This window comes from Schistocerca serialis, chromosome 5, assembly GCF_023864345.2.
Source record: "Schistocerca serialis cubense isolate TAMUIC-IGC-003099 chromosome 5, iqSchSeri2.2, whole genome shotgun sequence".
NCBI classification, from domain to species: Eukaryota; Metazoa; Arthropoda; class Insecta; order Orthoptera; family Acrididae; genus Schistocerca; species Schistocerca serialis.
The window spans coordinates 488,160,046-488,232,134 of NC_064642.1; positions in this window are offsets into that span (position 1 = coordinate 488,160,046).

Sequence of the window (72,089 nt, forward strand, 5' to 3'; positions counted from 1 at the left end):
ATAGGTGAGGCAAAGACTTTGTCTTTTATGTATTTCCACAAAAAAAAAATCGCAAGGTGTGAGGTCTGGTCGCGTGGGTGGCCAAGAACAATGAACGAGATCTTGTTGTCCTCCTCTTTCAATTCAACGTTAGGGATGGTATTGTTAAGATAACGCCGCGTCTCATGATCAGAGTTATAGGGGGCGCCGTCATGCATAAGAATGAAGTCATCTGAATCTTCATGAGGTTGAGGACACAACCAATATTGCAGCATGTCTAGGCATGACATTCCTGCCACTGTTTTATCTGAAAGAAAAAAGTCCATAAACTATGTAAACAGAAAATAATAAAATTCATTAAGTCCCGGTGAATTTCTTTCATCTTCGACAGTAACATGTGAATTTTGTGATCCCCAAATTTTTACATGAAAGTGGTTTACTTTACCCGATATATGAAACATCGATTCGTCTGAAAAGATGTGGCCGTGCGGTTCTGGGCACTACAGTCTGGAACCGAGCGACCGCTACGGTCGCAGGTTCGAATACTGCCTTGGGCATGGATGTGTGTGATGTTCTTAGGTTAGTTAGGTTTAATTAGTTCTTGGTTCCAGGCGACTGATGACCTCAGAAGTCAAGTCGCATAGTGCTCAGAGCATTCTGAAAAGATGACTCGTTAGTAAAAAGTGTCGTATGCCATATCCTGGAGAACTGAAATGCAGAATTCTTACCTTCTGTTACGGTACCCGGAAAGAAATTGCTGCAGTAACTGCATCTTGTAAGGCTTTATAAGCAGGCGTCGTTTCAGAACACGCCATATCGTTGTTTGAAGAAGGTAAGCCGGCCGCGGTCACCGAGCGGTTCTAGGCGCTTCAGTACGGGAACGCGCTGCTGCTACGGTCGCAGGTTCGAATCCTGCCTCGGGAACGGATGTGTGTGGTGTCCTTAGGTTAGTTAGGTTTAAGTAGTTCTAAGTCTAGCGGACTGATGACCCCAGATATTAAGTCTCATAGTGCTTAGAGCCATTTGAACCATTTGAGGAAGGAAGAGTTTCTGGTCTGCCCGACTCGTGGACTTCCGAGGGCTCTATGTGAACACATCTCGGATACGCTCGACGTTTCCATCAGACATGTGTGGCCGATCAGTGACCTTCGCATTGCATATTCAACCAACTTCCAACGATATTTTTATGGCACTCATAATTCAGCTTGTGCAGAGGCGACTTCTCGGTAAATCGACAGCTGAATGGACGTTGCAGTTGAACAGTGGACAGACTTCGCGCAAATTCCATACACAAAAAGATTTATTTTGTGGTGCGGTTAACCGTGTTGCTACAAACAACCGCGCAGCTGTGTCAAAACCTTGAAACTTCATCTATCCAATAAAATACGCAATTTGTTCCTATCTTTTGTAGTTGGTCTGTAATAAACAATTCAATTTTGTTCTCTCTTTTTTAATCATCGTGTGTATGTATGAATAATTCACTTTACGTTATCAGTCTCTACTTATAATTATCGCATACGCTACGTCCATTTTGCGATGTATCACGGCGTTGTGCTTCATTGACAAAGATACTGATGCCTGCTATCCGTGTTACAAGCTAATATTGAGTGACTTTGTAAAACTCTTCTTGTCATTTATATACATGTATGGTCATATTGGAGTGATTTATATTTTAGTACATTTTGTGGACTTTCTAAGATGAAAGGTTAATCTACCGAAAACGATTAAACCCAAAAACACGTTTCATTTACACAGCTGCCACAGAATGTTATTTTGAAATACGTACATGCCACAGTTACTGAAAAAACAACAGCTATGAATAAAATCATGAAGACCTTGGTACCCCACTAACCGAAAATTAAAAGTCCCAAATTCAGTTTGTACGGTAGAATTGTGTATCCGTTGGAAGAGTACTTTTTATTAAATATTGCACAAAACAGTGACCGTGTCTCACCGTAAAGCAGAAACGCACTTTTGTATAGGAAACAACAGTTAATAAAAGCTGTTCAGAAAAAAACTTCCCCCGTCCGGCAGCCCTGTAGCATTCTTCGCAAAATATTGAAACACGTACTAAATGAACGACCAAAAGTTAAGAGTTCAAACGAAGACTGTAGATGTCCACTGCGAATGTTTTGCCTAAAAATAAAGAATTTTAATTATTTGATGCAGTTAGAGGAACATGATTAGAGGAAAATCCTACCCTGAAATACTGAAGAACTGTTCTCTATCAAAGGCAGAGGATAATTCACAAGCATTTTCGGCTAACCTAGATAATAAGTTGAGTTGATTATCTTTCGAAACCTGAACGAGAATTATATGAAAATTTTATCATAAAAAGCACACTTCCAAAATGAGTCACTGCGTGCAAAAATTTCTCACTGGAATGCATGTAATAATTCTCTTCGGCCAGTCATCCGACTATGTTCGTCGACGGTTCTTGTTTCAGTTTCAAATTTGTGTTACAGTAAAAGCTTTTCACTGTAACATACAAAATAATGAGTAAAATAAATATTTATTTTGCTAGGTAAACGTAAGAAAAATAATTCTTCCTCTGCAGTCATGAAAATAGTTTATTTAGTTAACTTACAGAGAGTGGCAGCAACAAGTTTTTCGTACGTAACAGCTAATAATGACTGTTTCAGGAAAAGCTGCTCTCCCATTTTGCAAAGGTGTGCGGTATTTGCCAAATATTGAAACTTGTATTGTATAAGCAGTGAAAGGTTACAGTCTGAAGTTCTTAAATACAACATTACCTATTATATTAGGTAGTTCGATTTATTAAGCTAACTGTGTACAAATCAGTTTAAATCAGTTTTAGTTAGGGAGCTGGAAGACATAAAAGTTTGAGGCGTGATTTCAAACAACTATCCATCTTTCCTCAATGCACGTCGGGATGCTATAGTTCGCTACTTATTTTGTGATAGCGGCTATCGAGACGAATCCATCGACGTGTAACAGCAAGGTCTTTGAAGGTCAACGAAGGCCGCAAAAGTTGGCATGAACGTCCATTTACAGAAGGTGTTCGAAGTGATGACCATCGGTATCAATGCAGTGCTGCGATCTTCTTATCATGGATTGAGTGGTATTCCTTACAACTTCGGCACTTATCAAAGCACATGCTCTGACAATTCTCTTTCGTATATCGTGCGAATAGTAAATACTCGCTGAATACGGCGTACTCATGTAACGTGCCATTGACATGTAAACGCCGGCCGGAGTGGCCGTGCGGTTCTAGGGGATACAGTCTGGAACCGAGCGACCGCTACGGTCGCAGTTTCAAATCCTGCCTAGGGCGTGGATGTGTGTGATGTCCTTAGGTTAGTTAGGTTTAATTAGTTCTAAGTTCTAGGCGACTGATGACCTCAGAAGTTAAGTCGCATAGTGCTCAGAGCCATTTGAACCATTTTTTGACATGTAAACACCATTCGACGGTTTCGCAATACAACACTAATAGGAACGGTAACACTAGTATCGTCGAATCAAGCGAATGTGAATGATGTATTCCTTCGGAGAACAAGTCGACTTGCTTCTCATTTACGGAGAATGCCGACGAAATTCACTGAGAGCTCGAGACTTATATGCTGAAATATATCCTCACGTCGTACATTTAAATATGTGTATGATAAATTGAGAACAACTGGATCTTTAACGCATCGGAAACATATCCGGCAAAGGAAAGGTAGTAACGAGGAAACGGGAACTAGTACTCTTTCCACTGTGGTTCGAGATCCTTGTGTTAGTTCGCGTCAAATCGCAAGGGAATCTGTCATGAGCCAGAGTAGTGTTATTCGTGTTCTGCATCGCTATAAATATCATCATTACCATATCAGTCTCCACCAAGAATTAACTGGTACGGATTGTATGCGTCGCACAGATTTCTGCCGATAGGCTTATCTTCGGATTCAGAGGGATAGTACATTTATTAATTTGTTTTTATTTACTGACGAGGCTACATTCACGAACCATGTAAATGTTAATTTGAATAACATGCGTTTTTGGGTAACTGAAAATCCATGTTGGCTGCGGAAAATTGCACACCAAAAACCTTGGTCGGTAAATGTATGGTTTGGGATTCTAGAAGGCAGAATTATAGGTCCCTATTTCATCGAAGGAAACCTGAATGGTAGGAAGTACAGTACTATCCTACAAGAAACATTAAGTCTGTTAATGGAAGAAATATCTTTAGGAAGAACAGAATGTGGTATCAAAACGATGGGTGTGCGGCCCATTTTTCGCTGATCGCTAAAAATGAATTGCAGAGATAATTCCCAAATCGTTGGATTTGACGTGAGGGAGATGTGTCATGGCCGGATCGTTCGGCAGACTTGACGCCTCTGGATTTTTTCTTGTGGGGATTCGTAAAGGACATTGTTTATAAAGATGTTCCAACTACACCTGAGGATATGCGAGAGAGAACTGTCAGAGCATGTGCTTTGATAAGTGCCGATGCGATAAGAAATAACACTCAATCCATGATAATGTCCGCAGCTCGTGGTCTCGCGTATGCGTTCTCGCTTCCCGAGCACGGGGTCCCGGGTTCGATTCCCGGCGCCGTCAGGGATTTTCACCTGACTCGCGATGACTAGGTGTTTGTGTTGTCCTCATCATTTCAACATCATCCAGGAAAGTGGCGAAATTGGGCTGAGCAAAGGCTGAGATATTGTACAGACGGTGATAACCGCGCAGTTGAGCGCCCCACAAACCAAACATCATCATCATCAATCCATGATAAGAAGATTGCAGCGCTGCATTGGTACCGATGGTCATCACTTCGAACACCCTCTGTAAATGGAAATTTATGCCACCTTTGTGGCCTTCTTTGACCTTCAAAGACCTCACCGTTACACATCATTGGATTTGTCTCCATAGCCGCTATCAGAAAATAAGTACCAAACTATTGCATCCCATTTAAGAAATAAAAAAGAAAAACAACCACAACAAAGTTGTCCTTCGTGTCTCTGAAGCGACTCCACCTAGCAACAAAAAAACCGTCGTCATATTACGGTCCCCGTTGTCCCATGCAACTTTTGTCCCACAAACTTTTCAGCTCGTATCATACTTTCGGAGTTATTCTTCGTGGCAATAGTTAAATACTTATCCGGTACATATAAATACTTGTTGCTGTTACCCTGAGAACACTAACTAAACTATGCCTGTAGCACAGAAAGCGTAAAGTTTCCTACGTTTACCTACCTAAGAAAATATGCATTTTGTGTGCCATAGAGGGAAACAAATTACCTGAAATACATTTAATCGTATTGGCCCTTGGGAATTCCGCTGGCCGTCCGGAGTGGCCGAGCGGTTCTAGGCGCTACAGTCTGGAACCACGTGACCACTACGGTCGCAGGTTCGAATCCTGCCTCGGGCATGGATGTGTGTGATGTCCTTAGGTTAGTTAGGTTTAAGTAGTTCTAAGTTCTAGGGGTCAGATGACCGCAGAAGTTAAGTCCCATAGTGCTCAGAGCCATTTGAACAATTTTTGAATTCCGCTGTACGCCATTCAATGCTCACTGATTATCAACTCTGTAATTAGTCTATCGTGCTTTTTGTCACGAATTTAGTATGGAAATCTGTGGAACAGCAGTTCGTAAGTAGTACACCCAGAAGTTTTGTCTCAAACATCCGACATGAGCTGTTTAAAAAAATTGTTCTTATGTCTCTCCTTCATGCAGACAACTAGGACAAACGGTGAGAATAGATGCAGCCGTCTCACGTCCCAGAAGCGCCAGTTTGTAAGGTTTCTAAATTTTGGGAGGTACAAGTTTTATTTGTAAGATCTGCGACAGAGAGAGTGTTTCCTAATTACATGTACTCGTATAAATGAGATTCTTTGGACACCGAGGTTTATGCTTTTGTCGCGTAGTCTGTCCAGTTTCTTTGTCGAGCGTTGGCGGAATTGGACGTGTCTCGTAGCTTCATGCTGTGGAGGCCTGATTTCAGAACACAGTTGCTGCAACATAGAACACACAAATAAGGTAATATCTAGCTGTGCATTCGCGTTTGCTAATATTGAAGGAAATGGAATGTTGTGTTTAGTGAGAATTTTCATTTCAAGCATTATCAGTATTATGGTTAATAACAACTAAACCACACTAGTTTTCAAGTTATTCCTTACGGGACATTCATTTCCCAACCGCCTACTAGAACGGTTATAAGGACGATAATCTGGACACAACTTGTGTGATCCGCTTATTAGTGACCGCGTTAACGGCGGTTTACTTACTCGCATTAGATGCAGCAAGTTTCCTTTTTGCACTACCAAAAGCAGCGTGATTCCTTCCAGCTAATCTTGTTGCAGATGATTATACTCATGGTAGGCATCTACTTCAGAGCAGAGCTACGTTTTTGCTGTTGCACAAGTAAGCCATGTAATTCTTGGGACGAGGTTTAGACATTGTGTAGTCCCTTTAGGGAACAGTGAGCGTTTACTCTTTTTGCACAGATTCACCATTACCTCCAGCTACATATGTTTATCCTGTACGTCTATGAACTTACAGTTATTGAGGCTTGTGTACTATCCTATTCAGAATACTGGAATTAAAAGAATATTGCGTTACTCTAAAATTATAGCAGCGGATAAGTACACGTTATATTGAGCGATTTGATCAGTCATAATGCAAGAACTTTTCACAGCTACGTGGGTAGACTTTGGTTTCGTTCATTTACGTACTGATGTTATACAATCAAACGATTTTATAACTGTTCTGTAATAGAAGTTCAGATATAAATATTATGTATAAAGTTACCGCAGTTATACTGCAATGACATCCATAAAGTCAGATTTTTAGGCTTCACAGCGATTGTATAAAGCGTACACAACTACACTTACTGGAATTCCAAAAACGGAAACCTCACATACGCTCATAAAATGGTTTCATATAGGGGGTTAGAACTATACATGCTATAATGTGATCACCAAAGTGCCAGCTGTGGGAAAGTGTTCTACTCTTTGTAGGGAAGTTCAAGCATTACTGAACGAATAAACGAAATAAATTTGGTGTTTGCAACAGGAAAAAACATGCCTGTCCTTAGAAAGATTACAAACAAATCTTCGATAGAGAGGGGCAAAACTCGCCAGGTTTCCTACAAAAATGTAAGCGACTCGTCTTGTTTCGCCACCAAGTGTCACCCCCGTGCGCTCTTTCCCGTACAGTAACAAGCCTGACAATACTTCGCCTCCAGATGCAAACGTAATCACTATTAGCATTATTAGATGTGTCTTTAGTGAAAGGTGTGGCCGGTTTAACACCGTTTCCTGTGACACTCGAGTTGATTAACTTTTCATTGTATTCCGTTCCATGTTGCCAGTTGATGTAACATTTAATGTTGATCAAACGTGCAGTATAGTAACAGGCTGTCTCCGACCAACAAATCAAGAGAAGCTTTATCACAGGCCGGAACTGTAGCTACAGACTGATGATGACACATAGGAGCCACAACAGAAAGGACTGCATAAAGAAATAGTATCACAGTTTCTGCAGCAGAGCAAAGAATAAATTAATGGAAGACCCGAGAGCAAACGAGATGCTTATAGGGCCACTTAAAAACGCTATATTACAGGAGCGGCATACCATGATAGTCATAATGGATCGTTCCAATTGAATGACTTCAGACATGGTAACAAAGTGGTGCCAGAGGAGAAAACATAATTTTCAGTAGTAGAAATGTACGGTGGAGTTTGTCTTCTGAGGTTGAGTCTTGACAGACGAGTGAAAGCAGTGTGTGTCCTGATATGTTGATCAAACGTGCAGTATAGTAACAGGCTGTCTCCGACCAACAAATCAAGAGAAGCTTTATCACAGGCCGGAAGCCTGACGAAGATACTGCCAAAGACATAGCGAAAGCACTTATTGCGGCTAAGAGTTGCTACGTGTAAGAAAAATTCTTAAGCAACGTGTTCTTTGTCGCTATTGTATTTGGGTGTCGAAAAAAGTCTTTGTTTTGTGCAGCAGTATCCTTTACAACATAATACAAAAATTCTTCCTCATCTATCATAACCTCAAACCTTTATCATTTCCCGAACTTGTATCTCCTCTTCGTTTCTACTTTATGGGTAAACTTGTAACCTAATTATAATTAAGTTTTAAATTATATTTGAAATAATGTAGAAGAAATACAATCTCTGTTTTTCTCAAATCACTATTACGGCGAGCAAAATCTTACAGAAAGCTAGCGACACGCCCTAACTTCGCATGTCCAACGCTAAATACCTACGATTCTGCGTAGTGCTAATTAATTGCAAACACAAATCTTCCTCGTGAATCGGACTATCTGTTATTGAAAACCATATCAAAATCCCTGCAGTAGTTCCTGAGCTTACCCTCCACATTCAGACAGAAAGAGGCTGCGCGAAAACTAACCAAGATTTTTCCTGATTTACTGCTTTCGTCGGCGACAAATGAGAATGGGTCATGAGCAGGAATATATTTGTTCAAGGGAGTGCGAAATTGTCGTAAAAAGAAGCATGCACACAAAAGTAATGAAGCAAACACTATATTCTGCGATGTTACTAAACTGTCTCTGTTGTGTTACAGTCAGGAAGTGCGGACGTTTCCACATTAACGTCTACATGACACTCTTACTCGAGGAACAAGCCAAACGAATGTACATAGCATGTGACGTACGTCGGCAAATACAAGTGCATCACCTGTGAGAGGAAATTAGTGCTATCAGTCACAGCGTTCAGTAGATCCTGGCGATTGGGATGGTGGACTTCTTCGACAGCTCAATATTTAAGTCATATTCGACGCGGTAAGAATATAAAAAATACCAGTATTTTATACAAAGGCGACGTCGCGAAAGACTCACAACAGCTCACTCGTCCTTTCTTTGTTTTCACATATCAAACATTTGATTCGAGAGCAAAGGGGTACAGTGATGAGTAGCGAGCGAATTCCCATTTCAGTCACGTTTTCCGGCGCCCAGAACGGATGCAGGCAGCGCCTCCCACGGTTGAGACCGTGTGCGTCCGAGTCGCACAGTGGGGGCCCTGCCATTCCCTGCCCCAGCCACAGAGCGCCGCCTTTCCGCCCCAGTCAGAGGAGCGGGCTTTCATTTGAAGCTGCCTCGGCGGTCGCCGACGGAATGGGCCTCGACAGCTTGATCGATTGGGTGTCGAGCCGGGCGCCCTTCAGCACATCCACCATCTTCCAGAGTGTTTCCAATTGACGCGGCCACCGTAGCCCATCCTGCTATATGAAAAGGGAAGGGACCGAGCTGTTGCTCTAATCCAAGTTTAAGTGTCTGAACACAGGCCGAATTCATCTGAGGGTATCTGAACATTCGCAACTAATTTTGTAACTTATCTAAAGTCCTTGATATATGCAAAGATTCGTTTTACGAAACCGTTAAAATAAGAACCATTTACACCGAGGATCGAGAATTTCTATGGTCCAGAAAGGACGAACCAGTTGGCATCCACTGTTGAATAAAGTGGTCCTCTACAATTTGCCACACTTTATGGTCACCAGCCATATATATATCCGTGTTTTTACTAGACGTTTCCTACTGTCATCCACCCAACTTCCATTGCAACGTGGTCTTGTCCTTTGTATCTCTTATATCGCAAGGAAATAAATAGATATTCGTAAGCATCTCCAGTGTTTCACACAACGAATGCGCGATAGCTAGAAGAAATACAGAAAAATGACAAAATATCAGTACCCAGAGAGTGTCCGCAAGTTTCGATTCTTAACGTGGCGTGATTGCACAAATATCAGAGCATGCAAATACATAACACGACCAGTAAATACATAATACGATCTGCAAGTAAGCAACGTAATGAACATATTTGCAAAGAGTGCTGCTGTAGCGTCGTTCCGGGTTACTTGAATTTCTTTGGTCCTTTTCCCCCGAGGTCCTTTACTTCCCACTCATTCTGCCCCACAACCTGCCAGCGTGAGAATTGTCTATGTCCCTGTTACAAGCAACCTGGTGATCCTGGAATATAATATAAAGAAATAAAGTATTGCACGAAGGGTCGCCTCAAGGATTTATCACCTAGAAGAAATGAGTCGAAATTCGGATGTCTTTGATGTTCCAGTTCAAAATCCGAAACTGCACTCCTGTTTATTTATTGCTACGGTAGGCCGGTCGGTGTGGACAAGCGGTTCTAGGCGCTTCAGTCTGGAACCGCGCGACTGCTACGGTCGTAGGTTCGAATCCTGCCTCGGGCTTGGATGTGTGTGCTGTCCTTAGGTTAGTTAGGTTTAAGTAGTTCTAAGTTCTAGGGGACTGATAACCTCAGCAGTTAAGTCCCATCGTGATCAGAGGCATTATTGCTACGGTAGTTATAGCGCGATGGGCACTAAAACATTGGTTAATAATTAACACGGTGCTTACTTAGTACTTCAGCAGCAGATAACACCCACTAAAAGTTCATGATACTCCTGTAACTAGATATCTATTGTGGCTAAAACATCCTACAAATATATAGCTAAGCCTAGTTGCTCCACCGTGAGTGCCGTCGATATTCTATGCAACATATTACTCAGCCATAATTGAGCCGTTGCTCGGGGTCACCTCTGTCGTCTCTCTAGAGACAACTAATAGTGAGGTCCTATCTCACGGTTTTTAGCAAGCTTACGTCCGTATTGGCTCCAATTATCTCATTTAAAACTGAGGCAATAGCCGATCACCACATCCCCCACCACAAGCCAGGCCTCTTTCCCTTATAGCAAAACAATATTTTTTATTGTTTGCTACTCGAGGCGTCTGACTCCTACCACCTGTCCTTTTTTCTTTATTAGACCATATCACTCACTGCGCTGATTACTTCCAGTTTATGAAATTTTCCGTCCTCGAACATGATCAGGTCCCTTTTCAGAAGTCTCCCGCATTTAGAGGAGTAACTCGTGGGATAACTAGCTGCCAGTCTATAAACGTCTCTTTTGAGAAAAAACTTGTTTAATGAACCAACCTGCGGCCGACGGAAAGTGTTCCGGCCAGAACATCACCACAGATGACGGGCTATGAACACTCCATGCAGACCCTGTGATCTTACTAACTTACAGTGTCACCGAATTCTATACAGTGCATGCACTTATTTCCGTTTCCGCAAACAGTTCTTATCTTGAGCAATTACAATGCGAGTTAAAAACTTTGAGACATGCACTATACAGCGATATGTGTCTATTTCCTGAATGTCTTGTAGCATTTGCGCAGTCATATTCTGAAACGCCAGAGGTATTTTCGAACAGCCGGCCGGCGTGGCCTTGCGGTTCTAGGCGCTGCAGTCTAGAACCGAGCGACCGCTACGATCGCAGGTTCGAATCCTGCATCGGGTATGGATGTGTGTGATGTCCTTAGGTTACTTAGGTTTAATTAGTTCTAAGTTCTAGGCGACTGCTGACCTCAGAAATTAAATCGCATAGTGCTCAGAGCCATTTGAACCATTTATTTCCGAACAAACCTATACATCCTTAGACCATTTAACGTCCACTCGCCAGGCCCCATATCCCACCCACTTTTATTTCATTTTCAGTGAACACGGTGTCTCAGTGGTTGCTTTGCACTTATATTCAGAAGGACCCCAGGGTAAATCCGCGCCTACCCATCCAGATTGCACCCATGTGATCGACATTTATGTGTCCCTACACAATTTAAGGGGAATGCATGAGAATTTTATCCCAGTCAGAGTTCATGTTACACACCAAATGACATCTTTATCGACGGGACGTTAAACCTTCAGCTGTACTCCTCCCCTTCCTTTTAATTTTCATTCTCAGCGTAAATTACGAACTTCTCCAGTTCGTACTTTGATCCATTTATTTTTTCCCACCACTCCTAGTAATTTCCATCATGGACCTCTCCATGAACCACCTAACAAACCTAAGGTTTTGAATTAGTTCGCATTAACATTAGGATGAACGTTTTGAAGTTCAAGGGAGACCACGACAAAAGTTGCGCTTTCATGACACTGCCTTACAGAACAGAGAAGACGTCGGAGGGATAGGAGTACGAAATGGACGAAAACGACCATACGTGTGTGTGTGTGTGTGTGTGTGTGTGTGTGTGTGTGTGTGTATGTCAGAGAGAGAAAGAGAGCGACGCGAACTCTTGTGCCGGGTCGCAGAGGCGGCTTTGCTCCGCGTGCAGGCGGAGGGTCCTGTCCGCCCGCCCGCACGGCTTCTAGAGGCTCCCCGGACGATCGGCTGGCCACACAAAGCTGATTGCCGCCGCCGGTGAGACAAAGCATCCTTCAGCGGCGACGCGCCGGCGCAATTTCGGCCCGTAAACGCCGCCACTTAGCGCCGGGCACTACATTTTCTCGCTGCCGATGGCCCCGCGCGTGCGCCTGACGGCTGGCTGCTCAAAGTACTGTTTGCAGCGCTCGCTGCCGTGCCCCGCCCCGTGCCCAGCTATCTCTCGTACCCAATTTATTGTTATTGGGTTCCAAAGCAGCTGCAAGGGAACGAGAACACAATATCAACCGTACTTAGATTAGAGCCTGGAACTTGTTCTACATTGCTGTTGTAGATCCTACTCCACTACTGTGTAAAGCCTAAGAACGAAAATAGCTTTCGCATGGTGTGTCACTGCCAAGTACACTACTGGCCATTAAAATTGCTACACCAAGAAGAAATGCAGATGATAAACGAGTATTCATTGGACAATATATTGTACTAGAACTGACATGTGATTACATTTTCATGCAATTGGGGTGCATAGATCCTGAGAAATCAGTACCCAGAACAACCATCTCTGGCCGTAATAACGACCTGGATACGCCTGGGCATTGAGTCAAACAGACCTTGGATGGCGTGTACAGGTAGAGCTGCCCACGATACCATAGTTAATCAAGAGTAGCGACTGGCGTATTGTGACGAGCCAGTTCCTCGGCCACCATTGACAAGACCATTTCTATTGGTGAGAAATCTGGAGAATGTGCTCCCCAGGGCAGCAGTGGAACATTTTCTGTATCCAGAAAAGCCCGTGCAGGACCTGCCACATGTGGTCGTGCATTATCCTGCTGAAATATAGGGTTTCGCAGGGATCGAATGAAGGGTAGAGCCACGGGTCGTAACACATCTGAAATGTAACGTCCACTGTTCAAAGTGCCGTCAATGCGAGCAAGAGGTGATCGAGACGTGTAACCAATGGCACCCTATACCATCACGCCGGGTGAGACGCCAGTATGGCGATGACGAATATACGCTTCCAATGAACGTTCACCGCGATGTCGCGAAACACGGATGCGGCCATCATGATGTTGTTATCAGAACCTGGATTCATCCGAAAAAATGACGTTTTGCCATTAGTGCACCCAGGTTCGTCGTTGAGTACACCATCGTAGGCGCTCCTGTCTCTGATGCACCGTCAAGGATAACCGTAGCCACGGTCTCCGAGCCGATAGTCCATGTCGCTGCAAACGTTGTCAAACTGTTCGTGCAGATGGTTGTTCTCTTGCAAACGTCCCCATCTGTTGACTCAGGGATCAAGACGTGGCTGCACGATCTGTTACAGCCATGCGGATAAGATGCCTGTCATCTCGACTGCTAGTGATACGAGGACGTTGGGATCCAGCACGGCGTTCCGTATTACCCTCCTCAACCCACCGATTGCATATTCTGCTAACAGTCATTGTATCTCGACCAACGCGAGCACCAGTGTCGCGATACGATAAAGCGCGATCGCGATAGGCTACAATCCGACCTTTATCAGAGTCGGAAACGTCATGGTACGCGTTTCTCTACCTTACACGAGGCATCACAACAACGTTTCACAAGGCAAAGTTGGTCAACTGCTGTTCGTGTATGAGAAATCGGTTGGAAACTTTTCTCATGTCAGCACGTTGTAGGTGTCGCCACCGGTGCCAACCTTGTGTGAATGCTCTGAAAAGCAAATCATTTGCATATCACATCATCTTCTTCCTGCCGGTTAAATTTCGGGTCTGTAGCACGTCATCTTCGTGGTGTAGCAATTTTAATGGCCAGTAGTGTAAAATAGCCCTATTATATTTCGACCATGCATGGAAACAACTGCTACAGTAAGGAACTGCTATGAGAAAAACAGAAATCACACTTTTATTCATAGACAATAACTGCACTAAATTCACTGAGATTTATGAATGTCTCATGGCCACTGAAACAGTCGACACATGAGTGTGTTATCACTATCGACGGCAATGCATTCTCTCCAACGTGCTACCATGCTAGACACAAAGATGTCAAGACGTTCTTGTGGTAGGGCGTTTCTTTCCTGCACCAGCGCGGGTGACAACTCCTGGGTGGTCAATTGCTTCATGGGACGTGCTGCATTACATCTTCCCAATGCATCCCGCATGTGGTTGATGGTATTTAAGTCGAGGCAACTGGTAGCCTAGTTTATTCACGGAGGATCCTCTCGTTCTAAGAGCACCTCCACCGGCACATTTCTATACGGTAACTGTCATCCACAAAAATGAAGTGCCGAATACACCCCTGAAAACCCGCCCATAACGAAGGAGAACAATGTCACCATAAAGTTGACCAAGGAGTCTGAAGTCTTCAAGGATTTGGAGATCAGTACGCCCTTGCAACATTACGCATTTCCCCCCCCCCCTCTCCTCCCCCACCATAATGCTTGGGCCACCAAAACGATCATGTCCGACAGTGTACATTACGTGTTCCCACCTCCCGCCATATGATGGAACCTCCAGAATCACTACTCAGACGGGACATGCTCTCATCCAATAACAACGCCTGACTCCACTAAGACCTACCTCTTGGCACCTTCGTAAACGGCGCCGCCTATGTGTGGGTGTGAACGAAACGCAACGTATTGAGACCACCAGCCCGTAGTCACCGTGTCACTGTATAATGTGCGACAGCGTGCGTTGCGATCCTGTTAGATGTGGCTGAAATTGCACACGCTGTTCCACGTGCGTCTCTCTTTGCTTGCAGGACCACGAAACGGTCCTCTTCTGCTGTAGCTGATCGTCTTAGACCATCTCCTCCTCTTGGTCCTGCAGTGCCTGTGCGCAGAACGCTCCCCTTGTACGTGAAACAAAACTGCGAGCAATACCAAACCCCTGGGCTACACTTGTCACACGTCAGCCTTCTTCCAGTTTCCCCATGATTCTTCCCTGTGTGTAGTCATCTAAACGTTGTCTCTGGGCCATATTATAATGGTAAATACCACTTAGAATCTTTGTCAAACATAACTGTTTTGGTGGTTCATGTGTTATGGTGCGGGGAGTCACAATATTACTACCGTCCAAATCTATGAACATGGCACACTTACCGATCAGCGTTATTGTGATGCTGTACTTCTTCCCCATGTGCTTCTTTTCAGGGATGCACTGGTCCTTGACTTCATTTTTATGGATGAAAATGCGTGACTACATCGAACTAGGCAGGTGGATATGCTCTTGAAGCAAGAAGACATTCCGCAAATGGACTACCCTGCCTGGTCCGTTGACTTAAATCCCATCAATTACATGTTGATTGCGCTGTAGAGATGTATTGGAGCAAGTCCCACGTACCAGTCGTCAATATACTGGCGGAGAAGTGGAATTTTCTACCACGAGAACTCTCTAGCAGCCTTGTGGCCCCCATGGGAGCACGGGGCAGAGTCTGCATTGCAATCCGTGGTGATCGCACATCCTATTAAAGACAATGTCGAACCTTAACGCTATGCGCAGGGACCATGTTAATCAGTGCTGAGTGTAGCGTAATTATTACCTTTGAATAAAAGTTTATTTATCTTCGCCTCATTACGAATTTGTTTGAGTTACCTTCTGTATTACACTGTAGGAGGTCTTTCCTGTGTATGGTCCATGTCTCATCGAGCTATATCACGTGATCGTGACACAAGATGTGACAATCACTTTCCTTTAGTTCTGCTCGCCAGTGTACTTTTAATTGCTAAAATCGGAACAGACGACAATCGAATTATAATTTTAACCTCGAAAAGTCTGCTTTATCGAAAGTTCGAACTCGTCCAGTCACTTTAAAAATCCTCGATAAATCGGAGAAAACTTACATTTTGTGATGCACTGGATAAATTACAGCTGTTGTAATGACTTACTGCCTCGCAAACATTTTATAATTTGATGTTAACTGTCATTTGATACTAGGTAATTCGAATTGTTTCGTTAGATGTTCAGATGATTCCTTTGTTATTGCACTGTTTGCAACGTAACTTTGTTTTTCGAAGAATACATACCGTCCTACATTATACATAATCAGTGATCAGTGGTAAAAAGGTTTTCCTACATGTTCAGATGTTCGTCTGTCACACAACAGAAGCGTATTGCTGAGTCCGTGAAAAAAAAAAGACGAAACGTAGAATGTGGCGATAAGTTTTGTAATTCCTGTTCCAGCGTAACACGAAGAAAGCAAAAGCAGAGAATCCTGTGAGAGGACGTCAGCCAATAGCACACTTTCTAGGACCTCATCACGACAGGAGCGGCCTCTACAAGAAGAGAATATAAGCGCCGATCCTGCCAGCCTCGGACGGACAGTTAGTAGAAGACCGGCACTATCATAGAGAACTAGAAGAGAGTGATATTAAAGATAGCAGTGACTTACTAGCGAGTGTGAATAACTGACATGGATATTGTAAATAGTAAACCAAACTTACTTATTGTCAATCTGCTGTATTGTAATAAGAACCATTGATGTGATTTGCTTCAACTGTTGTATAGCCTTCCGAGAAAGCAGCATCCTTCAGGCACCCTATAAGAGACGAGTGGGTAGGACCCCACAGTGCCCTTATCCACATCGTCAAAAATCCAGAAACAGAATGATGGAATTGTTGAAGAGTGTCGTAAGAAGAGAGGAAGGGGACCTGGCGGGGTGAGTTCCCGCCTCTTCAGGAATGGTCATTTAAATGGTTTAGCCAGTTTAGAGACAGGTGCAGTTTAATTACACTCCCGGTTTACTCGTAAGTGAATCCAAAATGAAGCGTCACTCACTGTGGCCAGGAAACTCGACACTGATAGGTCCAGTAAGCCAGAAATGGCACCAGTTTCTCCCGTGTTTGAGTGGACCGCGACGTATAGTAACCCACTCTTAATTGCGCCTCCAGTGCAAAAACAAGTATTGCGCTTCCTGCAAACTTCTGTGTCATCCCGCATGACTGCTCGGAGACTAGCAGCATAAGGATTAAGTAATTACCGTACACTGCGTCCGCTACCGCCTACTACACAACACAGACTGCAGCGTTTGGAGTGGTACAGTGACCTGGAAACATGAATGGTGACGAACTGTGTTCAGTGACGAATCGTGGTTCTTCACCATCCCGGATGACCATTGCCGGCGGGCACTGCAGCGACCTAAGACATTCTTCGGATATTCTGGAGAGACACAGTGGCGTTACTTCTAGCGTCGTTGTGTGGGCAGCCAGTCCACATGACTTCAGCCCGTGGCTGGTAGCAACAGAGGTAACACCGTGGCACGTCTGGTACATCCTGCATCCCCATGCATCAGTTCTCATGCGACAGTACCTTTGTGCCATTTTCAACAAGACAATGCAAGTCTACAACTGGCATGTGTTTGTATGAACTATCTACGTAAATATGAGGTATTTCCACGGCCAGCAATATCCTCCCATCTGTCCCTGACAGATCACGTGTGAGATCAGCTCGGAGATCACCTCCATCCCCGTCTCAGTATCCAGGACTTCATGCACCATTTACAACAGATTTACGCTACCTTACTCCAGGAGAGTATACTAAGTCTTTATGATACTCTTTCAAATTAAATCAATGGATGCACAGAGGCCCGAGGGGGTGGTACCTCATATTGATAAGTGGTTCTTCGTAAATTTCACTCGAATTCGAGCCACTGACATAACATCACATACCCTCTCAATCCGTCAAGTTGTATTTTTTCCCTCCTTTCTATCTTGGTGCTTGACTTTTTCTTATAAGTTAGTGTATAATAGGTGTGTAGCTGACATTTCAGAAAATAGATCTTCCATCGTAGCAGCTGACTTCTTTATTTATTTATTTATTCTGTCACAATCAATTTCAGAGCTACAACTTTATCATCGAACGATGATGGCATCATCATTATCGTCATTGTCATCATCATACAGCCTCAACATTTACACACACGAACACACACACACACACACACACACACACACACACACACACACACACACATACTAGAAAATAAAAATGATGATGAGACTTTTGCCTCAACTAGTTATGGCTGAATGAATAAAGAAATCCACCGTAGCAGTGAAAGATTTATTTCTTGAAATATGGATATAGAGCTTGTGTTCTGAGCAGGCGGCGCCCTTTGTTGTTTCAAATCAAACGACTAAGTCACCGACTTTTTTTTCTGATTATTGTTGAACTGACATAATCTGTCCATCAGGTAAATGGAGGAGAAGTGAAGTTTCCGAATAGAGCTGCAGACACGAACTTTTAGTCGTTTCTGGCTGTCGCACGTGTAGCAGTAACTTTCCTCGTTCCATTTTCAGCTAGTAAGTATTTTCTCCATTTCGTTTATCTAAGCAGAACATGGAAACGTTATCGACGATCGCCAGCAATTTCATTGCTGCCGCTGTGTCGTTAGCATTCTAATGTTTCGATAAAGCTGTTCCCCATCCACATCGGCCAAAATACGGTAATGCTGTTCCAACACCTGCGCAATGAAATTTTATTATGTGTGTTGCATACAATAGAAGAACGAGAGCAGCCCCAGTATTACCATTTCCGTGCCCAGTTTTAACATAAACCATTAAATTTTATTGGTAACAAAGAAACGCATGCAGCCGTTAGCTATTGTATTTAGCCAATAATGATACTTAGTTAACCAGTTTTATATGAGTCTATTGCTTCCTGCTGAATTTCTCTCGGTACAAAGCATTTTCACCGGTTAAAAGGTAAGCGTATAACATGTTCTGAAATCAGCACCGACGAGATAATGAGAGAGCTTAGCTGGCTGACAGACCATCATCAGAAGTGCCGCGTGCCTTCACTGCGGGGATATTTTAAATTTATGCTAGGGCTTGTAATCAAAGTCTGGTGATTAGCAAATATACGTTACCAAATCGCTTGCTTTTGGTGTCAGAAATTATTTCTCAGTTAGGATTCGAACCCGTTAGTTGCGCTCGTTTCCATCCTCTATCTAAAGAGAAAAATACAAAAAGACTGTCCAGTAGTTTTGCGAAGAATTACGATTATGCACAGCAATAACCTACTTCGCAGATCACCATGGTGAACAGTGCTACAAAAATAGAACGATGGATAGTAAGAATCGTCACTTAATTCACTTGGGTCTTTTATTTTTCATACTTTACTACTTTGATTAAAAAACACCCAGAGGAAAAGCGACAGGATCGTCAACAATTTGTTCTTTTTTTCATGCAAACAACTCAGGCTAAAACTCTCTAAAATGAGTAAATAATTAAAAGAGGTAATTATCTTGCAATAAGCAGCGGAATCAGCAGGGATATAACTTGTTTAATAGAAACTGTTTCTATTCCGAAAATATAGTTTCGACTCCTCTGTTACATCAGGAAATTATCGATATGCCCCTCGGTTTCATGTAGCAGTCGTACTGTTGAGGCAATGGCAACTTAGGAAAAAATCGTTTGCCTCACAGTCTTTTGTATTCCTGGAAGTATACAATTATATAAATTGATGAGAAATTTTTTGACAAGTATTACAACATCTAAATCTTTATTTTTTTAATACCAACAAGCTGCAGTTTTGTGTTGCGTCAAGGTGTCTTCTAGTTCTGTTCACGGTAGTGTCATGAGAAGAGTCAATTTCTCTGAACTATTGTCAATACGATTTCAGATTGGTTTTTCATAAGGTGGCGAATTAAATAGCTGAACAATGTTAGTAGGTTCCTACCTGAAAACAAGTTCTTGTAATTTTCCTGATTTCTTTTTAGGGAGATTATTGTCTATGTATGGTTTACAGCGTATCTGTAACTCTCTCTCTCTCTCTCTCTCTCTCTCTCTCTCTCTCTCTGTCCTTCTCTCTCTCTCTCTGTCTTTCTCTCTCTCTCTTAGAAAACACATCTAATATCCACAGCCCTTCATTGTATAATTTCATTACGCTCTCTAGGTACAGCCTTGTAAACTATGGAAACCAAACAAAATGCTGTAAATCCATAGTTTTCTTCATCAACTATTTTGCAGTTTAGGAATTGGTTAAACTACAATTAAAGCAACACAATTATTTCAGTCTGTATTCTCAGACAGTTCTTTTCGCAGGTATATAAATGACACGATTCACTACAGTTGGAGCGCATCTTTAAGTAATGTGAAGTGCACTACTTTAATACCTCTGCAAGCAAAGCCAGTTGCCAATATCAACACCTTGATTATACATTACGTATGTCTATTGTGATGTTTCTACTATTTCTAGTTGCATCTTGACAAAATAAGCTCCTGGTGTGAAGATTGCAAACTGGTTGTAAGTAAGTTGCGCTGAACACCAATAGTACTGCCGGAAAGGAGAAGTGGACTAAAAGATTACGTGGTGTAGCTATGCAGGCAACTTCTGCCGACGGGCTGGATTTTTCCGCCTTGCAATTTCTTAAAGAACAGCCCCACCAGAGGCTTTGAATATCCGCCCGGCACTCAAGAGCAAGTTGAAGGAGAGCGATGGATGGCGGATAAGAAATTAATGAAAGATTGGACAGCACCGGAGATACTGTGCCCTGCTGCCTGTTCCTGACAGTTTCTAGGACCACGTAAATGAAAAAGTGAAGAACACGGCTGCTGGGAAGATGAACTGCTACAGCTCAACTTCAGACATGCCATCATAAACTAATAAGCCAACCAAACAAAAAATTAGATGTATTACGCAAGGAAAAGTCTGCGGATTACATGTGTGAATAACAATTTGACGTCAAAATATGACATTCAAGTTTCCAATGACTACCAAAGCGACTCAAATAATTTTCCCTTATTATTTCTTCTGTATAACAATGGACTGATATCCTTTGATTTATGTTAATCATTGTCCCTCCGTCTTTATTATCATTTTTTCTGTTTTGCAATTTTTGTGTAATGTTATTTAAATTGTCGTGTGCGGGTATTACCTACGTGGATTACTTATTGAGCTACATGAAATGAATGCATTTCTGAATGTGTGGGATGTCATGCGGTAGCCTCTGTGCATTGTGCTGAGGCTACATTAAGACTATCAAATTTTTGTCATTAAAAACCTTCTGTGTGTACTGCTACGTCGTCTTATAAAATCCTTAAAAGCTTAAGTATTAAAATAAGCTAGTAAGACTAAAATATTTAGTCCTTTCCCTGAGGAACGCCGTTGAAACTTGAGCGAAACGTCAATTTCTTTCAGTATTTTAGCATTTCAATTATTTCATAAGATGACACGGCAGTGCACACAGAAGGATTTTGATGAAACCAACAGCCGCAGAAAAACCATTTCATAGTTCTGAAGTGTCTAATTGTGACACATTTCCTACGCCATACTTTCTTTTCCTTATTAATTTAATAAAATATTTCTGGCGTCAACAATAACAGCATGAAAGTAGCTCTAACGCGTTCTTGATTGACTTCCTTCAAGTTCCGGTATTTGACGTTTCACTACTCAATTCTCAAAAAGTATAAAATATTGCTTGTTGTGTGAACTTTGTTCCGTTTTGCTATTATCGCTAACATTAATTTCTGTTTTAATTGTAATTCCTGTAATTTCAAAGTAAGTTCTGCTGTTTACGTGAAACTGTCGTTAGTGACTTTAATAAGAAGGTCAAACTCAATAATTGCTTTCTTTTCTAAGACAAAAGTTACTTCGCAATAAAAGAAATATCAGCAGAAAAGAAATGAAACCTGCGTGTCTTACTTCCTAGCAGCGCGGGATTAGCCTAGCGGTCTAAGGCGCTGCAGTCATGGACTGTGCGGCTGGTCCCGGCGGAGGTTCGAGTCCTCCCTCGGGCGTGGGTATGTGTGTTTGTCCTTAGGATAATTTAGTTTAAGTAGTGTGTAAGTTTAGGGACTGATGACCTTAGCAGTTAAGTCCCATAATATTTCAAACACATTTGAACATTTTGAACTTCCTATCTGTGTGGGAAAAATTCAGTATCGTTAAATATACACAGTAAATTATTTGTACATTCAGTTAATTATTACTTTATTAAATCAAAAATTCTGTTCTCTCTGATGTAATATATTTTGCGTTTTCAAATCCTAAGAATGTCCAATTCTTATGAAAACAGAGCGATATCTTTTGTTTATCCTTATGGCTTCTAGCTTATAGTGGTAATGTTTGGAGGTCTGATCTTCATAAAGTTAGTTTGATACATATTCACACGTTCTCTGCTAGATGAAAGTAAATATGTATTTTTCATCCAATTAACTGATGTTAGAAATACATATCTCTTCATAAGAAGAATTCGTATTTCTCGTGTCTGTCTGAAACATCCAAATAATTTATGTTAGAAATATATATTTCGTCATATAAAGAAATCACAGCCAATGGTTTCCGTAAGAGGAGTCTAAATAATTTCAGACTTTTTGTTCTTACGTGTGTGTATATAAACAGTGCTTTCTTAATACGTGTGTCCACGACCATGAAAGGTTTATCTCTATGCATCCTAGCTCGGACAATGCAGTAACGTTGCAACGACGTGGCAATTAATTTCTCTCATATGGTCATTATAATACCCTGGTACCTGCCTGACTCAGGTGGCTTTGATTTATGGGGGCAGGCGCAGACCGAGGGTTCTGCTCTATGAAGTGGCCAGGGGAGGCTGCCAACACTACATCACTGTCTCCCAGCCCCAAGTATGACTTTCCACCACCACCACTTTAATAATAGTAAAATTCGTAAAATAATATAATAGAGTAATAAATCGTTTAATTACAATAAAATGTGTTGACATAAAAATGATAATGTATTCATGTCAGTGCTCAGACCATCCCTTTAACTTAAGTGGAATAAACAATGATTCAAAGAAAACATCATTTGAAAAATAGTTTTCCTAAAATTGGAGAATTACATGTGTCACGCAGTTAATACGAAAACTATAATAGCAAAATACTTTCATAAATGCATAATTTACGCAACATAAAATCGATTTACGTACTAAGTAGTAACAGTATTTCAGTCAGGACTAGGACTGTAAATAGACTTCTACAAACTATGCCCATGTGAGCGCGTGAATGAGGCAACGCTATTTCCTTTAATAGATTCCGTCTTCGTTTGCAAAGTCAGATTTATTTTATTTTATTTTTGCTGTTTCTGCCTGTGGACTTAGAGAGATAGTTTCTGTAAGCTAATATACAGGGTGTTACAAAAAGGTACGGGCAAACTTTCAGGAAACATTCCTCACACACAAAGAAAGAATATATGTTATGTGGACATGTGTCCGGAAACGCTTACTTTCCATGTTAGAGCTCATTTTAGTACTTCTCTTCAAATCACATTAATCATGGAATGGAAACAACACACAGCAACAGAACGTACCAGCGTGACTTCAAACACTTTGTTACAGGAAAAGTTCAAAATGTCCTCCGTCAGCGAGCATACATGCATCCTCCTTCCGTCACATGGAATCCCTGATGCGCTGATGCAGCCCTGGAGAATGGCGTATTGTATCACAGCCGTCCACAATAGGAGCACGAAGAGTCTTTACATTTGGTACCGGGGTTGCGTAGACAAGATCTTTCAAATGCCCCCATAAATGAAAGTCAAGAGGGTTGAGGTCAGGAGAGCGTGGAGGCCATGGAATTGGTCCGCCTCTACCAATCCATCGGTCACCGAATCTGTTGTTGAGAAGCGTACGAACACTTAGACTAAAATGTGCAGCAGCTCCATCGTGCATGAACCACATGTTGTGTCGCATTTGTAAAGGCACATGTTCTAGCAGCACAGGTAGAGTATCCCCTATGAAATCATGATAACGTGCTCCATTGAGCGTAGGTGGAAGAACATGGGGCCCAATCAAGACATCACCAACAATGCCTGCCCAAACATTCACAGAAAATCTGTGTTGATGACGTGATTGCACAATTGCGTGCGGATTCTCGTCAGCCCACACATGTTGATTGTGAAAATTTACAATTTGATCACGATGGACTGAAGCCTCATCCGTAAAGAGAATATTTGCACTGAAATGAGGATTTCTACATCTACATCTGCATCTACATCTACATGACTACTCTGAAATTCACATTTATGTGCTTGGCAGAGTGTTCGTCGAACCACAATCACACTATTCTCTACCATTCCACTCCCGAACAGCGCGCGGGAAAAACGAACACCTTTCTGTTCGAGCTCTGATTTCTCTTATTTTATTTTGATGATAATTCCTACCTATGTAGGTTGCGCTCAACAAAATATTTTCTCATTCGGAAGAGAAAGTTGGTGACTGAAATTTCGTAAATAGATCTCGCCGCGACGAAAAACGTCTTTGCTGTAATGACTTCCATCTCAATTCGCGTATCATATCTGCCACACTCTCTCCCCTACTACGCGATAATACAAAACGAGCTGCCCTTTCTTGCACCCTTTCGATGTCCTCCGTCAATCCCACCTGGTAAGGATCCCACACCGCGCAGCAATATTCCAACAGAGGACGAGCGAGTGTAGTGTAAACTGTCTCTTTAGTGGACTTGTTGCATCTTCTAAGTGGCCTGCCAATGAAACGCAACCTTTGGCTCGCCTTCCCCACAATATTATCTATGTGGTCTTTCCTACTGAAGTTGTTCGTAATTTTAACACCCAGGTACTTAGTTGAATTGACAGCCTTCAGAATTGTACTATTTATCGAGTAATCGAATTCCAACGGATTTCTTTTGGAACTCATGTGGATCACCTCACACTTTTCGTCATTTAACGTCAACTGCCACCTGCCACACCATACAGCAATCTTTTCTAAATCGCTTTGCAACTGATACTGTTCTTCGGATGACCTTACTAGACGGTAAATTACAACATCATCTGCGAACAACCTAAGAGAACTGCTCAGATTGTCACCCACTTCATTTATATAGATCAGGAACAGCAGAGGTCCCAGGACGCTTCCCTGGGGAACACATGATATCACTTCAGTTTTACTCGATGATTTGCCGTCTATTACTACGAACTGCGACCTTTCTGACAGGAAATCACGAATCCAGTCATTGTTGGATGAACCATTCGCAAAAGTGTACCCGTGGAGGCCAATCGGCTGCTAATAGTGCCTGTACACGCTGTACATAGTGTGGAAACAACTGGTACTCCCGTAGCACTCTTCATACAGTGACGTGTCAACGTTACCTTGTACATCAGCAACTTCTCTGACGCTGACATTAGGGTTATCGTCAACTGCACGAAGAATTGCCTCGTCCATTGCAGGTGTCCTCGTCGTTCTAGGTCTTCCCCAGTCGCGATTTATGGGCTGGAATGTTCCGTGCTCCCTAAGACGCCGATCAGTTGCTTCGAACGTCTTCCTGTCGGAACACCTTCGTTCTGGAAATCTGTCTCGATACAAACGTACCGCGCCACGGCTATTGCCCCGTGCTAATCCATACATAAAATGGGCATCTGCCAACTCCGCATTTGTAAACATTGCACTGACTGCAAAACCACGTTCGTGATGAACACTAACCTGTTGATGATACGAACTGATGTGCTTGATGCTAGTACTGTAGAGCAATGAGTCGCATGTCAACACAAGCACCGAAGTCAACATTACCTTCCGCCAACTGGGCCAACTGGCGGTGAATCGAGGAAGTACAGTTCATACTGACGAAACGAAAATTAGCTCAAACATGGAAATTAAGCGTTTCCGGACACATGTCCACATAACATCTCTTCTTTATTTGTGTGTGAGGAATGTTTCCAGAAAGTTTGGCCGTACCTTTTTGTAACATCCTGTAGATACAATTTACACTTAACAACCAGAATGAATTAGGAATTGCCTCCTTTCACTGTCACCTCGACAGTTTGCAGAACGGTTCAAAGAAAACTTGAGTCTTATTGCAAATACACTGACGGAAAGAATCACGACACCAGAAAATAATTAATGTAGAGTAATGAAGTTTTGAGAATACATTTGTTTAGCTAACATATTTAAGCGATTAACATTACAGGATCTCAGGTTAATGTAAGCGAGAGATAAGCCCTGTCAAATGTGAAATGCCGGTACATTAATGACCGGTGTAACTGGCAGAATATGGAATACAAGTATGCTAAGGTACATGCGTTTTGTTCTACACGTGCCGGTTTTCTGTTTATGGGATTGTGTTCCATGTCTGTTGCGCTTCTTCGGTCAATACAAGGACGGTTAACTCTCTTCGTGGATAATGCTACGCTTGTCGTCCGATGATACCCTACGTGTACGATTGGAGACAGATACGGTGATCGAGCTTGCCACACTATGTATAGCATGTTGAGTTCAACTGCAGTATGCCTGCGAGCGTTATCCTGTTGGAAAATACCCACTAGAATGTTGTTTATGAGTGGCAGCATGACATGTCAAATCACCAGACTGACGTACAATCTTGCAAGATAGCCACGAGAGTGCTCCTGTTGCCACGAAATCTCACTCCAGATGTACATCCAGTGTGTGTAGCACTCAAACAGAGTGGTTGCAGGTGAGCAACTGGCCTTCTAACCAACTCATGGCTGTAACTGGCACCGAGGCATATCCAGGTTTCTTCAGAAAATACAACAGACCACCGTGCCCTCCACTGACCTCCCGTGTGACAACATTGAAGTCACAAATGACATTGGTTTTTGGTCAGTGGAATGCAGGCTACATGGCGTCTGGCTCGGAGTTGACGTCGAAGTAACCGATTTGTACCAGTTCGTTGTCTCACTGTGGTGCCAACTGATGCTCAAATTGCTGTTGCAGATCCAGTAGGACGCGCCAGAGTCATACGCCGAACACCATGGTCTGCCCTCTCGGTAGTGCCATCTGGCAGTCCGGAGCCCTGTCTTCTTGCGACCGTACATTCTCGTGACCATTACTGACAGCAGTCATAGTGTACAGTGGTTACATTCCTGCCGGGTATTTGTGATATCGCAGAAGAAACATTCACCTTCCCGTAGTCGTTTTACATGATCTCGTTCAAACTCAGTGTGGTGCTGATAATGGCGTCTTTGTCGCCTTAAAGGCATTCTTGACTAACATCAGCTCTCCACGTCCAATCTCGGAGATAACCAACAATCACTACCGTTACAGCGTATGTTTAAAACAACCCTGATTTGCATCTTCATCGTGGCCCTACTAGCGTCACTCCTATGCGACTGGCGCGAAATTTGAATAGACATCATCTTTCAGTTATAAAAACACGCCCACCAAATTTCGTTTATGTAGCACAACTCCTCCTTTGTATTCTGTTCGTTGTTGCCGTCAGTGTAGACGCCCTACTCAAATAACTATAGTTGGTGGTGACATCAACATAACCTCGATGTGTTGGTTCAAATGGTTCAGAGCACTATGGGACTTAACATCTGTGGTCATCAGTCCGCTAGAACTTAGAACTACTTAAACCTAACTAACCTAAGGACATCACACACATCCATGCCCGAGGCAGGATTCGAACCTGCGACCGTAGCGGTCGCGCAGTTCTAGACTGTAGCGCCTAGAACCGCTCGGCCACACCATCCGGCGATGTGTTGGTGAAAATACATGTTGAAAGTCGGTGGTAGACGCTAAACGTGGCCCGAAACTATACAACGTGCTTTTTCCAAAAATTATTTTGAACAGTAGTTCAGGACCCCACTCTAAGTGTAAATGTTTGCAAAACATTCTCGACCTCTTAGCAACAATCAGTCTCGAGCACAGGGGGAACGTTATGATGGATACATGGATTAGTGACCACAAGGCCGTTGTAGCGACAGTGAATGTCCTAACGACTAAACCCACCAAAAATAAACTTTAAATATATTTGTTTAGAGATGCAGGTAAAAATTCGCTTAACATCTCCCTAAGGGACAGTCTCCATTCCTTCCAATCCATGTGAACATAGACCAAATATGGCTTAAATTCAGAGAAATGCCATCGACAGCAAGTGAGGGATTTATACCAAATTTAATTAATAAGTGAAGCACCGATCCTCCACGCTACACAAAACAGACCGGAACACTCCTGCAGAAGCAACGAAAACCGCATGCTAAATTTAAAATAACGCGAAGTCTAAGGACTGGCGATGTTTTACTGGAGGTCGAAAATTAACTCGAACTTCAGTGCGAAGTGCTATAAACAGATGAACATCGTTCTGCAAGTCACTTATAGAGGAAGACACACAGCCACAGTCGGGGCATTTGCGGTTCACCATTTCGCACCATTAAGCCAGTTGTAGTCTGTGTTCACCAACAGCTGCCTACATTTCCAACTGTCGCAATGGTCAGAGGCTGTCGTTAGTGCCAGCTGCAATAAACGAGTGATCGCCGGACAGTAAACGCTGATATTCAGTATTAATAGCGAGAACTCAAAACTGTTAGATATGCAGTCCAAGCTGAACTACTACAAACAGGTACTTCTCTTTGAATATATTCGATTAGACTATCATGTAGGACATATATTGTCCATAACTCAAATTTGAATATTTCGTTGTCGTTATTGATACCAGGCGGCAAATAATGGAAATCTCTGTTAGAAAGTTTTTGTCTTTTGTGGTTTAGTCATATGTCACAAATGAGTCTCCGTATGATATCATTTCACTGAAACTCTGAAAATTCTGTAGCTCACTCGACAACATCTCAAATCTGTTTTCAGAATGGATTCACGGACGTTGCAACAGCATTTGTCTGTCGTAAACACGTTTTACAGAAATCATGGATATATTGTTGTGGTGAGACGCATATATTCAAGGATAGCACCATCCGAAATTACCCCTTCATGCGTTTATCTCATGCGATTTTTTTTTCACAACGTAATTAAAAGTTTTTAAAAGACTGGACTGCTAGACGTCTCTAGGAAATGACACACAGGATGACCAGCCTCAGGTGAAACCCAGGAGCATATGGAACGAGTGCGAACCACATTCAGTGAGGAGCCCGATAAGTCAAGAAGGCATTCCGCACAGCAAGTCAGGATGTCACGAGTGTCTCTCCTGAGGACAATGAAACAAGAACTCAACCTTTTCCCCTTCAAAATTCAACTATGCCAATCTTTGAAGGACAGTGATGTGGGACATGATATTCTTTTGCAAATGAGATGATTGATGGCTTTGAAAATGGAACAGTCTTTAAGGATCAGCTTTATTGATGAAGTACATTTCCACCTCCATGGCGATGTCAACATTCAGAACTGGCTCCACTGGGGTACTGCCAAACCACATGTTCAAGCTAATCGACGTAGTTTGTAATGGCCTCTTTATAGTCCCAATCTCATCTAGTATTACTGATTATTTTGAGACTATTTAAAGGACAGAGGCTTCGAAGGTGCACCTGCGACACTGCAGTACTGCAATTTCCAAAAAGATGCGTGCAATCAAATACGATATTCTTCAGTAATTCGCCATAGAAATCAGTTCAAGACTCTGCTCACTCGTTACTCCGTAAGGCAAGCACTTAGAAAACCTTTTGTGCTAAATTTCAGATGGACTCCTGTAACATAATTATGATAACAAGAATCTATCACCCTATATTATGATGCGCTACACAAAACTTTTCCACACCTGCTTTGTGTCACACGTAATTGTTTATTACTGTTTCATGTTGAGTTGCCGTAACACTTATTTTAAATATAACGTCCTGTGAGCACATCCGTTGCTATAATTTCTCATACCAGTTTTCAGTAGTCGAAGGTTCGCTTCCTCCTATCTTGCTTCCTTGGGTGTTGGGTATCACGCTTGTTTTAACGAATACAAGTACAAGGTAAATTTTAACACATCAAAAGGAAAACTATTTAAAATGCGTACATTTATAAGCCTCCTCCCATGAACCATGGACCTTGCCGTTGGTGGGGAGGCTTGCGTGACTCAGCTATACAGATGGCCGTACCGTAGGTGCAACCACAACGGAGGGGTATCTGTTGATAGGCCAGACAAACGTGTGGTTCCTGAAGAGGGGCAGCAGCCTTTTCAGTAGTTGCAGGGGCAACAGTCTGGATGATTGATCAGGCCTTGTAACATTAACCAAAACGGCCTTGCTGTTGTGGTACTGCGAACGGCTGAAAGCAAGGGGAAACTACAGCCATAATTTTTCCCGAGGGCATGCAGCTTTACTGTATGGTTAAATGATGATGGCGTCCTTTTGGGTAAAATATTCCGGAGGTAAAATTGTCCCCCATTCGGATCTCCGGGCGGGGACTACTCAAGAGGACGTTGTTATCAGGAGAAAGAAAACTGGCATTCTACGGATCGGAGCATAGAATGGCAGATCCCTTAATCGGGCAGATAGGTTAGAAAATTTAAAAAGGGAAATGGATAGGTTGAAGTTAGATATAGTGGGGATTAGTGAAGTTCGGTGGCTGAGGGAACAAGACATCTGGTCAGGCGAATACAGAGTTATAAATACAAAATCAAATAGGGGTAATGCAAGAGTAGGTTTAATTATGAATAAAAAAAATAGCAATGCGGGTAACCTACTACAAACAGCATAATGAACGTATTATAGTGGCCAAGGTAGACACGAAGCCCACGCCTACTACAGTAGTACAAGTTTATATGCCAACTAGCTCTGCAGATGACGAAGAAATTGAAGAAATGTATGATGAGATAAAAGAAATTATTCAGGTAGTGAACGGAGACGAACATTTAATAGTGATGGGTGACTGGAATTCGACAGTAGGAAAAGGGAGAGAAGGACACATAGTAGGTGAATATGGATTGGGACTAAGAAATGAAAGAGGAAGCCCTCTGTTAGAATTTAGCACAGAGCATAACTTAATCATAGCTAACACTTGGTTCAAGAATCATAAAAGAAGCTTGTATACATGGAATAATCCTGGAGATACTAAAAGGCGTCAAATAGATTATATAATGGCAAGACAGAGATTTAGGAACCAGGTTTTAAATTGTAGGACATTTCCAGGGGCAGATGTGGACTCTGACCACAATCTATTGGTTATGAACTGTAGATTAAAACTGAAGAAATTGCAAAAAAGTGGGAATTTATGGAGATGGGACCTGGATAAACTGACTAAACCCGAGGTTGTACAGAGTTTCAGGGACAGCATAACGGAACAATTGACAGGAATGGGGGAAAGAAATACAGTAGAAAACGAATGGGTAGCTCTGAGGGATGAAGTAGTGAAGGCAGCAGAGGATCAAGTAGGTAAAAAGATGAGGGCTAGTAGAAAACCTTGGGTAACAGAAGAAATATTGAATTTAATTGATGAAAGGAGAAAATATAAAAATGCAGTAAATGAAGCAGGCAAAAAGGAATACAAACGTCTCAAAAATGAGATCGTCAGGAAGTGCAAAATGGCTAAGCAGGCATGGCTAGAGGACAAATGTAAGGATGTAGAGGCTTATCTCACTAGTGGTAGGATAGATAAAGCCTACAGGAAAATTAAAGAGACATTTGGAGAAAAGGGAGCCACTTGTATTAATATCAAGAGCTCAGATGGAAACCCAGTTCTAAGCAAAGAGGGGAAAGCTGAAAGGTGGAAGGAGTATATAGAGGGTCTATACAAGGGCGATGTACTTGAGGACAATATTATGGAAATGGAAGAGGATGTAGATGAAGATGAAATGGGAGACAAGATACTGCTTGAAGAGCACTGAAAGACTTGAGTCGAAACAAGGCCCCAGGAGTAGACAACATTCCATTAGAACTACTGACGGCCTTGGGAGAGCCAGTCCTGACAAAACTCTACCACTTGGTGAGGAAGATGTATGAGACAGGCGAAATACCCTCAGACTTCAAGAAGAATATAATAATTCCAATCCCAAAGAAAGCAGGTGTTGACAGATGTGAAAATTACCGAACTATCAGTTTAATAAGTCACAGCTGCAAAATACTAACACGAATTATTTACAGACGAATGGAAAAACTGGTAGAAGCCGACCTCGGGGAAGATCAGTTTGGATTCCGTAGAAATGTTGGAACACGTGAGGCAATACTGACCTTATGACATATCTTAGAAGAAAGATTAAGGAAAGGCAAACCTACGTTTCTAGCATTTGTAGACTTAGAGAAAGCTTTTGACAATGTTGACTGGAATACTCTCTTTCAAATTATAAAGTTGGCAGGGGTAAAGTACAGGGAGCGAAAGGCTATTTACAATTTGTACAGAAACCTGATGGCAGTTATAAGAGTCGAGGGGCATGAAAGGGAAGCAGCGGTTGGGAAGGGAGTGAGACAGGGTTGCAGCCTCTCCCCGATGTTATTCAATCTGTATATTGAGCAAGCAGTAAAGGAAACAAAATAAAAATTTGGAGTAGGTATTAAAATCCAGGGAGAAGAAATAAAAACTTTGAGGTTCGCCGATGACATTGTAATTCTGTCAGTGACAGCAAAGGGCTTGGAAGAGCAGTTGAATGGAATGGACAGTGTCTTGAAAAGAGGATATAAGATGAACATCAACAAAAGCAAAACAAGGATAATGGAATGTAGTCGAATTAAGTTGGGTGATGCTGAGGGAATTAGATTAGGAAATGAGACACTTAAAGTAGTAAAGGAGTTTTGCTATTTGGGGAGCAAAATAACTGATGATTGTCGAAGTAGAGAGGATATAAAATGTAGACTGGCAATGGCATGGAAAGCGTTTCTGAAGAAGAGAAATTTGTTAACATCGAGCATGGATTTAAGTGTCAGGAAGTCGGTTCTGAAAGTATTTGTATGGAGCGTAGCCATGTATGGAAGTGAAACATGGACAATAAATAGTTTGGACAAGAAGAGAATAGAAGCTTTCGAAATGTGGTGCTACAGAAGAATGTTGAAGATTAGGTAGGTAGATCATGTAACTAATGAGGAGGTATTGAATAGGTTTTGGGGAGACGTTTGTGGCACAACTTGACTAGAAGAAGGGATCGGTTGGTAGGACATGTCTTGAGGCATCAAGGGATCACAAATTTAGCATTGGAGGGCAGCGTGGAGGGTAAAAATCGTAGAGGTAGACCAAGAGATGAATACACTAAGCAGATTCAGAAGGATGTAGGTTGCAGTAGCTACTGGGAGATGAAGGAGCTTGCACAGGCTAGATTAGCATGGAGAGTTGCATCAAACCAGTCTCGGGACTGAAGACCACAACAACAACAACATTTATAAGGAGATTATAGGGAGAATATCTTTTGATAAAACAAGTGAACACTCGATAAGCTTGCCAGACAGGACTCACCGAGAACATCGAAGAAGTTTAAAGAGGTGCAGCTCGTTTTCTATATCGCGAAATAGTGGGGAGTACGCCACGCCTATGGGATTTGAGTTGTGGTATTCATCATTTAAAAAAGGTTTTTTTCTGTGCTCCTAGGTCTTTTCACGAAATTTCAATTATCAGTTTTCTCGTCCAAATGCAAAAATATTTCGTGGACACCCACCTACTCGGCGAGAAATGATGATCGTTATTAAAAAAAAAAGAGAAATCAGATGTCACACGGAAAGATTTAGGTGTTAATTTTTCTCACACTCTATTCAAGAATGGAACGGAGAGAAAAGTCTGATGGCAGTTCGATGAACTCTTTGCCAAGCTCTTAAATGTGCATTGTGGAGTAGTCACGTAGATATGGCTGTGGGTGGACTCACCAACTCGAACTAATTAAATTTTTTTCTATGCTTTAGGTACGGTAAGCCCGTGAATTCTCGCCTTTTCCTGCCTAAAATGATACCAGTCAGGCCGCAAGCCTATCCACGTGGACACATCGTCACGAGAGCAGTTAGTTAGTTGTATGTTCCATGGATCGTTTTGCACGATGTATCGTAATGACGTGGAACGAGTCATATCACATTCCCGTCGCAAATTAATTCGTATGTATAGTTGCATTTGAACACTTACAAGTTACCAAAAGTGTTTGTTGTAGCACTCTGCGTACCTTTTTGTGCTAAGGGCAACCTTAAAGTGAAGTAATGAATGTGAATTTGCCTCCTGTTATTGTAATTACGTACATAATGGTTCCTTTTGAACTGTAGTGGAGTATTTACAACAAACTTCACGAGGGAATAAACATACTGTAAAGCAGTAGCTAGAATATCCAACTCCTTAAACAGATGTCTACAGGATGATCGTGTATGAGCACCACGTATTATTTGTTACAGCTCGTTTTTACGCATTAAAGACTATTTTTCTTAACGATAACGTTACTCCATATGAAGTTATTGAATGAAAAAATGCGAACTATGCCAGCTTAGTGATTTGTGTCGCCCGAAGATTTGCAATGAGTGAAGTGCAGATGTGGATAAACTAAGTTATTTTCGCAGTTCAAAAATGTGTTTTTCCAATTTAAATTTTCATCAATATGGGGAACTAAGAATTTTGAAGTTTCATCTTATTTCATGTTTCTTCACCATATGTTACACTTATCAGTTGTGTAGTATCCCTAGATGTGCAGTTAGTTGGCTGTACCATCAATCCCATAGAAAACTAGGTTGTCTGGGAGAACATTGCGATTAACGCAGCCAAATGCATCAGAGAGGTCACATAAAATAGCAGCAAGGTCTATTTTATTATTTAATGTCTGTAAAATTTGGTGCGTGAACGAGTAAATGGGAGCTTCTTTTTATTGTTGCGAAGACTAGGTACTATTCTAGAATACACCACCTTCTGAAAAGTTTTGGAAAATATTGTCAGCAGATAAATAAGTCGGTAGTTATTGATATTTCTCTTATCACCTTCGTAAATAGGGGTTTGAGAACGGCATATCTCAGTATTTCTGGAAAAATGCCTTGAGTTAGTGATCCGTTACGCATTTGAGATAAGACCGGCGATATTATATGAGAACAGATCTTTAGCACTGTATTGGAAACACTATCAAATTCAGACGAACTTTTGTTTTTGAGAGAATACATAATTTTCTTAATTTCAGAAGGATAAGTTGGTGAGAGTTTCATATGACCGAATCTTATGAAAGCTACTTTTTTTTTAATTTCCTTCTGTAACTTTTCTCTTGAACTCTTTTTCCCTATACTTTGTACTATATTTAAGAAATGACTATTAAATACATTCACTACATGTGACTCATTATTTATAGCCATTTGATTCACTTCAATATTGATGTTATCTTGTTCTGTGGCTGGTTGCCCTGTCTCTCCTTTCACTACATTTCCTATAATTTTATGTCTGTTGTCCGAATTACTGATTGCTGAAAGCTGAAAAGTATCTTGTGTTAAATGTAGGTTGTAATTTCTAGATTTGTGTAAACATACCAACGGTTTCATTAATTCGTTCCCCATAGGGAAAATGAGTAAATCTCCGTAGAGCAGATTTGACTTTAGTATTCACACAGGCAGTTTAATTCGAATTACTTTGTGTCGAGGAAGATCTAGTAAGGACATGCAACATGTTCGATACTTTCTAATAATAATGTAGGTTGAGGCGTACTATGTGTAGATTCCTGAACTAAACTGAAAACGCATCGACTGGAAAGGCACATAGTCTACACTTTTGTTAATCTAATTTTGCGACACTTAGACGTCTCCCCCAACTTGAAAGCTGATGTCGGTCACTGTCTATGGATCTAAACGATACTTCAGAGCCACTATTTTTCAGAAGTACGATGCATTGTTCCTTCGGACACGCACTGTAGCGACTAAGGACGTTATGAAGTGCGTGAAATGTATTCACAGTTGCTAAGATGGACATCCATCAGCTGTATAATGGAACGATTGACAATTAGAATCTGTGCAATACGGGTGCTTGAACATGGATTCCCCACTTATCGGGCCGGCCGCGGTGGTCTCGCGGTTCTAGGCGCGCAGTCCGGAACCACGCGACTGCTACGGTCGCAGGTTCGAATCCTGCCTTGGGCATGGATGTGTGTGATGTCCTTAGATTAGTTAGGTTTAACTAGTTCTAAGTTCTAGGGGACTGATGACCTAAGATGTTAAGTCCCATAGTGCTCAGAGCCATTTGAACCATTTGAACCCCACTTATCGCAAACGGTCGCCTCACCATTAGGTTATCCGTGCACGCTTCACGGCCAGACCCAAACTTAGATATGTCGTTAGCCATTGTCTACAACCTTCACTCGTATAGCGATTATGTACGAGGTGCGACAATAAAGTAATGAGACTGATGTGAAAAAAATGTTGCTTACCGTTTTAGTCAAGTTTAGTGTTGTCTCGTTAAAAGTAGTTCCTTCCTGATTGCACACATTTTTTGCAGCGCTTCTGCCATTGATGGTAATGTTTCTGGAACTCATCTTCTGTAATATCCTCCAAGACCCTCGTCACAATTATTTGGACATTTTGTGTTGTTTGAAAATGTGGTCCCTTGACCGCCGTTTTGACTCTTTGAAATAGAAAAAAGTCGCACGGAGGGATATCTGGTGAATGGTGAACAAGGTGGCTGTGGTAGTACTTAAATTTGTTTTGAGGTTAAAAATTGCTGTACTGACAGCAGGGTGGGATGGCGCATTATCGTGATGCAGAATCCAATTATCGGCGATGTCGGCACGAACACGTAGAACTCTTTTACGAAGTCTTTCTAAAATTTCTTTGTAGTAATATTGGTTAACTTCAGATGTGTGTGAAATCTTATGGGACTTGACTGCTAAGGTCATCAGTGCCTAAGCTTACACACTACATAACCTAAATTATCCGAAGGACAAACACACACACCCATGCCCGAGGGAGGACTCGAACCTCCGCCAGGATCAGCCACACAGTCCATGACTGCAGCGCCTGAGACCGCTCGGCTAATCCCGCGCGGCAATATTGGGTAACTGTTTGTCCAGGAGGCACCCACTCTATGTGAATAATTTCCTTGGAATCAAAGAAGCAAAAAATCATGTATTTCACTTTTGACTCTGACATGCGAGCTTTCTTTGGTCTGGGTGATGCCTTTGAGCACCAATGCGAACTTTGGCGTTTTATCTCTGGATCGTACTGAAAAAAGCAACTTTCATCACGGCTAAACAGTTCTGGACTGATTTCCGTTTGCTCTAACAGATCAGCTGCCACATTTTTCCGTGTTTTTTGCTGTTGTGGTGTGAGATTTTTGGGGACCATTTTCTCACAAATCTTTCTCATACCAAGATCTTCAATAATTGTTAGACGTTTCTCAACTGACGTTCAGTTCTTCAACAATCATTTTCACAGATAATCTTCGATCAGATCGTACGAGTTCACGCACCCTGGCCAAGTTAACATCCGTCCGTGAGATTGATGGTCGTCCACTGCCCTCCTCATCTTCAACATTCGTTCTGTCTTCACTAAACATTTTATGTAAACGAAAAACTTGAGCTCTTGACATAACCTCCTCTCCAAAAGCCTTCTGAAGCTTACCGTAAGTTGCCGTCGCGTTTTCGCCCAATTTAACGCAGAAAGAAATGGCATACCGTTGCTCAATATTATGCGGTTCCATTTCCGTGACGAGAGAAACAAACGCGTGTTAAGTTATTACAGCACAACTTACGACTGAGCAGTTGCATCGATGTGCCGCTTGGACTAGAAGCAGCTTGTAGACCAAGGTCAAAGATATTGTGCCTACACAAGCCTGCAGGGTTGCAACATCTTGCAAAGAAAATCAGTCTTGTTACTTTATTGTCATATCTCGTATATTCTCATTTAGAGGAGACATTTTAGTAGAAAGTCGCTTGCTAGCCGTCGGCGGATAAATACGTAATTGCAGTGCCTGTATTTTTCAAAGTATGGTGCTACGTTCCTTTGGACATTCGAGTCCCTGTCCGACGCGGATTTCCATTGTCGTCGTTCTACTATACAGCTGATGGTTGTCCATATTGCCAACTGCGAATACATTTCCTGTAAGCGATCTATTTACTGGTGGCTCACCGTATCTTGAGGAACCGGTGAGTGGTGTGGAACCGATTGGACCTGCCAGATACGCACGGCTGTTCTGTTGCGGTCTGCGGCTACCGAATTCCCAGACACGCTGTTGGTCTCGAGGTTTCCGTGTAATTACGGGGCCGCGCCACCTGGGAGCTGCTCTGCTCGCACGTGCTCTGCTGCAAGACCAGAAGCCGGCGCCGCAGCAGTAACAGCGACTGGACGGCTGCGGCGTGCTTAGGAGGCGCCGTTACCCCGCGTAGCTCGTGGTACTACTACGCAGCAGTCTTAAGCCGGCGCTAGAGGGGCACACAGGAGCTAGATGGCCCGCTTTTGTCCTCAAAGCCCAAATTAGACAATTGTTATGCCGCTTCAGCACAAAAGCGGAAACATTTCGGCAACGCTTCACGACCAAAGCACTCGACAAAGTGATGATAAGAAGTAATTGTGACTTCGCCCAATATTGTGCTTGCGAGAACGAAAATCACGTAGTAAATCCTGCATTGAAAAATTTCTTCACTTACTGCGAGAGCCTTTGCAACACTTTATTTTCTCAGCCGATTTCGGCTCAAAAATGCGGAATTTGTTGCGGAACAATGTGGAATATTCCCGCCTCAGCTCTTATAATTTGATGATGTTCCGATAGGTGGCGGCGCTATATGTAGCCTGCAGAATAGCGTCTGTAATGGAGGCACATTCCCAATTATGATGCGTTTCTTCTGGCGGAAAACCAAAGCACCGCAGATATTCTTAGGCGCTTGCAAAATGTCTACGGAGACCTGGCAGTGAACAACAGCACGGTGAGTCGTTACGCGAGGCGTCTACCATCATAACAACAAGATCGCACAAATCTGTCCCAGCTTCCCGCGTGTGGCCGGTCGCACACAGCTGTGATTCATGCAAAGTTTGGACTCGTGGATACTTTAATTAAATTAAATGATAATTAAATCAAGACCCTAAACTGTCGACAGGCGTTGATATACAACAATGGGGACAGTTGAAAAATGTGTGCCCCGACTGGGACTCGAGCCTGGGATCTCCTGCTTACGTGACAGACTCTCTATCCATCTTTTATTATTATTATTATTTTCAGTTTGTTCGTTATTGATCGTTGTGTTTGTTCGTTGCAAGGCATCCTGTTCAAGTTCGTTTGTTGATCCTTCCACTCAGTTTTTTTATTACAGAGGCCAACCGGCTCTGTGACCGAACACGCTGAGCTACCGTGCTGGCTATCCACCTGAGCCACCGAGGGCACACAGGATAGTGCGACTGCTTCCCGTGAGACCCACATTTCCAACTTAATGTCCACACACTACATTCGTTGTGCCCCTGCTCATTACACTCATTACTCACGGCAGACAATCTTACCGAGTCCCATAATTGTTCGAGCAATACGTGTGCATTCAGCACAGAACAAGAAGATCCATAGCCGATCAGCCTTAACTATATGAAGATGGCATCTGTTCTTTTGGACGTGTCCAAAGAGCAGATACCATCTTCATATACTTTCATGAGAAGTAATCGACGCAACGCAATCAAATAATTCGCCGCTCAAGTGGACGTCTGTGCTGGTAGTCCTGACTCAGTCGTCAACAATTTGGGTTACTCAAAGGTGCGTGCCACCTGCGTTCCTCGCCGCCTAACAGAAGACCGTAAAGAGCAAGGAAGAACCATGTACGCGGAGTTGTTCGCGCGCTGTGAGGCTGATCTTCACAATATTTTGTCACAGGCGATGAAACATGTGTTCATCACTTCTAACCGGAAACAAAACGGTAGTCCAAAAGTTCAAACCCGTGACCTGAGTCGACAGTCATGACGACGGCCTTCTTGGACTCTGAAGCGGTTATTCTGTTTGACCTCCTCCCTCTTGGAGGGAGGAGGTTCTCCTCATAGACGACAACGCAAAGCTTCACACGAGTTTTCACACCGGAGAGATGCTCAAGAAACCTCATTAGACACTCCTTCCTCATCCACCCTATAGTCCGAATCTAGCACATTCCGACTTCCGTCTGCTTGTCTCAATGAAGGATGCACTCCGCGGGAAGCGGTACGTGGATAATGGGGGAGGGGAGATTATTGATTCAGCAAGACGTTGACGTCGACCAGTAGAGTGGTACCATCCGGACATACAGGCACACCCAGTAGGGTGGCGCAAGGCCTTCGCACTTAACGGAGATAATGTTTAAAAACAGGGTTTAGAAGTCAAAAAGTGAGGAATGATAGTGTTGGAATCCTGAATGAAACCAACCTGCTTTCAGAAAAAAAGAATTGGTTGCATTACACTTATATGAACGCCTCTGGTAAGAGCAAACACAATAAGGGCGTGTGATTTTTGGAAAATCGTGTGTATCCTAATAGCACCAAAGACTGTTATATCCTCCTCCTCTTCAGCGCAGAGGCCGCAAGATACTAAAACGGGTAGACGAGCCAAATTCGGATGAATTCCGCATGTCAAATTTGCAACTGTTTGTCCTGTACGGCTACCAGTGTGGGCGTATTTTTAGATGCTTTCATCTCGATACTCTGAGGGAATGCTAGAATGTTTATCCTGTTTCAGCGAAGTTTCTAGCAGCCTCCTCGTCACATAAGACTACGTACAATGGAAACTCCAGGCTTTGATCACCAACGTCATCCTCTGATGTTCTTAATCTAGACACATGATTTACGTCACATTTGCTCCGCTTCTATATTGTTTCCAGATGATGATGTTGTTTACCGTGCATTAAAGTCATCACAAAGCCAAAACGATCCACAAAATGAATTACATAAGGCATCTGCATGGTGTGAAAAGTGGTAACTGGCTCTGAACACCTGGAACTGAGAGCTCCTCCACATGAGTATTAAACAGATACCATTCAGTCACAGTTAACGATAAATCACACACATTTAAGAGTTCTTTGCTCAAAACATATTGATTATCATATCGAAGAACTAGCACTGGTAACACGATATAGAAATTTTTTTTATATATGGCGAACCAAAGAGTGCGTTCTATCGACAGAGATTAGATTTACTAAAGAGAGAGCCTACTATACGCTTGTCCGTCCTCTTTTGCTGTATAGTCGTTATTTTAGAGTTTCTTACCAAAGATGACTGATGGACATCAACGAAGCTCAAAACGAAAACGGGAGAGAGCGTCAGATATAATGAACGAGTTAAAGTGACATTCATTAAAATCGAATGTGTTTCTCGTTACATCTTTTCACGAAATTTAGGTTGTCAGCTACATCCTCTTACCGGTAAAACATTCTGTTGATTTCCACCTACGTAAAGAGAAATGGCCATGATAATAAAATAAGAGAAATCAAAACTAGCACGGAAGATTCACCTGTTCACCTTCCCCTCGTGTTATTCAAGAAGCAGTGGGAGAGCAATCTGTTGAATATTATGCTAGGGTCCACTTCAAAACTTTTAAGGGTGAATTTCGGTGGATGAAGATGAGCTCCCTGTACTAGTGGCTTCTCGATTAAGTTCACAAACAGCTGAAAGCTTACCCAGCAAGTCAAAGTTGGCTCAAATGATATTAGTCTTTCTGTTCTTAAATTTAAGTTGAACTTAGTGGCAGACCACTATCCTTCCAAATAAAACTGTGTTCTTGCACTAGGCAACCACTCATCTTCTGCAGAGCTGTAAATTTTATGAAACGACTGACAAAATGACCCTGGGTACTCCATTATCTGCAGTACTCGTCAACTTCTTTGTAGAGCATTTTCAAGCACGCGTCTTTAACTTGATTGCCTTTCTCTCCTCTTCGTTCTGCCGTTACATCGAGCATATATTTGCAGTCTGGCCACGTGGCGTCGAAGATCTTCAGCAGACTCTCGATCTCATTATACAAACTGAGAAAGAGAATGTAAATCAGATAGACATCGCGGCCACTCAGCGGACAGTAACTGACGCTCACTTTTTTCTGTCTCAACACAGGGAGCTTTGCCAGCCAGACCAGGAGGCATCATTTTTAAGTACGATGGTACACAGAACTACAAAGCTTTTGACAACAATTATTTTGATACCTCAGGTAAGTGTACCAGGGGCGGGGGAAGGGGTCGGGCTATAAACCCCCCCCCCCCCCCCAATGGAGTATCATTTTACACTGTATAAAATGACTTCAGAAATCAGCGAATGTATTACTTCAACAGATTCATGCATTTTTTAAAATAGTTATGTAGCAATATAGGTTGCAATGTATTTCAAACACATTTTAATGAAATAATAACAGCGGAAAATAGCTTGCTATCTAAACCAATAAATACCATTTAACTTGAAATTGGCATCTCATTATTTATTAATGTACAGTGGATGTGTATTAATGTACGAGTACCACTTACAATAATCAGGGAAGCTAAATATACCAGGTATGCCTACCAACACTTAATTTGCTGACTCCGGACAAAAACTTCGAAATGGCAGGACATCTGAGTCTGATCGTATTATTTTACATTGTGTAGACACATTTTTACCCTGAACTTCAAAACAGTTACCTGAACCTATTTTAAGCGGTGCGAAATTTTACCAGTTTGTCGGTGGAGGGCCCCAACTCTCCTTTTGTTAAGCGATATTCCGTTCCCCCAATCCCCCTCGCGGACCTTCCCCCCCCCCCCCCCCCTCCCGCCAGTAGACATCCCCTCCCCCTGTTGACCGACTTCTAGAATCGCTCCTGATGTGTACCACAACAACGGTTGTGGCGACCAAGATATCAATGCGCTACACAACAAGAAACAAATACGCGAAAAGGTCCACAATCAAGAGAGATCCACCCCCCACCTGTCGGGGCCTTCCTTTCTGCTGGATGAAATACAGTAAAGTAGGCCAGATTAAGGTTAGATAGGGCATAGCACTTCCCGACTGCCAGAGAAGACAAAAGATACGCTGTGCCTAACTAAGGTCTGTCTGGGCACCGGGGCGAGTAAAATTTACATTCCTTGTCATTGCAAAAGAAAATATGCTGGCTGCTCAGTCCGTACAGTCTCCAGACACTGTTACGAACACCAATGGCCCACAAAATATTGAGATTTGAAAAAAAATAGGGGTTACTGGGATCGGTATCACGAATAAGCATAACATTACGTTTGATGAAAAAAGATATTGTCGCACACACCTCCCCTCTGGAAATATGTTACCAAAAAGATTGTAGACATCAGAACGTGAGACAATAATTAAAGTGGATGCCGTTACAATATTAGTGGAAAATTAAAAGTGACACCGAGCCTACAGGGCAATTTCTTTTTATTTTAAAACGAAATCGATGACACCACTAGCGCCCCTCTACCGTCCAAACGACTTCAGGATGACTCAGATCGATAAATGACCGGTATATTATTCGTTGTAAAGGCCATGCCAATAGAAGTTAAAACTGCCTGTTTCTTCTGGGAAAGGGTATACTGATATTCTTCAAAAGCTCGTTTTTAATCTCATTTCAAGCTCTGACGTGGCTGCATATACGAGATATCCTTTCTCGAATTCACTCACAAACTGACAGAATACCGAAATTAATTTACATATATCACAGACCATAGCATAATTTTTTTTGACATCATTGGAATAAACTGACACTGCAGTCGAGTTCACCCGACCGGATATCTGGATAAAGACAAGTGTGTATGATTTTCAGAACAGAAAATGCAAGATCGAAATAAGAGAGACTGACAGGGATCGCGTACTGTTGGTCTTCAACAGATGAGTGTGTCCCGAAAAGTAGCAATTTCCACGTCAGACATGTTTCCCGCCGTCGTTCCATCGCCTTATCTCGTTGATATAAGTGTCCTCTACACCGTGCTACTGCAAATCACGTCACGTATATTGTATGGGTGATCTTGAGTTTAAATTAACTGCGTGTTGTGTATCTTAGGGGCAACCGGGCGAACAACATGTCACATGCCCGTACGAATTCGTGAGAATGAACGGAGGCAACGTCGTGTCTGTAATATATTATAAGAGTGGTCGCTGGGACGAGAACTGAGCTCGCCTCACTGTACGCTTTTCCACGTATCGTTAGATCAAATTACTCTGCACGTATGTGAGCTATCTAATATAATTTTTACACATCCGAACAGCAATTAAAGGCCTTCTCGTCTCTGTAATCTCTGTTTAATGCAAATATTCACTGTTTAAGGCAGTCTGTTTATGAAATATATCATGCTGAAAATTCAGTCTCTTTAAGGCAGCATCAATCAGATTTTTTTTTTTTTTTTTTTTTTTTTTTTTTTTTTTTTTTTTTTTTTTTTTGCAGAAGACAGCATATATTGTGCTGCAACCTGAATGGGTGAGGGAAATCTAAACAAATATTCTACCGCATTCAGTGGAGATTTTAATACCAATTTTCTTTGCAAGATCGAACATCAAGGGGGCTACAATACCTTACAGAAGATATGAAATATTGAGGCAAAGCCCATAGGAGTAGAAGCTATATCTCAAAAAAATTCTTCAAAATAACTTGTCTATTGTATTAACTATTGCCAAATACAGAGAAACACTATGTGGTTGAAGATATAAAGAAGATTTTTCCTTCATCCCCCCTAAATCTATGTAAGTTGCTAGGAGTCACCTATGCTAAATGCCCAACCTAGCTCGCCGGAGGTTAGAGCCCTCCCTCGGGCATGGGTGTGTGTGTTGTTATTAGCGTAAGTTCGTTCAACTTCGTTTAAGTAGTATGTAAATCCAGGGACCGATGACCTCAGCAGTTTTGTCCCTTAGGAATTCACACACAGAACATCTGTGATTAACCGTGCCAAGACATCTTGTTGTGTTTTATTATTCATGCTGTGCACACAGTGAAGAATGTGAAATTTTGTTTCCCAGGAACGTTAATCCGCGTGAATCCAATACACCGTTGGGTCTCGGACGGGTCCTGCTCAGAAGGGGTCCCCTTCCTCCCCAGTACCGTTGTCTCCCACCCCACAGTCCCCATAATCTCCACCCTCTCCCCGGAGACCTGCTATCAACACTCGCTCCTTTCATTTTCCCATTCAGTGGCATTCATGAAGTCGTCTGGGAAGCTAATTTGTTTTCTCTCGTTTGCTCAAGGAAGGACAAAGGGTTTTCATTATAATCCCGCCGCTTCGGACGGGCTAGGAGCATCCACAATGGGGCGGGATGCAAAGAACATCCCGCAGGATTATTGCTTTGTCCTCACACACTACCACTACGATTTCTAGAAATCGAACAGGAGCGTTTCCGTCCCACATTACACAGATATCACGTGCAAAAGGCGAGAAATTTAAAATCAACGACGTAATAGAAGAAAATTGTCACTTGGTACACAATTTGTTGAATACCTTTCCTTTCCCTGCTATCTCTGAGGAACAAAGAACGTAAACGCTTTCATTTAAAGTGATAAATAGAAAAATACATGAAATCGCCGAACAAGGTATTTCGGAATTCCTGCTACCATTTATGGAGTTTTAGAAAGGACTTGGCAACCAATATTTTACGCAGGAACATACGCTAGGAATCGATATGTTTCCAGTGTTAAGTTCCAATAATTTCACAGAATATCTCGTGTCACCGAAATATTCTACTTTACATTTTTATTTATATAGAGTTCAATATCGTACAGTCGTCTCGAATACTGTAAATTTACCACTACTGTTTACAGCATAAATCCCCAAAACTGTCATCCCACGACCATAGTATCCACAACTCATGACGTTATCAATAATAGATCAAAATTTTGCCCGTAGTACGATATCTTTAGTCAGGTCATATCCTATTTTGAAGATTTTAAACTTGAAGATCATCCAAGGTGAAAGATGGTGCCCCTTTATTAATCAACTATTAGTTTGTATAATATTCTGCAGCAAATTCCTGGATGTTATCCATTAACTCTGAAGTTCTACAATATACGGAAAAATATATTGTGATTTACATAGTCAAACGCCTTTCTCTGATCTCAGTATACATCGGTAATCCTTACTTTATCATCTCTAGCTGTACGTTAAATAGGTCTCTCAGTGCAAGAATGTTTTTGTAAAACCGAACATTGACTTTGACATTGTGTTATTTGCGGCCTCCATTTTAAGAAACTGTCTGGATACACGAATTTTTCTAATTTATTTGGGAATTCTATTAAAAATGGAATGAGATATAAGGGTGACATGTATTTATCCTTTTCTTATACAGAACGTAACGTAAGCATAAAGTAATCGGACGCCTCTCAGTGGACGCCAGTCTTGCGTGTGTCCACTGTTAGCTTTGGCGACTTGAACTCCGCTGAGGACACTTTCTATGAGGTGTCTGAGTGTCTGTGGAGTAATTACAGGAAGTTCTTCTTAAAGACCAGAAACCTGAATATATTACGACGTTAGACGCAACGGTCTCGAGGGAAGGTAGTGTTATAATTCATTCCAAAGGTGTTTCATTGCGTTCAGGTCGGAAGTTTGGGCAGGCTAGTTCGTTTCAAGAATATTATTTTCTACAAACAATTACCTCACAGATATTCCATTGTGAGAGAGTGCACCGTCAGGATGATAAAACCAATCAATGTCTCCTATCTCTCAACAACATGCAATACACAATGCTAAAAAGTGTATTCTTATCCTTCCCGATTTAGCGTTTTCCTTAGCGCTATGAGGGAGCCACACTCCAATGACCAAAAACAATTCCATGCCTTATCACAACTTATTCTGTACTTCACTGATGGTGGTGTAGCTGATAGCAGGTATCTTTCTCCATGCATCAGTCAAACCCAAACCCTCTAACTGTATTGCCGCTTGGCATAGTGTGACTCATTACTCAAAATCACTCCTTTCCGACCATCCACTACATCTGGAATCGCTCTTTTAACCATTTCTAGTGTCGTTTAGCACTGACTATAGAAAAGTATGGCAACTGAGCAGCTGCTCGAGCATTGTATCATATTCTTTCTAACTCCCTACGCACAGTCACTGTGATACCTGGACTGCTGTTAGCACTTTAGAACTCACGAGCGATTTCTTCCACTGGTTTCATGCAATTTGTACAGGCGTCTTCTGCAATGCCCGAACGTCCTTGACCGTCAGTACATGACGTGTACCTGTTTTCTAGTGGTTGTTTCTAAGCCTTTCCACTTAATAATCACCTCACAAAGAGAAGATTTAGGCAGCTTTAAAGAGTTGAAATGTCGTTGTTGGATTTGCTACTCAGATGCCATTCCAATGACTACGTTCTAAGTGACTCAACTTCTTGACAAACTTATTCTGCTATTACTACTCCTTCTCTTAAATCATGTTACTGCCTCCCCCCCTCTCCCCCCGTCTCCTTCTACATTGGTACGTCCGCTTCTATTGACGTTTGGTGGTCAATTCTACGTTACGATGTGTTGTCCAGTCACTTTTGGTGAAATAGCATGTTTCACGAAAACTATAAATGTTCTAACATAAACGAAAAAATGGTACAAATGGCTTTGAGTACTATGGGACTTAACATCTGAGGTCATCAGTCCCCTACAACGTAGAACAACTTAAACCTAACTAACCTAAGGACACCACACACATCCATTCCCGAGGCAGGATTCAAACCTGCGAACGTAGCTGTCGCGCGGTTCCAGACGGCAGCACCTAGAACCCCTCTACCACACAGGCCGGCTAACGTAAACAACCGGTTGTAAAACTAATTTAAAATGGTATCAAACTTTTATGAACACACTTTAATTAACTGCGATGATATTTTCTCATACACACACACACACACACACACACACACACACACACACACACACACACACACACACATGACACTGTTTTAAAGCAGTCACCCATCACTCTGTAAACAACGGTCGTATATCCGCCCCTTGACCAGTGAGTCCCTCGAGAATTTTCACGTGAACGTCTTCATCGCTAGAAAATCTCTTTCCCTTAGATGTTCTTCCATGTTGCCGAAAAGATGGAACCCGCATGGTGAAAGATCTGGTCTGCATGGCGGACGTCTTTGCTGCCTCGGGCAAGTTCTTGGCACCTTTTCACTACGGCTGGATGTGACGTTTCATTTGATCAGTACCGCCACGACGTTTCTAAATCTGTGTGCAGTTTACGCGTTTTTCGCACAAGAATCGTGCTGTCCCGCTTACTCGAGCTTTGGGATACGTCGTCACTTGCAGCAGCCGTTCCCCGAACCGCAGCGAGACTGCGTCTGCAGCAAACCCGAAACACGTGATGTCACCTGAGAATGCACCATTATTGTTGCACAATGGCCTTAGCATAGGGCAACATGCGTAACTTACTTATTAAAGTCCCCACGTATATGACATTAGATGGTTCAGCACTTAGCCACATTACACTCACAGTCCATGTTGACGTTATCCGTACCAAAAGAGTAGAAAACCGCTCCCTACAAGTGTAGATCACATTCTTAGTTTGGTCAAAAATATCCACTGGTTTAGTCGATTCCTTCTATCCGTGACCACATGAACTAAAGAACGCCAGCTCCTTCTATTCTGCACTTTCCGAAACAGTTTCATGTCACTGACGACTTTTCATACGCCTGCAAGCTCAGGGGCGTATTGTAAACTAAGGCCTGTGGATTTTTAAGGTAAAAACCCTTACTGCTTTTTAAGTGAAACAAACCTCATTAAGACTCTACATCTTTATACTTCATGATCTCATATTTTGAACCCTCTGCCATAAAGTGATACTAATTGTAGAGTGCAACATGGCTATGTGTAGGTTAACTGTGACAGTGCGTGTGAAGAAGCGGTCTGTAATCGAATTTCAAATTCGAAAAGTTCTTCCACATATGGAGCACTCTCTCTTTCAACATAAAAACGCCACACCATACATGAGCGCTGTGACATCTGCAGAAATCCGACGTCTTAGGTTCACTGTCACCGATCGTCGTCCGTGCAGTGTCGGCTTGGCCTCGTCCGATTTTCATCTTTTTTTGGAACTTAAACAACACCTTCGAGGACTTCACTTTCATTGTGATGAAGCGGAGTAAGCAGACGTGAGGTTGTGGCTCCGTCAACAAAATCAGACATTCTGCAGAGATGGTGTCAAGAAACTGGTCTGTCGACGGGAGAAATGTGTTCGTCGCCAGGGTGACTATGCTCAGAAATAAATATGCAGACATGAAGAATAAAGATATAGAATCTTAATAATGTTTGTTTTATTTTTTAAAAATTCCCGCGTTTCCACGTACAAAGTTCAGACACATGACGTTTCAGCACGCCTCTGTACTTTCGGAGGAGTAACTGTCATGAAATATTTGCCATTAAGCAGCATTTCTACAATTCGTTTTATATGCAGACAGTAGTCTACGAATGACGATTGGTATTTACGCATACACTGCTTTGTTATTCAACTGTTCTGTCTTCATCAGAGACCTGTGCCCCGTTGTCTCGGCACATTATACGACGCCTGGACTGCTTTCCACTCCACAAGCATTTCAGGCTGACACTGCGCATATATGGCTCTTCTGGCGCGATGCGTTACTGTGTCTCCGGTAAAACACTGTGTGACATTCCTGTCACATTCGGCACCGTCAAAACGACTCGTTGGCTCGGGAAGGAAACAAAAATATAATGCCAAAGGCAGACCGGGTCCGGCAGAAGGCGGCAGAGAGGGAAAGATTCTTACCTTTCACAAAGAGGCCCGTTCCTTATAGACGACTAGGTTTCGACATCCCTCTTTCCCTTGTGTTCACTGGAATACAAGCAAAGGAATAAAAATTATAAAATCAGTTGCCAGAGAAATGGGCACAGTCTTGCTGTAATAGATAAACTAAATAAAATATATAGGTGCTTCGTCTTGTTAACAATGGCATAAAACTCGACCTTGCTGAAGAAATTGATAAATTTGTCAACATAAATATAGCACCAGACCACCTTCTCAACTTACGAAAGAAGAACGAAATTTTTCCTTTATAATTTCGGTGACTTACGAACAGCTACTCAGGCAGGCAACATTTTTCCCCCTCGCCCCCCCCCTCCCCCCCCCCCCCCAAGACCACTCTAACACTATCTTTAAATCTTCACTACATTTTTATCTATGTCAATAGTTCAGCAGTGAATAAACCCTGCACTACGTGATTAAAATCTAACACTTCTATTTTCAAAATTTTTTAATGCTCAAACACCTGATATCATTTCAATTACACTATATCAGTCGGGCATTATCAATAATGCCAGACTATCGTTAACGTAAGCACAGGGAAAAGTCAGAAATTTACTTATTGTTTTAAACGTAAAGTTAATGTATTTGTAAACAGCTGCAATTCTCTGCAATCATTTGAGCTTACTTTATTTTTGGGCTTTCATGTAAGCACCAGCTCTGATCCCCACACAACGATCTTATTATATGAACACAAAAACAAGTAATTTCTCTGAGCGAAGATTCTCATACGTTTCTATAAAGATCTTTGTAGCGAACACCTGTTGTACAGATGCTAGTAATCTAGCGTGCCAATCTGTTTATATATTTATAGCACGCGTAAAGTCAGTGTTCTGCAACCAAGTGAAAATTACGACGGGAGCTGTCAGGAGGATAGAGCTTACAAAAGCCGCCCATACTGTCGCAGTAAGTAACAACATAACTTTTTATTATAACTCGCCAAATAAACATACTTGATGGCGGTACAGCAAAGCATTTTTCCACCTTCTTATTATAGTGCCGGCACCTAGAATCATGTAGTGAAGTCTGAAAATGAAACTGAAAAGTAAGGTTTATTTTTTATTTTTGAAGATATCCTTTGATGGCTGATACCGATTACGATTGTATCATACAAAAGTGATTGAGTCAAAAATTAAAAAAAATATATATCTTACAATAAATCAGTCATTGTCTACGCAACCGGAATGTCGTTTTGCCCGAAATTGTAATGATCTGAGAACTAGTTTATGGAATAAAACCGTAATTCGAAAAACTCACTAGTAATAGTTTACTGCATTTACGCTGAATAAACAGTCACGGGTTCTACAACATCCGTAATCAATAGCCTTAAATCGTTTCTTCATTAGCTGTTCTCTGTGGAAGGTAGCGGTATATCCTTGTTTAGATACTTACCATTAGTAATCGATGTGTTACACTATGCTATGTAGTTGTAGAGGTAGAAAAGGTATAATTCTGTTTTACATATCTTAAGTAAAAGTTGCCATATCTTAAAATATTCAGAGAGTTTGTTGAGGTTATTTGTTAGGAGTACTTCACATTCGAAAACATCTTTAGACTGATAAGAAACTGGAAGGTCATCTGCATACTGGAGTTTCTCGCAAGTAAGGTTTGGCAGATCTGCTGTGCAGAGACTTAATAACATAGAGAGTCTTGAGGCAGGCCATCATTGAGCATATGCCATTTGCTATTATTTTTACCTTGGTGTACATCAAACCGCTCACTATTCTACACGTTGCTTAAGTGGTTACCTAGAATTTTACAAGGGTTGGTTTTCAGATATTTCAGTGTTTGCCCCTCTTGCCTAGGAAACTCATCTAAACCAGAAGGTCAACTTACGATGAAAGAGCCTAAACGCTCTCCGCTGGGTGCAACCGGGACGCTGTGTGGAAACGTGACCGGCAAGTCACCAAATCGGGAACAAGGAACAACGCAACTGTCAAAGTTCCAGGCTTTCGCCATTCTCGGCAGATGTTGATACAGCTTATGGGATACTGAACCGCAACTACAACATAGAAGTGGGGCTTTTGCGTTGACACTATTGTTGTATGATTGTGGTGATATTCAGACAATGAGACACTTTGAAAATGCGCCCTAACAGACGTTTTCCTGAAGGTGTCAAGAGTCTAAACGAAGAGTCTGACGAAACGCTCCACTGGATGCAGTCTTCTGCAAATCGTGTGTAGTCTGGACCGTTTATAGCTTATAGGATGTAAATAGTTGTACATGTGTACGTCTTTTCTTTGTTTAAATGTGCATTGAATCTGTTGTTGAAACTGATGCATATAATAATAATAATAATAATAATAATAATAATAATGATAATAATGATACGGCATGACAGGAAGTTCATGTTGCTCTAACTGCAGACCACTCTCTCTATTTTCACATCATCTAGGGGCTTTTGATGTAACTGATGAGAATTTTCCAAACTCCAACGTCAATGCTTCTGCGAATTCATGTAATCCGATAAACGCAGCCATATTTCATGAGAAGTAATGTGTTTCTTCATCATGCGCAGCTATTAGTAGTCAGTTTCAGTACTGACATCGAGCAACATTATCTGAATTGTTCGTTTGATGCACAGCCGAGTCCTTGTAAGTTTCTATTTTGCGATTGAGCACAGCCCTGTGAGGTGATTTAGCCGATAAAGCAATTGGAAGAGCTTGATGGCATATCCATATACTAGAACCTAGTTCCAAGACCCCTCCTAAGACGTGAAGTTCGCCTAAGATGTTGTGCCTCCTGTAACAGTACGAGCAACGAGCCGCGCCTCACCGTCAACCGGGTTTTGTTTCCGCTGTAATTGACCCTGCACAGACGCCGACACACACATCTTGCTTGCCTCGTACGTAAGGCTCCCTACGTTTTGGTTTCTAAATTGCTTGTTAAAAATTTCATATTATTTCCATTCACACTGTTTTTGTTGATCTCTGTATTTCCTGGTTGTAACAGGTGTTTCACTGCAAACTACCTCACTTTGTGCTGTCCTTCCTACCGGGCTTCTTCACTGTGTTACATACATCCCATCTTCAATCCGATATGCGCTACTAATTCCTGTCCTAATCCAATCTGCAGCAACTTCCCTCGTTCCGGCAGTGATTTGCACGTTAACTGAGTCGTTTGGGAATTTCTGCGCGTGTTCATCCCGTTTCCTACGTACAATTCAATTTCTGTCAATTTTATTTTCAGACTGAAGGATTAGGCATTCGAAAACCCGTAGCAGCCATTTATAGTAAACTTATTATACAACGAAATAGTAATGTTAGTTTACAAGGCATGACATTATGTATTAATGGACTCTAATTTACAAATATTGAAAAGATTTATTGTCCTTTTCTTCTCATTCCCTTTCTTCTCTATTTCTTACCATCTGTATTACCATCGCACTTTTATACTTCGTTTTTAAATAGTTATTGTGGAAATGATGTTTGACTCTTTTACTTCAGAGTCAGTGTCCCATAAGAAGGCCGATAGTAGCGTTATATTACCGTTATTTCACAACGCTTTTTATATTCACTTTTAGATAATATTTTTATACTGTCAAATCAGGCTAAAACATTAAACTCTTTATTACCCTTTTAGAACCGTTATGTCACTTCACACTTCTACTTACTTTTAGGATTAGTTTTCCCAGTGTTAGACATATTTTGTTATACCCCTATCTACTTTACATCAATTTTGAATTATTTTTGTCATATTATTTGTTAAAAACATGTCCTGAGATTAGGGAAATGTATTGCTCTGTTCTACTCCTGGGTTTCTGTATCTTACGTTCTTTTTTTGCTGAATTTTAGAACGGAACGAACAGTAGTGTATCCTCAAGCAGGACCCTTACAACATATGATTATATTTGGGAGCTGGAGTTATTTCTTTCATCAGAATAGAGAGACAGCGCCGCAGTGAAGGCTCACATTCTCAAGGACGAATGTTCAAAAACTCGTCCACTTAAACTGATGCTAGTTCTCTACGTTCTCTTTCCTTCTATCTCACTGAAACTGAATGCGGAAATGGTCAATTCGAAAACATGCCGGTTTTGTTACTGCCATTCTGCTACACCAAAAGAGATAAGAGACTCCCGAACAGACAAAAAAAAGGTGTGAAATCTTATGGGACTTAACTGCTAAGCCTACACACTACTTAACCGTAATTATCCTAAGGACAAACACACACTCGTATGCCCGATGGAGAACTCGAACCTCAACCTGAACAGACACTGTTAACAAAAACGCAACACAAGAAAACAGTATGTACTTTAAACGATAAGTTGTTACTTATCAACCCTTTTCCTGTGTATTGCCGAGACGAGAAAGAACGCGGAATTTGGAAATTTGTGGTAAGTTACTATGGGACCAAACTACTGAGCTCATAGGTCCCTAGGCTCACACAATACTTAATCTAACTTAAACGAACTTAAGCTAAGGACAACACACACACACACACACACACACACACACACACACACACACACACACACACACCGATGCCAGAGGGAGGACTCGAACCTCCGACGGGGGCAGCCGTTCGAATCGTAACAAGGCGTCCTAGATCGCGCTGCTACACCATTCGGTCATAGGGAACGACAATTACCCCACTGCACTCCACAAGCACTGGCGTAAATTCATATAATTTGTTTTACTCAGCGTCCACTAAACACTCACCGAGTGATTTGGCACAATGGATTCGCATTCGCGAAGAGGACGGTTCAAACTCGCGTATCGCCGTCCAGATTTAGGTTTCCCGCGATTTCCCTAAATCGCTCCGGGCCAATGCCGTGATGGTTCCTTTTAAAGGGCACGGCCGATTTCCTTCCCCATCTTTTACCCACTCCGAACTTGGCTTCATCTCTAATGATCTCGATGTCGACGGGACGCTAAACCCAATCTTCCTTCCTTTCTAAACAGTCATTTTACGTAGTAAGGCGGGGTAACTGCTAAAGGCCTTTTTTTGTGAAAACAGATCTGCCCTGCATCCTTGGATACCTCAGCAGCGAAGCGCATTAAGTGTTACCGAATGCATTTGCTGCTAATCTTATCTCAGACTCGTTCCTTCTAAGCTCCTGTTGACGGAACACCCTCTTTTTGTTACATCCGTTTCAACTGACTGTTGAAAAAACAGCCTGCTCTATCTGCCCGTTTCTTTCTTATTGGGCTGGGGGCTAGTGATGGAGCCCAGTGAGAGCGCTTTCCCGCTCTCAGTTCACTTCACGTGAATCCCACAAGCATCTTCCCAGATTCATTAGTAGGAGACTACTCATAAGAGATCTACAGTTCGCTCCATGTTGGCTAACGTGCTATTTAGAAATAGTAGGAAAAACTATATCACTTGTTATTTTCTTGCTCTGTGTGCAAAGAATTCGCTATTCATAGTTAAATTGTAATTCATTGTGAGAAGTTGGTAATGCACTTTAAAATGATTAACTGCTGTCACAGACACAATCAAATATTTCCTGACCAAGTAAACCGCCACTACTTGTAATACACTTGATTTTTATACACAAGCTTATATCTCTTTCCCTTGTTCCGTTCCTGAAAACCCTGTCTGACGAATGATTTACGTATACAGTCTTGTGAAAAAAATCTGAAGCAGCAAAATCGGATGTCAATCTACAAGTACACAATGTCGGCAACTATGTAAATGATTAGAGCTGTATTTTTCTGTGACAGAACGGCTACCAGAGAGCATTAGCTTTCAGTCTGTTAGGGTAGCGTCAGATGTTACCACAATAAAGGACACGGAAATATTGTGTACACGTTATCAGCGTCTAAAGTAGTTTGAAAGGGGCCCCATTGTATGCCCGCACTGTGCCGGCTTATCGAATCGTGCAAGTTCCAGATTTTTGGGGCACCCGGATGAGAAGATGGCCCGATGCTGGACTACTTGGGAACGTGACAGCAGGCATATTGCCCTTCCAGGGTTCCAGTCGACCACGTATGACCCCCTCTAGACAGAATCGCCGTATCGTTCACGAACAACATTGTAAACCATTCAAATCTACGCCTGTCGTCCCAGAATATGTAATGGGCTTCCGCAACATTCTGCGTCGTACCTCACCATTCGTCGGAGACCAGCAGTAGTTATACTGGGGATTTACCGTCCAGTGAGTAGGCTGCTGTTAATCAAAACACAAATAGCTGCGTTTTGGGTAGTGCCGTGGTCGTGGAGCCTGGACCGCGAATGAATGGAGCCGCATAGTGTTCAGAATTGAATCGCGGTTCTGCTGTACTCTGGATGGCCATCGTCGGTGAGCGTAGGGGCGTCCTGGGGGGTAGATCACATTGTTCTTTTGGCGGTGTGGTGTGAGGAGCCATCGAGAATGACTTTCCCAGATTACGGTTGGTAGTGACTGAGGGATATCTGACATTACAACTGTATATCAAGGAGATATGTGTCCTCCTGTGTTACTTCATATGTGACAGTATCGTGATGCCACTTTTCCACAAATCCACACATGGCGTGTGTGTGCGGGTGTTCGTGTGCGTGCGTGCGTGCGTGCGTGCGTGCGTGCGTGTGTGTGTGTGTGTGTGTGTGTGTGTGTGTGTGTGTGTGTGTGTGAGTGAGAGAACTGTATGCGTGATGTTGAGGTATTTCCATGGACAGCAAGGTACCCAGACCTGACCCCGATGGAACATGTGTGGACCATCTCCGATGTCATCTCCGTCAGAGTGTTAGTTGGCCTAGTTGCCACAGTTGTGGACCAGCTTCCCCAAGAAATGTATACGATGGCTTTGTGTCGCATTTCCCAACCGCATTAGTGCATGGGTCCAAGTCAGAGTGGCTGGAACGACATTGTGATGAATGGGCTGATACTACCAAGTTATCTGTAAATACGATTCATTTTTGTGATCAGTGATATAACATCGTATACCCTCTCAACTCTTAAAGTTTCATTTAGATCCCCCCCCACACACACACCCCACCCTAGCCTTCTTGCTGTGTGTTCCCCTTTTCTTTATAGGTAGTGTCTCTGAAGATAAGTCTATGTACTGTGGTGCCGTTGTCCGCAGACTCTTTTCTGCCGCTACAGTGTATGTTATAATAGTCGATCAGTGCTTGGACTGAACCTATTTGATGTAAACAACGTAGTGGTTTATTGAGGCAAATTGGCCTTTTTAATAATATTACTAATGATCCAACCGCAGAACCATAATCATAGATATAAATAATTCAGAATCGAATTTCCTCTCGTTTTCGTGTTTCAACGGAGAGAATCAAGTAAAATCCCGAGGTGTGAATTTTTTATAACCTTCAGCATGCCAAGCAAATTTTTGGTCTCCATTGTACTCATCATCGATCGATCCTACAACATTTATCTTTCCGTCCCCTTTTTGTTCATGACACTCTAAGAGGTATTATTCTCGTGCACTATTGGGAAGATACTAGGTTTATCCCATGTCTCTTGGCTTCTTTTTTGTAGCTGTGACAAGACTGTCTTTATCAGTGCAGAGATCCAGCAACAGTAACATGATCACGTATGAAGCCTTCAAAATTTCTTAATGGGGGAGTGCTGCATTGTTGAATATAACTGACTTCATTGTCGAAAAAGCACTGCAAAACTTTGCTAGTCCCATTTGTTAGTAGAGGCTAACAGCATTCGAAAGGGGAGTGCTCTTCTGTGTCTTCTTAAAACACAACGTTATGTGAAGCAACTTAAATCTTGCGTTATTTTCGTCTGGTTCCCTTTAGATATTGCCTGTGTACACTTGTGAATAACACTGCTCATCCAGCAATATGTCACCTATACTTATTATATTGTACAGTTCCTTGGCGCTCACTGTTTCACTCGAGTAGACCGTTATGATCTGCACAGATTGTTTTTGTTTTTCTTTAATCGAATTTATGTGCTGCTAACAAATTGCAATACCTTCTAAGTATTTCATGCTACTGAAGGCCACAGAGGAATAGTCTTCTCCGAATACACTACCGACCTAAAAGCTATTTTGGTAGCAGTAGTCCAAGGCTTTTATTAATCATGCCTTTTGCGTTCTTGTGGTGATATTTTCGTAGAAACATTCATCCCTTAACACACATTGCTTTATATCTAACTCAGAAGCGGAAAAAACAGTTTTTATAATTTAGCTCTAATCGGTTCTTAATACAAAAAATATTTTCCTAAAAATGTTCATCTCCTATTTTACCCCTTTTGGGGTTGAATTTCCAAAACACTGTAGCACGTATTTGTTTTAGCTGTAACCTAGAGTTCAAATACCAGTTTTCATAGATGTAGCTTTCTCCCGTTAATGGGTGCATTTCCTAAAACTTCTAAAATGCGTATTTCGTTATTTCTGACCGTGAATCCAATTACCAGTTGTCGTAGGTCTAAGTTGAATACTGGCTTCATAGCGACATATTTTCAAACAACCTTTCATCACCTACTTTAACCACTTACAGGAGGAGTCTCGAAAAATTACATCTTAAATGTCTACAGTGTAAGATCTGCGGCAAGGTTTCGCCTGGTAGATGGTGAGTCAGTCAGTCTGGACAATTCCTGTTAAATATAGAGGTTATTTTATTATTTTGGTCTTAAAGGCGCAGTAAGAGTCTTAATAACCCACTATCGTACAATCAGTTGGGCATGGCTCTCGTGGTACAGCGCATGTCAGATAACCGAAACGTTGCCAGATCGAATCCCTGGAGGACCACTGAACTTCCAGTCTGCCTTGAACCTAAACTTCTCCCTTTTGTGATGTGAAGATTAGCCAGGAACCTCATGTTGTCTTTAGTTTGTAGGCCTCCTTTAGGGAAGTTTAGGGACAGGAAAGTCACGGAAGTGGTGTGCAACTAAAGGACATGTACCAGGCCGCCCAGTCACACGAATTGTTATTAACCTTAACTGTCTTAAATTCATAATATTTTGTTTATTTTGAACAATATATTTCTGTACATGAGCGCCCGATCATTATAAATACTGCTACTCGTATATGAAACAAATCACAGTAACGTGAACACCTTCATATTGATGTGGCGTCTCAGATAGGAGGCAAATTCCCTTTTTCTGTACAACATTCATATGGAACATATAAAAGTGTCAGGCAATGAATATGGCGCAATTAACTCTAATCCTCTTATTTTAGTAACCACTTTGTCACAATTTTGTCCTGTTTGACGATATACTGCTTTCATGTTTGTTTCAGGACCTGCACTAAGCTATTTTATTTCATTTTTTTATTAAGAGTGTATTTCTGCAAATGTTTCGCTTATTTTTTCCCTCTGTAAAAATGTGAGAACCTTTTTTCAAAAAAATAGTACGCAGAATTTTTATTCCTTAAATTGTCAATTACGTAAATTAAAGCTCAATTCTAGTATCGCAAGCGCACGCTATAGAGGCCATAAAAAAAGAAATAGGAACACAAATTTGGTGAACAGTTTTATCTCCGTCGTTTCATCCGGAGTAACTACCAGGAACAGTCCGGAGGGAAATTAACTGTGTGCCGACGACCAGTTGTCCAATTTAGATAAAATCACGCTATATTTAAAATACTGGGGTTACATCCCACGACGACTCCACTCTGTTACCTTTTACTCATTAATTTCCACGTTTCATTTTGTTACGTCCTCTTATGTCTTAGTACGAAAACGAGAATCGTTTGCTGTGAGTTGAAACCTATATCCCTGACTACTTTCTGTCCTTGTTCTCATTTAAAGCTTCCCGTTAGAACTACTGGAAGCATCTTTGATTTTGTTGCCGTTTTCTAGTTAAAAATAATGGAATTTTAATTGATTACATACGTTTCTTTCTCAAACGTACAGATCATCCAACTAAACAAAACCGATGGCGCAGTTCAGCAGTGGAAATCCTCATTAAGACGCCTTTCCTTTCCCATGGGAACCCCTATATTCCTTTAAGTGTACCTACTGTTCGCCGTTAATGTTTCCACTAAACATACGGAGAATAAACTTCGATGAATACTCATTGGCGCACCTCTATTAATGCGTATGAAGTTCCAGCGAGTCTACTTGTGTATAAGAGAGAGTCATTTCTACAGGGCGAGTAAGCTTTTACCCACTGGGTTCAATAATATGGCAGTTGATAGTTAATTCTATGCACTAAACATGGCTTTCTGTACTCTTCCTGTTTTATCTCAAAATATTACGACTGTCATATTTACTTCAACAACAGTAGTTCATAGCGACTGACAAACTGATTCATAATAATACTCTACATAAATGTCACAGAGTACAGCCTAAGAGTTTTTTTGTTTTAAAATAAGAAATCTGTCTGTTTTTAATTTCTCGTGTAAATTTGTCCCCTCTGTCGACACAAAGTGGGGTCTCATGCATTACTAAATTTTGCTTACTTCGAAAGTGAGTTAGGTGTCTCCAAGAAATTGTTGGTAAATTTGCAGTTTATATGTTCCGTACCACGCTCAAGTGGCGGACCTGGTCATTAGCAGTATAGCAACATACTGATGAATGGCTTTTATTTAATCCTTCATATCGACCGTGCACACATTCGTAGTTGACTACTGTACTTGCTCCTGATTACAAATTCATCTATGGTACAAAATCAGTTCCTAGATGAAATCCACAAAAATATTTCCGTTTTATATTGTAAGTTGTAATTTTATTTCCAGGCTGTTAAAGCGCTTTACATATATGTTCTTCTAGTCTGTCTCAGCCACATCGAAATTTAGAAGAGGGAAAAGAAGACTGTTTTTCCTTCTAGTACAGTATTTGCCAATGTCATTATTTTTCCCTGGGTGAGTCGTTTGTTGAAAGCAAGGGAAATAAATATACGACGAGGTCAGTTATCTCCTAACGATTTTTTAAATTGACACGAGATACAGGTATATGAGTGTCGAATATCGTGCTAATCACTTTATTTCGATCAATAACGTTCTTAGTCCAATGATGATTTGTCTAAAATAATTATTCTTTGGCCTTCTAGTAAAAGAAAACACCAAACTTCTCATAATTTACAGTTTTCTCCTGTCTCTAAAAATTCTCTATAGTTATCTAACTTCAGTTCCTGAAAACTGAACTTTGCCATGGGAGCAGAAGTTCTTAAGCTGATAGTTGACCTTATACTGCATCACTAAAAACGCCGCAGATTGTGTTAAACCTTTAAGTGATGGAAAATTGTGTACATGTGTCTACAGAGAAGGTGAATTCAGTACAACAGAAACAAACAGAGGTGGAGCAGGAGGCAGAAGCTCAAAAGTGGGCTACCTAGTGTGAGGATTGCAAATGTTTGCATATTAGCTGACGAGTTATAATTTTGCCAAACCACGAGTAGCTAGTCGGTACGGAATATGAAGTGTGCATAATTACTCATTAGCAGCTGATGAAACTAGCAGTAAGTCAAAAGCTGTAATTTGACGAATAAAAGTTTAAAAAACTGAAAACATTGTAAACTGAATAGTCACAGTTTGAACATAACCATTGTCTCACTGTGTACACGGTCTACAACAGATAAAACAATTTAACTAAGGTTATGTATCATAGAACCAATTCGATACCGATTTCTACGTAACTAATATTCCTACGAGAAAGGATTATACGCCTTGCAGTGAGAACTGTCTTAACATTACACATGAACGAAAATCATGTGTTAAGCCTACAACTTTGCTTCCACCAGTTTTTTCGAAGGTCGAGACTTTATTATGAAAAACGTACAAAACAATTATGAGTCAGCGTATTGGCCATCGCTGGCCACTACTTTCTCCCATCTTGCGGACAGAATACGAGGTCCTAGGCGGAAGAGATGGGCGTCTTTTGAGGTGATCCATGAATCAACGCAATTTTGCGTTTGTTTACATGACCAGAGGGGCTGGTCAGCCATTCCGTGTGCCATTGATCAAAAAACGTGTTAGTCAGTGGGAGCTACATCTGGAGAGCACGGCGAACGGGGTAGAACTTCACATTTTTGCGTTTCCAAATATGTTTTGACGGGTTTTCCGTCATAGGGTCGACCGTTGTTATGCCGAAAAATCACTTTTTCATGCCTATCGCCATATTGCGACCGTTTGGCTTTCAGTTCTTGGTTAAAAAGCTTCAGTTGCTTTCAATAGCGATCTACTGTGATTTTTCCTGGTGGTTTCAGTGACTTCGAAAACCTTTACTCTTCCACCGCCAAGTCGGTCATCGAGGTCAGAATTATCGTTCTTGAAGCGTTAAAACCATTCTCTGCACATTCTTTCACTAACGGCTGCTTCATCATAGGCTTTACCAGTGTTTTATGAATGTCATCCGCAGATTTCTTCATGTTACAGCAGAAAATTAAAACATCTCCCAAATGACGAGAACCCTGGACTCGTACGTTGATATGTTTATTTGAGAATAACTTTACGAAGCAATCGAAAGTACACTAGTATATGGACGGCGTGGTGGTTACAAATTCCAAGCTTATTCTATAATACGTACAACCTACCACCTGCACTTGCCCATGCCACTACTGCCATCTATTACCGATTGCTGTAAAAGACACTTCACGCTTTGGTCTGCATTTTCATATGTTGCGGCGTTTCGGCCATTGTTAGCGGCCCGAGGAGTGATGCAACGCGTCTGCAGGTGTTACGATAATGCTGACTGCAGCGCGCCCGTATGAAATTCTGAGGGGTTTGGGGAGCAGACCGCGGGGTGGTCGTAGCGCGGTCGGACACCCGCAGCCACAGCGGCGGCGCTGTCTCGTTTAATTAGCTGAGTGGCGCCAGTACAACCGCTCGGCTCTGTCCTGTCCTGGCGAACCGCCAGATGCGACTGCTGCTGCCGCTACCTGCCGCACTGCGGCGCTGCTGTCGCCCACGGGCCATTGCTCCCGCAACATCCCCTGCAAATACACTCTAAGACAAAAAAAAAGATGTACCATGAAAAAATTATCCAAATGGGACGGAAATCGGTAGATGCGATGTTCATGCGCAGAAAATCATTAAAATTTTAGAAAAGTTTGTTGATTTATTCAACAAGAAAAACTTCACAAATTGCACCAAGTCAATAACGCATTGCTCCACCTCTGTTCCTTATGCAAGCAGTTATCCGGCTCGTTACTGATTGATACAGTTGCTACATGTCCGCCTGGGAATTCTGTCCTATTGACACTTTAGACAGTCAGATTCACGAGCTGGAGCTAGAGCCCTGTCACGTAATCCTCCGAACGTTCTAAATCGGGGAGAGATCCGGTGACCTTGATAGCCACGATACAGTTCGGCAAGCTCGAAGACAAGCAGTAGAAAATCTCGTGGTACGAGGGTGGGCATGTAACACCAGGATGGCCTGCATGAGGGGCAACAAAACGGGGTATTGTCGTACTGTTGTGCTGTAAGGATGCCGCGGACAAACACCCTAATACGCCATGCTATGAAAAGGAATGGTACCCCAAACCACGACTCCTGGCCGTCGGGCAGTATTGTGGTCGACGGTCGGATTGGTATCTTCGTTGGCCATCGTGGCTTAGTTCGAAGCAGGACTTGTCACTAAAGACAGTTATACTCCAGTTATATTCCAAGCCAAATATGTGTCTCGAGTCCCGCACACAGCTGTCGAGTGCTACACTGCCGACAACTACGAGTGATGGTCTGGGGTGCTATTTTCTTTCATAGTAAACCTCCCTTTGGTTCTCATTCGTGCTATCCTTACAGCACAGCGGTGGGTCGAATATATTCTACGCCTCGTTTTGTTATCTGTCACGGCAAGCCATTCAGGGCTTATACACTACTGGCCTTTAAAATTGCTACACCAAGAAGAAATGCAGATGATAAACGGGTATTCATTGGACATATTATACTAGAACTGACATGTGATTACATTTTCATGCAATTTGGGTGCATAGACCCTGAGAAATCAGTACCCAGAACAACCAACTCTGGCCGTAATAACGGCCTCGATACGCCTGGGCATTGAGTGAAACAGAGCTTGGATGGCGTGTACAGGTACAGCTGCCCATGCAGCTTCAACACGATACCACAGCTCATGAAGAGTAGTGACTGGCGTATTGTGACGAGCCAGTTGATCGTCCACCATTGACCAGACGTTTTCAATTGGTGAGAGATCTGGAGCATGTGCTGGCCAGGGCAGCAGTCGAGCATTTTCTGTATCCAGAAAGGCCCGTACAGGACCTGCAACACGAGGTCGTGCATTATCCTGTTGAAATGTAGGGTTTCGCAGGGATCGAATGATGGGCAGAGCCACGGGTCGTAACACATCTGAAATGTAACGTCCGCTGTTCAAAGTGCCGTCAATGCGAACAAGAGGTGACCGAGACGTGTAACCAATGGCATCCCACACCATCACGCCCGGAGATACGCCAGTATGGCAATGACGAATACACGCTTCCATCATGATGCGGTAAACAGAACCTGGATTCATCCGAAAAAATGACGTTTTGCCATTCGTGCACCCAGGTTCGTCGTTGAGTACACCATCGCAGGCGCTCCTGTCTCTGATGCACCGTCAAGGGTAACGGTAGCCATGGTCTCCGAGCCGATAGTCCATGTCGCTGCAAACGTCGTCTAACTGTTCGTGCAGTTGGTTGTTGTCTTGCAAACGTCCCCATTTGTTGACTCAGGGATCGAGACGTGGCTGCACGATCCGTTACAGTCATGCGGATAAGATGCCTGTCATCTCGACTGCTAGTGATACGAGGCCGTTGGGATCCAGCACGGCGTTCCGTATTACTTTCCTGAACCCGCCGATTCCATATTCTGCTAACAGTCATTGGATCTCTACCAACGCAAACAGCAATGTCGCGATACGATAAACCGCAATCGCGATAGGCTACAATCCAACCTTCATCAAAGTCGGAAACGTGATGGTACGCATTTCTCCTCCTTGCACGAGGCATCACAACAACGTTTCACCAGGCAGCGCCGGTCAACTGCTGTTTGTGTATGAGAAATCGGTTGGAAACTTTCCTCGTGTCAACACGTTGTAGGTGCCGTCACCGGCGCTAACCTTGTGTGAATGCTCTGAAAAGCTAATCATTTGTATATCACAGCATCTTATTCCCGTCGGTTAAATCCTGAGTCTGTAGCACCTCATCTTCGTGGCGTAGCAATTTTAATGGCCAGTAGTGTATATCAGCAAATTAATGGCCGCCAGCATACGGTGAGAGTTTCTACTGCGTGTCTTCGTTCTTCGCCAATCCCTATCGTTCACGGATAGGTCACCGGTCTTCCCACTTGAGAACATTAGGAGCATTGTTGGCAGAGATCATCAGCCATCTTCGGGTTTCGACGATCTAATGTGCCATTTGGACAGAATTTGGCAGGGCATCCCTCAGGTGGACATCCAGCAACTCTGCCAATCAATTCCAATTGAATATTTACTTGCATAAGGGTTGGAGGTGGAGCAATGCATTACTGACTCGCTCAATTTTCGTAGGTCCTTCTCTTTAATAAACGATTCAACTTTTCTCAAATTGTAGTCATGTGTTTGTCTGTACCTCTGCCAGCCACTTTATTGTGGTTAGCGGAGTAATCACGTAGATGTAGACATGTACATCTACCGATTTGCATCCCAGTGGACAATTCCTTCGTGGTGTTTCAAATGGTTCACATGGCTCAAAGCACTATAGGACTTAACACCTGAGGTCATCAGTCCACTAAAACGTAAAACTACTTAAACCTAACTAACTAAGGACATCACACACATTCATGCCCGAGGCAGGATTGGAAGCTGCGACCGTAGCAGCAGCGCGGTTCCGGAATGAAACGCCTAGAACCGCTCGGCCACAATGCTGGTTCGTAGCGTTTCTTATGTCTTAGAGTGTACCAGCGGACCAGTCAATCGCAAGACCGTAATATGCCCACAGAGGCAGTCTACAGACCGTATTAAAAGTTGGATTTAATAGTGTGTCTAGCACGTCCCGATTTAAAAATTCAGGTTATGGTTAATGGATGTTCCAGAAATACTGTGTATCACACTCCACGGCTATGTTTATGTTGTTATTGGATTAAGGGCGCTCAGCAGCGTGGTCATTAACGCCCCCACTAGATATCAACACACACGTTTTGTGGTCCGAAAGCTGTCTGCTCTCACAGGCGAAATTGCTAAGACGATTCATTAAACGCACACATTAGGAAATTTCTGTATAATGTGTGTCTATGTTATTTCGAAAGTGTTAGTATTTTCGAATCGTTTCGGACAAAATCTTAACGATAATTCGCCCTTCATTTGAATGGCTGAGTACCCAAAGAGAACATGTGGATCGTGACAGCAGCCCTTAATTCACTGCCTGTTTCTCACCAACACTTCACGCAGAATATCTGACACAACACACAATTTCAAATGTTAGTCAGACAGTTGTTGTTAACAGCCAGTATGGTGGACAGGTCTCCAGCCAAGTGAAGCACTGTCCTGATGTCAGCGACAGTAGCATGATAGCATTTTTAACACGTCAGTCTCGTACGTACGTGCCTTGTGCCTCCATGGATTGCCTGCATGAAGTTGATGTACTTTCGTGACCAGCAAAGACTGACAGATGTGTCCCCGATAGAACATTAGAGAGACCAGCTTGTACGTCATCTCCTTCTCAGTGTCACGATGCAGGATATCAAGGACCATTTAATAATAGTTGTTGGCCTGCTCGCTTCAGGAGAGGATACAACTTTGGCACCCTTACCAACTGAATCAATGCATGCATCCAGGGCATAGAGAATACAACTTGATACTGATAAATGACTTTGTACAACCAAGTTCTTTGCTAATTTGACTCGATTTTGTAAATTTCATTTGGTTTGGTAATCACTGAAGTAATATCATCTACCTTCTCAATCCTTTAAGTTTCATTCCGTTTCCTCTTTACCTGCTGTGTGCTTAACCTACTTCGTGAGACATTGCACATTTTTATAGTCCTACCATACAAAATGTGCGCCTAGCTACGAGACCAAAACTTTGTCGTATTGTGCTTCGGAGGGATGCATGTGAAACTGTTCGAGTATACACATCATCATCATCTATTTCGTGGCCTAGTCTTCTCCATTTACACATACTGACAGATTATTCAACGCATTTAATTTGGTTTCAGACCTCCGTATATGTGTTCCTCCCGATCGTTTCTATTTGTAAAGTATTTTTGATAGTATCTCAACCTACAGCCAACAAATTTTCACTTCGTATTTTTTTTAAAATTAGAACCATGAATCCAAATTCTGCCCTTCGCTGTCGACCTTGTGTGTCCTGCTACATATCTGAGAAATATAATTTTCACACTCTGGTTTCTTAGTCTAAATGTTCGGTTCTTTCCAGATTTCGCTTACATACTCTTATATGACAACAGAATCTAATGATGTTATGTAAAATTTCAAATGTGTCTCTTGCATTTATTCACTTTGTGCTATTTACGATGTTAAAATTGTCTGACCTATGTTAAAATTTGAATTTTCGCGTGTTTTTTATTTCCCTTTCGTTATCGGATTTTATCAAGTAGTGTGAAACACAGAGTCTTTTCAGTTGGTACGTGCACTTTGTGGATTATTCCCACAATTAGCAGTTCAGTAAAGAAGGATTTCGTTTATTTTGTTATTAAAACTCATGATTGATCAATGAAACCTAGAATGATGCTCTGTGCGTTTTGATTACTTTTACCTTCAAGATACGTGTGACTCATTACATATGGTCTTTATGATTTCTATTAAACTTTTAGGGAACCCTCTACTGTTAAGTATCTGGAAGGGTTTGCCCCCCTTTAACACGACCAAAACCTTTAATGATATCAGAGAAGTTGTGTGTGTTTCCTTATTGAACTCCTTACAGTTTTCAATAATTTGCTTCAAGCTAGTTATGTTGTCAATAAAATTCTTTTCTCTTCTGATTGCTCATATTTAAAGATGAATTCTGCAGTTTTGTTGATTCTTCTTGTAATGATTTTGCTATGTACCTCGAAAGCTGCGTTCAGTGAATAATTCCTCAACAGTTTTCGCACTTCTGCTGATCTCGTTTCATGAAAAAGAACATAACTGTGTGGTTGCACTACGGTTGAATTTATTTGCGTCTCTGGCACATTTTTATCAATTTTGTTAATCTCTCGATCACTTTACTTAGTAGGTTTTTAAGCAGACCTCCATTCGCACAAATAGGAAAAATCATTTGGCCAACTAGTTACACCTATGGATAGGCTGATATTCAGCAGGATATTGTACATAATATGAGACGAAAGAGTGTGAAACAATAATCTGTGTAGATGTAGGTAAGTGAATGGCAGCTTACCCATTTACACTCACTTTCCTGTGGCACGTAAACCAGCAAACTTTCACCAAATAACGTCAGACATTTCAACAAATGTATTCGATGTAATATTATCATCTCTCGTCAATTCTGGTAACGAAGTAGTTAACATTTTCGTTTCTATTACTATTTTATACCAACTGCTTTCGATGATGTTTGAGCAGTTACCATTTTGCGGAAGCTTCATCAGTTTGGAATAACGTTTTGTCATGTGTATTTTTATGTGAGGGATCGTTTTCTTTCAGTTGATAGTCAACCTTACTATTCACAAAACAAATAAGAGGGGTACAGCGGCCGAATCTCTCAATATTGTTTTTCGATTGTTTCACGGAACTCTGGGGGGCTACCGCACAAGTTGGATTCCCCGAGAGACTTTGTTTACTCTCTTTGTTTGCCGTAAGTCGCTGCAGGACCAGTGTTTTCCACATGAGTGAAAGAAAGCCCAATGCACTGGCTACCCAAGGGGACCTGCAAGAACGATAGCATGGTAACACACTTGCAGAGCTTTCGTCGGCTCGCCGCAGAATTCTGGAAGACTCTAGACGATTCTCATAGGGTTGTACAATTAATGTATTCAAATACACGACGATGTTGCTGGGTTAATTATGGCATACCAGTCTCTGTGGGAGAACTGCTGACAATTGATGTGGTAAGCGCTAGTGAGATTTGGCGACCTCATACGAAGCAATATCACCATGTGAGTGAATACGCGTGGAACCGAAAAATTTGGCCTCTAGGAAACGGTTTTCTCAAAGTAATTTGTGTTTACAGATACAGTCATACATATATTTTATACTGGCTGTATCAAAAAGAATGTTTGTATTACAAAAGAATTATGTTTTCAGAAGTGTTATGTTTTCAACGCGCCACAGCTTGGTTACTGGAGGAACGACTACATTGGCTAGTTTGTATGCACTGCCGCTTGATGTCGGTTGTCTTCTGTTTTCTTGATTACCATCGAGCAGAAGTAGAACTGCGCTCTATCCAAAGTAAAGTTCCTTAGTTCTGGTACAGTACGTGAATGACGTAATAAATGGTAGGTTTACCGGTAGAATTGGTAGCACTGGTAGGGAAGGAAACATAAATGAACGTGCGAGAGAGAAACTGGGAGTCGGCGACTTCTCTTTGTTTATTGTTTGTTTTCACATAATTATAACTGCACATCCTTCAGTGTTACTCTATTGTATATTTAATATCCAAAATAAACTCCATTTCATAAATAAGAAAAATTGGTTTACCGCGTAATTACTGCGATTTTATGCCATCAAAGCGATTTCTTTTGATGAAAGTACACTTTACACGCACAAACATAACAAAATCTATATAATTATTGTCTTTATACTCAATAAAACATTCTTCATCAAATGAAAAGCCACAGTCTCCTGTTGTTATAGATAAGTGAGACAGTTGTTTATCAATAACAGAAATATTTTGTGTAAGCTCAACGAAATACTGAAGCGATGTTTGATACGACTTTGTTTTGCGGTTTTTTTTAATTTTATATATTTTTGAGTTGTTGTTGTTGTGGTCTTCAGTCCTGAGACTGGTTTGAAGCAGCTCTCCATGCTACCCTATCCTGTGCAAGTTTCTTCATATCCCAGTACCTACTGCCACCTACATCCTTCTGAATCTGCTTAGTGTATTCATCTCTTGGTCCCCATCTACGATTTTTACCCTCCACGCCGCCCTCCAATGCTAAATTTGTGATCCCTTGATGCCTCAGAACATGTCCTACCAACCGGTCCCTTCTTCTCGTCAAGTTGGGTCACAAACTCCTCTTCTCCCCAATTCTATTCAATACCTCCTCATTAGTTATGTGATCTACCCATCTAATCTTCAGCTTTTTGAGTTAACGGGTTTTCTTAGCGCTACATGATAAATCTCTATAGCTTTCTTTTAAATTTTTGCTGCAACATCTCTCTATTTCACGTTACAGATAAACAGTTTTCGAATCGAACCTGAATGAAACATTGATAATTTCTATTCTGCTACTCTTATGTAATAGGCGAGAGGATAAGTATGTAGAACAAACGTATTCCATATTTTAGTCAGCCCTTCGTATATCTTCAATTTCTAGACGGTTCACCGCTTCCGTTTGCTGGGGGAATCAACTAGCGTACTGGGCACATACACAGATGAGGTACGCCCGATGGGTATGTAACACACCTAACATAAAACTAACGCGGGTAGTATCTTAACTGACGAAGTCCACTCCGAAAATTACCATAGTTTACGTTTACTTATGATAGAAGACTGATGACACAAAAAAATGATAGTCTACGGTAACCTACGATAATTTTACAACTCTAAGCAGAAATCTTATTGTGTTCTCGAGACTGTGAAATGTAATTCCGTGATTACAGTTCAAAGAGGTTTCATGTTGACGTACCAATCTGGACCTCCGAATAGATGGAACATTTGCAAATGGTGGCAACAGTTTGTAGACACAGGATACGCATGTAAGGGAGAGAATCCTGGCCGCCCTCGTCCTTCCGACGAAAAGTAGCAAGTATTTCAGCCGCTTTTCAACGTTGTCCTACTAAATCAGCTCCATCGTATCAGTCGATGGTTACATCATACTGAGGAAACAGGCGTGTGTCAGATGCCGGTTGACTGTAAAGCCGTACGAGCTAACCAATGCAAACTTGTGTCATTTTCTGACGTGCTTCAGAATTCTATTGACAATGATAATACATTCGCAAAACGCATCATTTTCAGTGATGAAGGGATTCTCCATTTGAGTGAGAAAGAAAACAAGCACAATGTTCAAACTAGGAACCCACATGCTCACGGTGAATGTGTACGAGATTCACTCAAAGCCAATGTGTTTTGTGCGACTTCCCACTCGTCTGTTTATGGCCAATTCTTCTTCGATAGAAACACGGTTAACGGTCAACAGTATCTTGCTACGAGTTACAAAACTGATTATTTTCGATGCTAACGTGGACAACTGCTTTTTTCAACAAGACGGGGTATCGATTCACTGAAGTTGCCAAGTGCGTGAATATCTCGATGAAATCCCTCCGAGCTGTTGAATTGGTCGTCAAGCAGTCGGCGAATCAGCATTTCAAAGCTGGGCTACACGGTCACCGTATTTCACACCCTGTGACGTCTTACAGTCGATTTCATTAAGGACAACGTTTATGAAGCAACATTACCTCAGGACCTAGAAGAGTTGAAGAACTGAATCCGTACTGCCGTAACATCAGTAACGATGGACATGCCTACCCGAGTGTGGGAGGAATTCGAACATCTGTATGATACTATTAGTGTCGCGGGTGCAGTACATACTGAACATCTGTAATCTAAACTTGTCCGAAGTTTCATAGCTGTACATCGTACAATGTAATAAATATATGCTTTCGAAATGCGTAGATCCTCTTTGAAACACTCTGCGTTATTGACTCTTTAGGCTAATGAAAGGTGTCCCATTTACCTTGATGAGCCCAAATGACATTTTGTCCAGAAACTAAATAAAAAATTTATCAAGCAAATGTTGTTTAGCTACCAGAGGTACATTTATCACCATGATAGCTTTACTAGTAACGGTCCTTGTGTCGAAGATATGAACAAGAGTACTTTTTTAATGGTGCGCTATACCTTTTGTAGAGCATTCCACTTCGTTCGGAAACACATCACGGTCTAAAAGTCACATAAATATGACGTTATTAAAAAAATACACGAAACTGACTCTACTGTACTGCCACAGGGTGCAGGTTAACCATGGATAAAGCAACTCTTCCGTTTGGCGCAGCTGGTAGCAAACAAGTGGAAATACAAGGAAAATGCACCACAGTTATCCAGACATCCGTCTCCAATTCAAGAGTCTTACGAGTACAGTGAAATGAAATGAAACGGAATTTCGTGTGGCGAGGGCTTCCTGTCGGGTAGACCGATCGCCTGGTGCAAGTACTTTTAGTTGACACCAGTTCGGTGACTTGTGTGTCGATGAAGATGAAATGATAATGAAGACAAGCCAACACCCAGTCCCCAAGCGGAGAAAATCTCCGAACCAGCCCAAGGACGTAGCCAGGGTTTTCTCAAGGGATAGGTCCGATTTGTTAAAGAAGACCTTAGAGAGACTCATGGTTCTAATTTATTCTGAAAATTTCCATGAATAATAATAAACCATATTATTTGGCGATGGTCTCGGAGTTCCCGCGAAACGGTGAAATAATCTCTTTACTTAGGAGTGCTGTATTTTGGAAAACCACTAAGAGGCAGTCATGCTCCAGTCTTTCCTCACCGTCCAAGGTCATGTTACACTCGTCTTCTTCCGATCTAGGTTCGAGCTGAGGAAGTGAACAGAAAGGGATAAGCGCTAATTCTTTGGAATACCGTAGTTATTACCAACAGGCCATTTAGAATAAAAATATACCTGTTCGCCAGAGAAGCTAGAACAATTTCTGGTGCGAAATGTAAAGGTTCCGGAATTATTCAACTTTAAACTTTCCCAGATTTCCTCATTTAAGTATACATCTGCCTTGCAATCTAAGAAAGATCATTTTCTGAATTAATTAATGTTCCGGCAGACAAATGTATGAACCTGAATGAGGAGAATTCGGATTATTATTTATTTTTCATACTGCTTTTTGTGCCGGGAGTCTCCGAAGACTTGTTCGGCTTGACTTGGA